General features: G+C 40.7%; 1 protein-coding gene across 2 annotated transcripts; it reads left to right on the forward strand.

Moving 5' to 3' along the window:
* Nucleotides 1-8,451: 8,451 nt before the first annotated feature.
* LOC114658900 (regulator of G-protein signaling 21-like) lies at nt 8,452-38,695 on the forward strand. 2 transcript variants are annotated; one of them, XM_028811010.2, is made up of 5 exons: nt 8,452-8,939; nt 20,010-20,102; nt 30,158-30,219; nt 32,284-32,450; nt 37,373-38,695. In XM_028811010.2, exons 1-5 carry the CDS (start codon nt 8,800-8,802, stop codon nt 37,640-37,642), a joined length of 732 nt encoding a protein of 243 aa, XP_028666843.1. In that variant the 5' UTR covers nt 8,452-8,799; the 3' UTR covers nt 37,643-38,695. The 2 variants fall into 2 exon arrangements, with proteins under 2 accessions (XP_028666843.1, XP_051788771.1); XM_051932811.1 differs by having other exon boundaries at nt 8,466-8,945.
* The last annotated feature ends 33,394 nt before the right edge of the window (nt 38,696-72,089 follow it).

Below are 72,089 nucleotides of genomic sequence, written 5' to 3' on the forward strand. Positions count from 1 at the left end.
TAGGTGGTGAGCCCATGGGAAGGGGGACCCACGTTGCCTCTTCGGGCTGTGCCCGGCCGAGCCCCATGGGTGCAGGCCCGGCCACCAGGCGCTCGCCATCGAGCCCCACCTCCAGGCCTGGCTCCAGAGTGGGGCCCCGGTGACCCGCGTCCGGGCAAGGGAAAACGCCGTCCAAAATTGTTTTTCTTCATAGGAGGTTTGTTTAACCACTCTTTGTCTCATCCCTCACCTAGGACCAGTTTGCCTTGGGTGGCCCTACCAGGGGCATAAAGCCCCGGACAACAGAGCTCCTAGGATCATTGGGACACGCAAACCCCTCCACCACGATAAGGTGACGGTTAAAGGAGGGGCTGATTAATCATGTTTTCTTTTAGATCATGTGGATCATATATATAGCCCTACATACTGTATGTGTCAGAGAGGCACCTTCCAGGCTCATCTAAGGTAGGCAACATCCCACCCGGGAAAGAGGGGGTCCTTTCACTAACGGTATTGTTTCCCCTCTTCACCAAAATACCATGAAGATACCCAATGAGGACAAATAACTCCACCCCTACCAGTCAGAAATGAATTACAACCCAACATACCCGAATTGCAACATCTCAGTTGGGTCCGGACTTTCTAGAGAACAGAGCTCCACATTCCAGACCAGCTCTTATGAGCTGGTAGTTTTGAAACCAAGGAGGCTACTCTGATAGTTTTGTTGAGTTTATTTGTGCTTCGTGCTCTCACGTGCTTATTTTCTTTAAACCTGCCTAATAAAGAATTAAAAAGGGCAACTTAGCTGGCACCCCAATACTTCTCTGTACTCAGTCTGCAGTTCTTCCACCTGTCTACAAAATATATGCACAGTATGTATATATGTATATGGCACGCTGCTATTTTTAAGATATATAAATGATTTGGATAGGAATATAAGTAACAAGCTGGTTAAGTTTGCAGATGATACCAAGATATGATGCTTGGTAGGTAATCTAAAATCATGTTTATTCATTACAGAGGAACTTGAACAGCATACCTGCTTGGCAGATGAAATGTAATGTCAGTAAATGTAAAGTATTACACGTAGGAAGAAAAAATGTTAGGTTTGAATACACAATGGGAGGTCTGAAAATTGAGAGTACACCTTATGAGAAGGATTTAGGAGTCATAGTGAACACTACACTATCAGTTTCCCGACAGTGTTCAGGAGCCAGTAAGAAAGCTAATAGAATGTCAGGTTATATAGCGACTTGAGTCCAAGGAGATTGTATTTTATAACACATTACTAAGGCCTCAGTTGGAGTACTGTGTGCAGTTTTGGTCCCCATGCTACAAAAATGACATAGCAGTGCTTGAAACTGTCCAGAGAAGAGCAGCTAGGCTGATTCCAGGGATACAGGAGATGAGTTTTGAGGAAAGATTAAAAGAGCTGAGCCTTTAAAGTTAACACTAAATAGAGATTAAGTGTTGAAAATTCTAAAGGGAATTAGTCCAGTGGATTGCAAATGTAACATTAAAATGAGTTCATCAAGAACACAGGGACACAATTGTAAACTTGTTCAGGGTATATTTCACACAAACATTAGGAAGTTTTTATTTACACAGAGAACAATAGACACATGGAATGAGTTATCAAGTAGTGTGGTAGACAGTAGGATTTTAGGGACTTTCAAAACTCGATTTGACGTTATTTTAAAAGAATTAAGTGGATAGGATTGGTGAGATTTGTTGGGCTGAATAGCCTGATCTCATCTTGACTGTTCAAATGTTCTAACAGCAAGCATTATTAGAGGTGTCCATGAAAAAATTTTCATTACTCGTACTGCATAATCCACATTTCTAACCTTCTCAAACACTTGTGTTTTTACTAAAATATTGTTAAATAAACCACTTCCAGAAAATGTTTTCGTGAACGAAAATGGAACACACTGAGATGCAATCGAACATTTGAATTACAAACCCGACTCTCTGCCTTATTCATTGGTCAAGAGTCCAGCCCAGTAGCAGCTTATTCATTGGCTAGCACTGCATTTTATGTGATATCAACAAAAATTGCACTCAGAGGGAACAGTACAAACTGAAGATTAAACGTTAAAGAAAAGAAAGTGAAAACATCACCAGGAAGGGAATACACCACGTTCTTGTGCATATCCGAGATGCTTCAACTAGCAGAAGGTCAATTCAGTTTCAAAATAAACCAAAGGTACTCTGACTGTGGATTTGAATATAAATGTAGTAACAAGAGGCACGTCCATGTCAAATGGTAACAATAACATTTATTTCTAGAGCACATTTTCATACAAATGATGAAGCTCAAAGTGCTTTCAAGATGAAGAAAAAAATATATAAAAATAAGATTAGGCAATGTAACAAAGAATAAAGTAATGGCCAGGAGGACAGAAAAAACAATAAAAAAACTCCAGGGGGCTGGAGAAAAAAAAAACAAAATCTGCAGGGGTACCGAGGGCATGAGATCACCCATCCCCCACTGGGCATTCTACCTTACATAAATGATCTCAATCAGTCCTCATGGTTTTCAGGCTAATGCCTAATTATTAGTATTATTATTAATTATTATTATTATTAATAAATATATAACTAGATTTATAAGCCCTTTCTGTAAAAAGCACGGGGTCCTAGAAACTATTGAAATCATCAGAAAAAAAATTGAAATGTAGAGATGTCAGGTAATTGAAAGGAACTACTCTGGGTGTCTCTCTCCTAGGAGGTTTTGTTTTGCCGATGTGCTCGCCTCGCTGTATTAGCGGCTAAGCGAGTGACTCTTTCTTCGGACGTTTCATTTTGGCGATGTGCTCACATTGCTTGCGTATCCTCGGAGGTGGAGCTCTTACCCCGACTCCACCTCTCACTTCCAGGCCGAACAGACACACGCACACACACACACACACACGCATAGATGTTTATATACAAGATTATAATAATTATTCTTATTAATTAATTAGCTAATGGCTAAGGACCATCTGTGATGATTTATTTAACAAAGAGCAACGGCGCACTGCACATTATACACTTGACTTGAGCATTCCTAGTTTTCATCCTCTTTCTCTGTCTCTGTTTAGCATTCGTTTGCTCAGAGGTTGATGCGCTTGCTGCTTCCTAAGCAGCTCTTCTTTTTTCCCCCCTAGCAGCCCACTTCTTCTCTTCTTTCGTCGGCATCTTTTCACATGCGTACACATGCTCCACACAGCTGCCCTGCTGGCCACTGCCGAGAGTTGATTCTACAATAAAATAAAATAAAAATAAAAAGAGGAATAACCTTGGAGGTCAATCATCTCCCCGAAAGTGGATAGTAAATATCACGTAGTATATGTGTACCAAATTTCAGGTCAATAGGTCAAACAGTTTGCGAGCTACAGGTGATTTAACTCTTTGAGGGCTGAATATTTTTTCCAAAAAACTCAGTTTTTTGAAAAGCACACATAGCAATGGTTTCACACATAAGTCAACATCTGTTGTTATGTACTGTGGCTGCTGTTGGCGTATGTTTGGCATCTCTGGCAGCAGTGGCTGCATGGGGGCACGTTGATGGTCAGCAGGAATACACAGTGGGCCAGCTGCCTGGCTGTCTTTGCACAGCAGGCGGGTGGCGATTGCAGTGTGACACAATCTGGTTTGTACCTCTTGACATCATAAGTGGTGTTCCTATCTGGGAAATGCTTCTGTTGGCGCATCAGCTACACATAAGTGTTCAGTGCCACGATCAGCCGAGGACCGATCAGATGATGCTGGTACCTCACTTTCATTTTTGATATCCATCTCCAGATCACTTGCATCAAACTTGGAGTCTGACAGGTCAGAGTCTGATTCGATGAAATTACTAAAACGTCCATGGAGTATTTTGCTTTGCACATTCGCTTTGGTCTCTCACCAGATGTCCGTGCCATTTTAGAGGTTGTTTGCTCATCGCTACTCATGCACGCATAGGGAATCGAGGTTAAATCAACAAACCTATGTAACTTTCCTTCTAGTAAAGAGAGTCAGACTAAAGCGTAATGGTGAGTTTTGTTGCAGTTTACAGCTGATTACCGTCCTCTACTCCTGAATTTTGACAAAAGTCGACATCAGCCCTGAAAGAGTTAAAATCCTGGACAGCCATGGTAGTGTATTATATAAAAAGATATATTTAGTAAAAATACATGTGTTTGGGGCGGCACAGTGGCACAGTGGGTAGCGCTGCTGCCTCGCAGTTGGGAGACCTGGGGACCTGGGTTCGCTTCCCGGGTCCTCCCTGCGTGGAGTTTGCATGTTCTCCCCGTGTCTGCGTGGGTTTTCTCCGGGCGCTCTGGTTTCCTCCCACAGTCCAAAGACATGCAGGTTAGGTGGATTGGCGATTCTAAATTGGCCCTAGTGTGTGCTTGGTGTGTGGGTGTGTTTGTGTGTGTCCTGTGGTGGGTTGGCACCCTGCCCAGGATTGGTTCCTGCCTTGTGCCCTGTGTTGGCTGGGAATTGGCTCCAGCAGACCCCCGTGACCCTGTGTTCGGATTCAGCGGGTTGGAAAATGGATGGATGGATACATGTGTTTGAGACATTGTCAGCATATGACTGCATACGTTGATATCTGGATTATGTGACATAAAATCTTGTCATAGATGTCTTGTCAACATGGATGCCCAGCATATCAGGAACTTTGATATCTTTGTTCTTCACGAAAACATGACATTATTTTTTTTTCTTAACCATCACTACAAAGTACATGGGTTTGGTAACATTACAAAAATATTATTTTTGGGAAGGGTATTCAATAAACATCTTTTGATGATAGCATTGTATGTTTGCATGTTATGAAGACAAAAAAGTAAAGTTTATTCATTTAGACAGAATTTAGACCTCAAGAGGCAACAGGCTGGTTTTGCCATGAAGCACTGGAGTTTATTATATGTAACTCTTTCTTTCTTTCTTTCTTTCTTTCTTTCTTTCTTTCTTTCTTTCTTTCTTTCTTTCTTTCTTTCTTTCTTTCTTTCAAAGTCTTACAGTAAGAGATCACTCCATTCATATACGTATCTGCTTTTTATGCGAAATGCAGCACAATTTAAAAAAAAAAAGCCAAGCGGCTTCACACTTACTTAAAATGAAATGGCTCTGCACTAAAGAATACTGAGGCAGTCAGATTCAGAATGAGTAATGAGTCTTAGTGTTGATTCAAATTGTTAACTGCACAGCTCAGATCAATTGTGCCATTCAACCTCAAACATATTTTTGCTTACCAGGTCTAAAAAGTTGCAGATGATGTGAATGATTACGTTAAAGTGTTTGTGGTTAAAAGTAACCGAGAAACTACTGCACATCTTCAGTATATGCGTTCAGCAACTAATTCATGGGAAAGCAGCGTTGGGTTAGGTCTTCTCACTAAAGTTGTTGTGCCTTCACTTTTCATGTCTGTTTAATGTGCCAGTTTCAGGTGACCAAACATTAAATTGGAAGGTATAGCTCCCCCTGTGGGAAAGTTGAAGGGTGAACAGAAATTTCCGAATTTTTTCTATTCATGCAAACCAGGGGTAGGCAACGTCGGTCCTGGAGAGTCACAGTGGCCGCATGTTTTTGTTCCAATCAAGTCAATTATTGCTAATGAAGCACTTATTGTTCAAGTGACATTTTTCTGCTTTATTTAAGTGGGCTCGCTTGTTACAGTTCCCCACCCTTCACTGCTTATTTCAGTCATTCACTGTTTTTAATGGCTCCTTATTAGCAATAAGATGCAAATGACAAAGGAGCCAGCAGTACTCCTTCTAAGTTGTTCCCGTTTACACCTGTGTGGATTCATCATGCACTATTTGGTTTAATATGGAAAATATGACAGACTGAAAATGATCTGTTTTAGGCTACAAATCTTTTGGATAATTTCCTTAGAAAGGAAAAAAAAATCTACAATAAAAGAACATTACATTGCCGACTAACTTCTTCTTCTTCTTTCGACTGCTCCCGTTAGAGGTTGCCACAGCGGATCATCTTGTTCCATCTCTTTCTGTCCTCTGCATCTTGCTCTGTCACTTCCATCACCTGCATGTCCTCTCTCACCACATCCATAAACCTTCTCTTAGGCCTTCCTCTTTTCTTTTTTCCTGGCAGCTCTATCCTTAACATCCTTCTCCCAATATACCCAGCATGTCTCCTCTGCATATGTCCAAACCAATGCAATCTCACCTCTCTGACTTTGTCTCCCAACCGTCCAACTTGAGCTGACCCTCTAATGTCCTCATTTCTAATCCTGTCCATCCTCATCACACCCAATGCAAATCTTAGTATCTTTAACTCTGCCACCTCCAGGTCTGTCTCCTGCTTTCTGGTCAGTGCCACCATCTCCAACCCACATAACATAGCTGGTCTCACTACCGTCCTGTAGTCCTTCCCTTTCACTCTTGCCGATACCCGTCTGTCACAAATTACTCCTGACACTCTTCTCCACCCATTCCACCCTGCCTACACTCTCTTTTTCACCTCTCTTCCACATTACAGACTAACAAGCCATAAAAGTAAAGTCTAAGATTGGCATGGATTGGTTTCTAATTTAGCAATTGGATTGGAATAAAAACCTACAGCCACTGGGGCCCTCCAGGACCAGTGTTTTATACCCCGATGCTAACCAATATTTATAGTATGCATGGATGCCTTTAACTCTTTGAGGGTTGAATATTTTTCCAAAAAAAAAAAAAATTGCTAACAAAGCAATGGTCTCGCACATAAATCAACATAAAATGTCTGTTGCTGTGTGTTGTGGCTGCTGTTGGCGCCTGTTTGTTGTCTCTGGCCACTGCTCTGGGCAGCTTGACGGCCAGAAGGAATTCCGTGGCAGGCCGGCTGCCTGGCTATCTTCGTGTGATGGTGGCAGTCGCAGTGCAATGCAGTCTAATTTGTACCTCTTGTCATCATAAGTGTGGGTAACCTCCTAGGCGGCTTAACGGGCACATAAGCTATGTGAACATGTTCAGCACTATGATCAGCTGATGCTGGAACCTCAATTTCATTTTTGAGTCCAACAAGTCAGAGTACAATTCAGCGGTAACACACAAAATGTCACCCGTGGAGCATTTTTCTTTGCACGTTTGCTTTGGTCTCTCACTAGATTTTCGTGCCATTTTAGAAGTTTTTGCTCATCGCTACTCATTCACGAAAAGGAAATCAAAGTCACATCAATGAAGCTAACTCTCCATCTAGCAAAGAGAGTCAAACTAAAACGTATCTGTGAGTTTTGTCGCTGTTCACCGCTGATTACCATCCTTACCCCCGAATTTCAACAAAAGTCGACATCCACCCTGAAAGAGTTAAGGATCATAGCCTTCTCTAGCATGTTCCAGATGGAATCAGAGATCATGTTATTTATTGCGTTCATTACTTTCATAAAGGGTGTGAGTTTGGCCTGCATTTTAAAGAAGGTAGTCTGTAGCAGGGATGTCCAACTTCCAATCCTGGAGAGCTCCTGTGGCTCCTTTCTTAATTAGTGACCCTTTTTTATAGCCAAATACCTTCTTTTGGCTTCATTTTAATTGACTTACTATTGAGGACTCTGACATTTCATTGCATATTCTCTGTGTGTTCTGTCCTATGAAGAGTAAATATTTGCAGCATTTCAACGCTTGGATGTTTCAAAACATTTTTCACTGTCACACATCAGCAAAGTCCAGGGGTGTCCAACACTGATCCTGGCTCATGGGTGCTCTCATTCAGCCACTGCAGACAATTGCAACACAGTTAATTTAATTTTTTTTCCTAATAGCTCCATCAAAATGTTTTAAGGATCTGAGCAATCAGCACAAGTGACTGAGCAGATCTACATTACTGAGCCCTTCACCTTTCTTTACTTTCAGATATTGTATGATGGATACACAGGTTAGCGCACCACATGTTTCCTGGTTTTGAATCTCATTATTGTTTAGCTGCCATTTAAAGAAAAAAGAAGCAATTCAGAAGACTGAGTCTTAAAAAAACATGGCAATTGAAATGATGGGAACCGAAGGCGATTAACAACAGAAACTGGACACTGATGAAGAAAGTGGCAGGACGTGAAACCTGCAGACATGGTAGCCCTCCAGGATCAGTGCTGGACACCCCTGATCTTTGCTGATGTGTGAAAGTGCAGGATATTTAGAAACATTCAAGCCTTTGTAATGCTGCAAGTATTTACTCTTTGTAGGACAAAACACACAGAGAATATGCAATTAAATGTCACAAAAACAAGTAAATAATGAAATTACTGTCTCGGTAGTTAGAAATGTTACCTCTCATTACCCTAGACGTTCACATTGCCTTCCACCAGAAGCTGCCACCACCTAACGTCCGGTGTGTGTATAACCTTTTCTGTAGTTGTTCTGCTTTTCCTCCCACAATATAAATTAAAGGAGACAGAGTGGTGGGCGCAGCTTCATTGTTGACGTGGCTTACTGTTAGCATACTTTCCATTCCTAGTCAGACACCCTGTGAATGCAGTCACACGTTTGTTTTCTTTTAACCTGGCAAGAAAAGAACAATTTTGGAACTTTTTAAAAGCTACTGCATTTACCGCTGTAGTTGGATAGGTTCACTTGGCTCTTTCAGCATTCACTGTGGGCTGATTTATACTCGCGTCTGATGAACACTGATAACCGTTTGCCTTTAACTTCCTTTTTAACTTTTACCCTTATTGACTGTCACCATACACCCTGTTAAAGAATTATTTGCTTGATGTATTTTTTTTTTTTGCTCGTAGTTTCATAAATGTCACAGCTTCCTGTGGGAGGGAAAAAAGAAGTCTACCCAATGATGTTATAAAAGCTGTCGTTCCATTCGCTGATTTTAAGACACAGTCACTCTCAGACACGGCCAATGCATATTCTCCAGCAGAGCATGGAAATAGTTGTGTTTCTGTTTCCTCAATTGAACTTTTCTGCCCCCAAAGAGGAGCCATATTTCAAAATGCTGAGTTCTTCAGATTTGCAGGGAATAAAAAAGGCTGAAAAAAGTGGGTAAGTGTGTCTACATATTGTATTTATCTTGCAAATTTTGTGTAACAGATAGATAGATAGATAGATAGATAGATAGATAGATAGATAGATAGATAGATAGATAGATAGATAGATAGATAGATAGATAGATAGATAGTATATACAGTATGTATGCATGAGTTATTTGAAGAAAAACATTGAACAATGGAGTTAAGGCCTCTTGTTATTTATGTTGTACTCTATATATACACAGTAAAAAAGTATAGAGTATACACGCACACACAATATAGGAGCTACAGTAAGTGATCAGAGAGTGCTGATTGACACCTGTACAGAACTGGTCCTGGTTGCGTTATTTTTGTCAGTTATTTTTATGTTGCTCTGGGTTTGCTCCTACATTCAAAACATGTATAGGTTGGGTTAATAAACGCACTAAATACGGACATTATGAGTGAGCACTGAGGCTGACAGGGCTTAGTTCCTTCTTTTTGGCCAATGTGGCTGAGAGACAGTGCATGTACACAAGTATATATGGTAACTATGTATGCACATACAAGTATGTACATGCACACATACAAACACAGACGTATATGTGGTAGCACTCGCAGATCCAGCAAGTGGATTTTGAATCCTATATCTAGTCGTTGTTTGTGATGAGCACGTATGCACATTGTCCACCATGTTTGTGTTTTTCTCCACATACTCCAGTTTAGCACCAGTTAGGCTTACATATCATGTTGATTTACAACCTAAAATTAGCCCCGTATGGGACTGAGCATGGGTCTGTGAGAATGGACTGCCTTCCTATCCAGGCCTGTTGCCTACTTTGCTCCCAAGGCCTCCAGGATACCATGAGCACTCATGGCACAAGATTCAGGGACAGATGTTATCCCCAGGTTGCTCGGCTAATGAACGGCCACTTTTACCAACAACTGTACAGTTGTGTTCTGTATGCATAGTCTGATATTCTATTTAATGTATGGCATTGTGCTGTCTGTGTTGGTATTCATTGTATATTGTTGGTTCTTGCTCCTGTCTTTGGTCTGCGGGAGACACACAAGTAAGAATTTCATTGTACACAGTTGAAGCAGAAACCTTGACAAACTTTAAGAAGAATCTGGATGAGATTTTGGGACATCATAGCTATTAGCTAAGCAAATGGGCTCGATGGGCTTAATGGTCTCCTTGCTTGTCAAATTCAAATGTTCTGTGTTCTGACGATAAATTGGATTTAAATGTGAACTCCACCAACCCAACCTCTGTGATCCTGCGATTGATTTGAGAAAGAAACATTACTTAAAAAATATACAGTGAACAAATGGTTATTTTTTTGTCTTGGCTGATTATGTACATTTTGCGCAGTGTTCGGTTTTGGATCACTGTGTTTATTGTTAGTCTCCATATTCCAAAAAAAGATATAACAGTGCTAGAGAAAGTCCAGAGGAGAGAGACTAGGCTCATTGCAGGACTAAGGGATATGAGGTATGAGGAGAAGGAGTTAAATGTTTTCAATTTAAGCAAACAAAGATTAAGAGGTGACGCGATTGAATTGCTTAACATAATCACAGGAATTATTACAGTGGTTATTTTAAAATAAATTCTGCAGCAAGGACACAGGGACACATGGAAACATATTAAGGGAAGATTTTGCGCACAAACATTAGGAAGTTTTTCTTCATGCAAAGAATCATAGACACATGGATTAAATGACCAAGCAATGTGGAGTGTAGGACTTTAGAGGCCTTCAGATCTTGACTTGTCGTTATTTTGGACAATCTAAGTGAATAGGATGGACAAGCCTGTTGGGCTGAATGGCCTGTTCTCGTCACAATTCTTCTAATGTTCTAGATCAACTGAGTGGGAGTTTGTATAAGAGTGTGCCCTCATCCAGGACTCTCATCCAGGGTTAGATCCTGCATTGTGTTTGCTAATAATATGATAAGTTTGTAAATTGATACACCGTTTACTCTAATATATGAATATGTGATGAGGAAATCTGTTGCGTGTTATATGCATGCATACTGTATACAGGGTATATAAACTTTATTTGAGGGCCAAACTGTGTTTATGCACTGTATGTCCTACTTGGACAAGCTCAGGGAATTAAAACTGCTTGGTCTTGCGCAATGAAGGCTGTGTGGGTACCTAATTGCTGGTCTTCAAAATTCTCGAAGGTATCCATAAAATTAACCCACCGGAATACTTTCAATGAAATATTGAGTCATATACTCAAGAATACCGGTGGAAGTTAAGGGGAAGTGCTTCTAAGACTGGAGCCAGGAAGTATTTTTTCACACAAAGAGTGCTGGGAATTGAAAAACAAACTACCGAGTTAAGTAGTCGAAGCATGAAAACGTAAGTACTTTTAAAAATGATCTTAGAGAGAAATTGAGATAACTTAGCTAATAGCCAAGCAAATGAGTTTGATGTACTGAATGTTCTACTCTCTTTTGTCAAATGTTCATAGAGTAAATACCACATATAGATATTGTACTTCAATGGTCTGCTTTTTAAAATAATACTCTGCCCAGACGTTAGGGACCACAGAAGCTACCCGGAAAAGCCAGCCATAAAACCAGGTAGAGCACTTAAGAGAAGCTTTTATATAAGGCTGCTCTTCTAAAGTTTATCAGCTCATGGAGCAGGGTAAAGTGTGACAGATGGTGTTACCGCTGATGCCAAATGAGTGGTGTGAGGCAGAGTCAATTACATGTCTGCGCCAGCTCAGTGAGGCAGCTGGATGCTTGTGGAGCCACAGAACATTGCAGAGAAGCCAAAGAAGGAGACGTGGGTTTGCTGCAAAAGGAGGCAATGGTCCTTCTGAGGGCCAACTACCACCAATGTTGTCGAAGTGCTGATTCCATTGCTCTCTCTTGCACCCCAAGTTCATTACAATGCTGTGTAGACATTACTCCATAAATGCTTTTATGACACCACAGGTTCATGCTCAATAGACTGTAGCAAGGCATTGTTCATCAGGTTATGCTGCAAAAATTCAGAAAACAAATGAATGTTTGTCTCCAAAATGTACAATGTGTCATGCCAATGTCACAATACCTTCACAACAGTTCTTCAGATTATTTGCAGTGATCATAAAACCCTACTGTTGTTTTTCTTTCTTTGCATAAAAATAAATGGCTGAAAGGTCAAAGGCAAGGTAAAACAAGCGAAAAAAAGAAAGATGTAGCAGAAGATCTTCATCTTTGCCCACAGCATTTCAGCCATACATGTGGTTTGCTTACCGATAGGCTCTTTTTTTGTTTCTCTGACAGCAGCTAAAGAGATTGCAACACAATACTTGTTCCTCCCAAAATTCACAAGTGAAACTGTACACAGCAAGTCTGCAGAGCTCAATAGGGAAGTGCACCATCAGCCATTGGTTTGTTTCAATTGGCGTCATAAGCAGCCTCTGGTGCAGAGTCCTGTGCCACAGAAGGACGCTACTGCTGGTGATTCATTCTCACCGCAGACTGACTTGTGCAAGTGTAGGCTGATTTTGTGTCTCTTTTCATGTCTCTTCATCTGTTTTATGAAAACTCACCTAACTAGTGATAGTTATGTTTAATGTAAACCAAAGACTCCCAATTACAGATGCATAACGCCCAATGGAGTCGACTATCCCAATGCAGCAAAACAAATCAGTTTGCTTGTGTAACTGTTGTGAAGGCTGTTGATAAGCAACAGGTGGCAGAATTCAGAATCTGAACAAATCCAAATCATATTATGTAATATTATCTACTGTTGAATTACAATACAATACAATACAATTTATTTTTGTATAGCCCAAAAATCACACAAGAAATGCCTCAACGGGCTTTAACAGGCCCTGCCTCTTGACAGCCCCCCAGCCTTGACTCTCTAAGAAGACAAGGAAAAACTCCCAAAAAAACCCTTGTAGGGAAAAATGGAAGAAACCTTGGGAAAGGCAGTTCAAAGAGAGACCACTTTCCAGGTAGGTTGGGCATGCAGTGGGTGTCAAAAGAAGCGGGTCAATACAATACACAGAACAGGACAAATCCTCAATACAGTATAAAAATAAAAATTTTACAAGTACGGACCAGAATTTAACAGTAGATGATATCACATAATATGATTTGGATTTGTTTAGAGTCCTGGAGATCTCAGCCATCAAGCTGCCTCCCCCATTTGGCCATTCCATAGCTGAAACAGCGCAGGGCCAGCCAATCCGATGAAAGGACCCCTCTGTCCCACGACTCCTGTGATCCTCCATCAGGGATGACTTTACCTTAGGCAGGAAAAACAACTTGGCAGGTGGGCCGTGGCACCAAGTGCCACATTTGAGTACCGAGAAGAGACACAGCATAGGTGAGGGTTAGTAACAAATATAACTATCATGTTACTTATGTTTTAGTGCTAATGACTAACAACAGAGATGCAGTCTGTACAGTTAATCAGCAGCTCTAGTCAGGGTATGCTAAACTGAAGTAGTAAGTCTTCAGCCGGGATTTTAAAAGCTGAGACCGAAGGGGCATCTCTTACAGTATAGTAGCAGGCAGACCATTCCACAGTTTAGGGGCCCTGTAACTAAAAGCTCAACCTCCCATTGTTATTTTATTAATCCTTGGAATCATAAGCAGACCAGCATCTGCTCTGTACTTGTAATATTTCTGTTGCACTATTATGTTATACTAGCCATCCCCCGTGGCTCCACCCGCGTAGTAGTGAAACAAATAAAAAGTTATCACTAGCTAAGCGGACGCAAAATACACTCCAAAATGCAGCGGTTGGTCTCCATATTCCAAAAAAAGATATAACAGTGCTAGAGAAAATCCAGAGGAAAGAGACTAGACTCATTGCAGGACTAAGGGATATGAGTTATGAGGAGAAGGAGTTAAATGTTTTCAATTTAAGCAAACAAAGATTAAGAAGTGATGTGATTGAATTGGTAATTGTTAAATAAATTCTGCAACAAGGACACAGGGACGCATGGAAACATGTTATGGGCAGATTTTGCACACTTGTTAGGAAGTTTTTCTTCATGCAAAGAATCATAGACAAATAGAATAAATGACCAAGTAGTCTGGTGGAGAGTAGGACTTTACTGTAGAGGCCTTCAGATCTCGACCTGACATTATTTTGGACAATCTAAGTGAAAAAGATGGACAAGCCTGTTGGGCTGAATGGTCTGTTCTCGTCACAATTCTTCTAATGTTCTAGTGCACCAAAGATCCATCGACTGAGGGGGAGTTTGTATAAGAGTGTGCCCTCATCATGGGGTTAGATCCTGCATTGTGTTTGTTAATAATGGGATACGTTTGTGCCCCCTGCAAAATGAAAAACAAATTAATAGATTGTTTACTCTAATGTATAAATATGTGATAAGGAAATCTGTTGTGTGTTATACACATACATACTGTATACAGAGTATATATAACAATAAACAAAAAGTTATCACTAGCTAAGCGGATGCAAGGTACACTCCAAAACGCAGAGGTAGACCAACTCCCCACTCCTGATGTCATGCTTCCCCCTCCCCTCGGCCTGCAGCCTCTGTCTTAGATTAGCGCGAATATATTGCTCCTACAAGCGAACTATGATTCTTAGTGTGATGAGAGAAGTTGCAAACTCAACTGGAATGTTCAAGCAAATTCTAGAAAAAAAACCCGCTCTAAATCCACTAACGTAGTTCTCTTGATCGCTAGCTAAGCGGATGTAAGATACGCCCCGAAGCTGGCGTGTGAGTGAGGATGGGCCAGCTACAGCCCTGAGGGCCAGCTACAGCCCTGAGAACAAAGGTGACACAGATGCTGGCAGGGATAACTTGTGTCCATCCCTCAGGCTTGAGTATCAGGGTGGGCAGCATTTCCAGCATTTGCTAGGGTTGTCTAACCTGTTGTTAGGAAAGAGAGTATGACCAAATCAGGGAATGCCTGAGGTCATAAAGGTGGGCGTACAGTCCAAGGTGAGAAGGCATGGAACCGTGCTGTCCCTCTGTTAAGATAAACATTAAAAGGGCCACCTTGGAGTCATGGTAGTTTAGGGGCAATGGGAGGTTTAGGGCTCTAGGGGCCACTGGAAGGAGCTCTATGACAGTGTCTCTGTTACAAAAGTAGGTCTACCTCTCTGAAATTTAGCCAAGGTTGCAATTGGGAGGGTTCAAATGGTGGGGCAGGAGACAGTAAAGGATTGTTCATGTACATAAAGGCTGTTATCTATAGCAGACACCCCACCAAGAGACAGGGCTTCAAAAGCCTGTGCTTAATCAGGTCCATAAAGATGGTGGACATAGGAGCAGAAGACACAGTACAGTGTAAAAGGGTGAGGTCTACCAGAAAACACCATTTAATAACGCTAAGAAACATTGAGGAAAAACAAAAATAATTTGAACTAAACAGTTCAATGCTAGGCTTCTAGTAGAGGCTTCTGTGGGCGAGTGTGGCTGTCACAGATGGAGGTCCTGTTATTTGAATTCCACCTTCCGCCCGGTTCTGTTCTTCTGTATATCTGAGACCAGACGGAGCAGAACTTCTGAACCATGCCAGATACTGTATCTTCTGTTGGCTCATCCTCTGCTCTGGGGTGGAAGAAGAAAGAGAGGTTAGTGCCCAAATATGTCCCATACTATCCTCTGTAGAACCTCCAACACTTTCTCATAACATGTCAGCATGACACAGAGTTTTGTTTCATTTGGGGGTATGTTTGTCACTTTTTTTTAATCCCTGTTATTTTATTTTATAACAATCTTTTGTCTCTTCAGTGTTCATTCTGATTTTGGAAAAGTGCCCTTTTCATCCAAATTATATATTTAACTAGATATACTGTACATGACTATATACCGTATATACTCACGTTTAAGTTCTCCAATGCATAAGTCAGGGATTGATTTTACCGTATAATTTCTGGTATTTTATAATGTTGGTCGTATAAGTCGAATGTGGAAAACTCACGCTATTGTTCCAAGAGATTATGATATGCTAATGCCCACCTGAGAGAGTAACCACAGAGCACAATGGCTTTTTTTTTCTATGTATTGTGCCTTAGTGACCACATGGTAATACTCAAACTATTCCAAAGCAACGTTTGCACTGATTTGTGTTTTTTGATACCAGAATACCAGAAATTATACGGTAAAATCAAGTCCTGACTTATCCGCAGGAGAACTTATCTGCAAGTATATATGGTAATTTGAAAATATTTGCTATCTCTTGCCCTAAATGTATATTCACTGCCTTTCCTATGTATTTGCGTGTGCCAGAGCCTCTTTTAATCAGCCCACCTTCTCTCGTGTGCATTCCCATAAAGCCTGCGTCTCAGACACTGTCATTATTATCAAGACACCTTTCTCATTCTTGTCCGGTTTTATACCTGATGTCTTTGAGGGCAACTCTCTCAGCGTGCCTCATATTCCTTTACTCCTCCTCATGTCTTACACTTACATTTCTTCTTTCATTCCATCACCGAAGTGAAACTGACCAATCACACCAAAGCCAAGCTGACCAATAATATTGCTCAGAGGGACTGGGCTGTTTTATTATATAGTCAATTTTTGTTGTATTTTGTATTTAGAATTTTATATTTGTATTTGTATTGTAGTTGTATTGTATTTTGTAACACTGTATTATTTTATATTGTGTTACTATGTCTTGTGTTTTGTATATTGTATGGTGCATTTTGCATTTTATTATTCCATTGAAGAACTGTTCACACACTAATGTTCATAGTTTCTATCTATTGTACACAGAATGGAGCTTCATAGATTTTACCCAGATGTGTCAGTTGCACTCTGTATTTTTTTGTATGTTACCAGTTACTGTGGCCAGGGTAGGTCCATGTGTTATTTTAATAAAATGAAATGAATTAAAAATTACTTACATGCAATGATATACCAAGTCCGAGCAGTCTTGTGATCCCGTCCATCCTGTCCAATGGAAGCTTAGGTTGTGTAAATTTTACTGGTGCTATTAACGACTTCACAAGTACAATACGAAAGCTTAGAGGTGGATTTTATAGTAATAGTGCAGAAAGACAGAATCTGATATTTACTATATTAGTGAAACACACAAACACATGTTCCTAAATTAAAATGCAAACCAAATTAAACATAAGAAACTATTAATACTTATGTTTTCTAAATAGTTACATCTTTCAGTTCCTCTCAAACTGATAATGTATTTCATTACTTCTGGTAGACCATCTAGAGCAAGCTGAACTTTTCTGTTTTGCAACACATTCTTTTGTATTCAACATGAGCAAATAAAGGTTGACATTGACAACATGATTTTGATCCTCAGTTTGTCTCCTTCTTGTTCTTGCATTCTGTATACTTGGCTTTGTCTCACACGCCTCTGAGGCACTGTGTTTGTCTGTTACTCAAGTGCTCTTTATTCTGGCTTGTCAATGTGGTTCAGTGTCATGTCTTCTTATGAGATGGGGTTGTGTGACCCAACAAAAGTCTAAATATGAACAATGGTAAAGACGTCTGTGGGACTGCATTTCTGTCTTTCTTGTTCTTGCATTCTATATCGTGCACTTGACACTCAGCAGATTTTGCTGCTCTTCTTCTTCTTCTTCTTCCTAGTATGGTGTTCTTCAATATGTAATCGGCCTCTGCAATTTGTTTGACGCTCAGCAGATGTCACTGCTCTTCTTTTTCTTTCTGCCACGTCACTTGGTTTTGCAATCTCTTTGCCATAATAAACCCACAGCCACAGAGCACTTTGCTGAGGTTGTCACTACCTCACATTTTTTTCATTTCCAGAACCTATCAGTTTATAAGCTTGCGATTTAAGGATGACTGAGATCTGACATCCTTATTAGTTCAGAGGCCACAAAACATCTCATATGGTTCCATGGGAGGAGAGGATGGAGGATGCCCGAGAGAAGAAGAAGGCAAAATACCAGGAGCTGGTTAGGACTGTCTGTGGCAAGGGTGGAGAACAAGGTGCTTGCCTGTAGAGGTGGGGGTGTTCAGGGCCCATGGAACCCTTGGCATCATCAGGGCAACTTGGAGGCTGCAGAGAGAGCCACCTGGTGTCTCTGGCTAAAGAGAGGAGAACCGTGGGGCATTAGTAAGCCACTTGGACACAGGCTGAGGCCTGATCAACCCCTGGTGGGTCACCTGGAAGAGGATGTATGATATTTTGACAGACTGAAACACCCAATGACTCCAGGTTCTATCACTGATGATGTGTCCAAGTACATGCATCAAATGATATATCACGTAACTGAATACCAGGATGAAGGTTCTAGCCTCAGTATTTCAGTGGTGGGCCATCAGGGCCTGCAAAGCCTTCTCTGCTGGCCAAAAAAAATATCTGAATCACAAACTGATGTTAATTATATTTTGTCCATGAATACTTATTAAATAATTCCAAATAGTCTGTCCGCTTCCTTTCATAGCTTTTCCGATGGCTGTGCTGCTTCCAGACATGTATTTTCGTATTAAAGCATTTAACTAATCACATTTCAGCCATCATTTGTTGCCAGGCAGGGTCAAAGTCAAAGAAGTCTGCTAGGAGGCCTTCACAATCCGTTCTACAGGCCCTCTAACACAAAATAGATGTCGATTAAACCGTTGCTTCAACCAATCAGATATTGAGTTGGTTTCACTAGGGCCCTCTAGCAGGCATACGGCAACGTCACCGTATTCAGACCCGTTGATTGGATAGGATGGAGTAATATAAAAATCTGAATGAGGGCATCATGGGGCAGCTGTACACATTGGTATGTTTGGCGGTGAGCATTCCCGTGTCCACTGCTTCTGTTGAGCAGACATTTTCAGCCCTAAAGCGAATTAAAACTTATGCCAGAAATACGACAGGGCAGGTTCGACTTTCAGCATTAGCTTCGATGGCGATAGAAAGGGACTTTGTGATGGAACTGAAGCACACGGATAATCTGTACAACAGAGTAATTGAACTGTTTTTGAGGAAAGAGAGAAGGATGGATTTTGTTTACAAATAATCCGAATTTTTGGTGAGTAAAATGTTGCGATTTTCCTAAATAATATTGCAAGTTTATGAGTTATTATTGATGTTTTTTATGTGTGTCGCGGGCTGTAGCTGCAGTAGAAAGGAACTTGTTCACCCCTGGTTTGTCTATTCAATAAAGGCATTTATTGTGGCTATAGGAGTTATCCATCTGCGATGCAACGGCTCTTTATACTGTATTTCTGCATATTAAGATGGTTTTTATAACCATAAATTAGTTTTTGAGGGGCGGGTTGATTCAGACGGAGCACTACTGAAGGCCTAGGTGTGAAATGCACGGTCCACCACTGCAGTATTTTGTGAGTATTCACATGACAGACAGACAGATCTTAGCATTTTATTATATATGATTAGTTGTACATAATGTTAAAAGTGATATTTTGGTGTATTCTTTTCTCGGTGTTACAAAATATGTCCTGATGATCTCTTGCATTTAAAAATGTAAAAAACTGAAAGTGTTTTCTTAACAGTTTTGTTTGGTGGTTGTGAAGCTGACATTTCTGATATATATGATGGTTCCTCTGCCAGTAATGGACTGGTGCTCTGTTCTAGACTGATTCCTGCCTTGAGAAAAATGCTGCTGTGATAGGCTTTGTCCCCTGAAATGGATTTAATAGCATGCTGTATTATCATAATAATCATACTTGATCACTGAATGGCATAAATCAGTTTATATACATTTTTAACTAAGCACTTTTTCATATATTCATAAATTGTTAAAAACAAAGCAATCATATTATGCAAACAAATGATAGAGTAGTACATAGCATAGTTTCTTAAACTGTGGGTTGCCGCCTTTTGGGTTATGCAGGGTTGTGACTCACCATTGTATTCAATGGGAAAGGGTCACGTAACGTTTACAAAAGTGTCTCATGATGGGTCACCGTGGGCAGTTTAAGCAATTGCTCTGCTATGACTGTCAGAGGTGATTCTCCAAGGGTCAAACACTATGACAATCAGTGGCGACCCTCCCTGATCATCACAGACTAGGCCTTGAAGACATTAGGAAGAGTAAGTTTGGGTCACAAGAAAAACAGTTTAAGAAACACTGATATGTAGAGTGGTCCTACAAATAAAACCATTGACTAACTCTGTCACCTATTAATTGTGCTTTTCTTTTCATTGTCTTTGAATCACTTAGGGTTAAGGAGAAGGAGAAGAAGAACAGGTTTAGTTTACTTATGACAAAGTCAGGATCTCATGAAAATGTCAACCCACAATCTGACCCTATAAGGTGAGTAACCAAGGGGAAATACCTTATCTAATTTTAAAAAGTTTATCTTTGGAAAGATGTTGTTCCTACGTAAAAAGTACAAATAATTTATATAGGAAGAGATACCATCTTGATCTTATCAGAATGTCAAGCTTATACCTGTGTAATGCAGATTCTAGCCAAGGGCCTCCAATATGAGACTCCATTGCAGAAATCAGGAGTTTGAGAGTGTGCCAAAATATATGAAACAGAAACAAATGAGAGGTGATCAAACACGGTATAATTTAAGCTCCATCCATCCATCCATCCATCCATCCATCCATCCATCCATCCATCCATCCATCCTTTTCCCTCTTATCTGTGTCTGGGTTGCAGAGGCAGCAGTCTAAGCAAAGATACCCAGGTATCCATTTTCCCCACCAACCTCCTCCGACTCCTCCAAGGAGAATACGAAGGCATTCTCTACCCAGCCAAGAGATATAATCTCTCCAGCATGTCCTGGGTCTGCTCGGAGGTCTCCTCCTGGTTGGACATGCCTGAAACACCTTCCCATGGGGGCTTCCTAATCAGATTCTCGAACCATCTCAAGTGGCTCTTTTTTGATATGGAGGAGCAGTGGCTCTGCTTGGAGCTTCTCCCGAGAAAATGTCTAGGTGCAGCCAAGGGGTGAAAGGTGTCCATTTTGGTGACCTCAGGAACACGTCTCTGTTTTTTGCAGATGATGTGGCCTGTAGTGAAAAACCTTTATGGAACATTTTAGTCGGTTAAGCTTTTTGGTTATATTGCCTTTTGTCTAACTACTCCAAGTAGGATGTCCTCAATCTTGTATGCAGTCCATCCAGGTTACCCTTGGTTTGGAGTGAAGCATCATGTATTTCTGTATGTAAACTAATATAGGTTGATCTAATGTCCCATATACAGACCCATATACTGTATATTAGATTAACATGTTATCGGCATTATGTTTTAATCTCTTTATAAGCTTCAACTGGTCCAGGATTCAGCTGCCCACATCATTACTAGGACCCCCTCTATTCCCATATCACTCCCGTCTTGCAGCAACTTCACTGGCTTCCGGTTAAGTTCAGCGTTGACTTCAAAATTCTCCTGTTAATATTTAAGGCTATCCACAACCTTGCCCCCCTATATCTGTTCGACCTCCTCCATGTTTCCATTCCCTCCCATACCCTTAGATCCATTCACTTGACTGTCCCCTTCGTCGTCTTACCACCATGAGGAGCAGAGCAACTCCCAGCTCTGGAACTCATTACCATCTGAGCTTAGAAATATTGATTCATTCTCACTTTTCAAATCTAGACTTAAAACTCATCTGTTTAAGACTGCTTTTTCTCTTTTATTACAATTGCTCTGTCTGATTTAAATTTTTTGTATTTTTGCTTTTATCTATTGTTTGGTGTCCTTCAGTGTTTAAAAAGGCGCCTACAAATGTATTATTATTATTATTATTAAATATCCACATGTATATTCATACACTGTATAGCCTTTGTCTAACAAAGGATTGACATCATAGCCCTGATTGCTGACAAAGTAAGGTGTATCTTTGTTAAATACATTTCTTATACTCATATATTGCTGAAGTCTGAAGAACCTTTTATGTATGAGTGCTGAAGTAGAACTGGGATGTAGATTTTTCCTTACCTGTGACCACTGAGGTGCTTTGTAGCTGAGTGTACTACGACTTGGATGAAGATCAGCACCTCTAAGTCCAAGGTTATGGTTCTCAGCTAGCAAAGGGTGGAGTGCCCTCTCCACGTTGGGGATGACGTGCTGTCTCAAGTCAAGGAGTTTAAGTATCTCAGGGTCTTATTCACAAGTGAGGGAACAGCCATGAGGATGTTGTGGAGAAGAAAGAGCTGCGCTAAAAGGCACATCCCCTATGGTCATGAGTGCGGGTCATGGCCGAAAAAAGAGATTGTGGATGCAAGCGTTAAAAATGAGTTTCCTTGTCAGCCTAAGAGATGGGGTAAATATATAAAAATAAATTCTGCAGCTCCACTTGACGTGTTCCCCGCTTAACTATGAACTGGCACATCCACTTCCCATTTAAGAAACAAACCAATTGAATAATGACCATCCCCACCGTCATGTACATACTCTGCCTTTTGAACCCTCACCATGAATCGGCAAGGAGGGGCTCTTTATTCCCTTACATCAGATTAAATTCTGGTAACCCTCAGGACCACGTCTATATCAACAGTAAAAACCTCAATCTGACAGAACACAGTGGCTGTAGGGAGGCCTCTGGATTTGCTGCCCTGCTAAGTGCCTTTTTTATTATTTAAGGGGCCAAGGCACTCCTCATGGGGATCCTCTGAGGCCACTATGTAGTTTGATGAAGTTCTGCTGTTGACCAGTACATTTTAGGACAAGCTTCTCTACAAGCAGCACGTACTGACCACACATATGTTCATTTTAAATCCACACTGAAATTTTGTATAGGTTCTTCTTTAACCAGTGACTTACAATAAATCTTCAGAATGGAGATTTATAGAGATGCTAGCATAATTAAAAATATTCTTGTTATTGGGAACCAAGCATGACATCTCTTAACTTATATCATTAGTATCCATCCATCCATTTTCTTAACCTGATCATCCTGAAGGCAGCTAGAGCGTATTGCAGCAATCATCGAGCACAAGGCAGGGTGCATGTCCATCACAGCGTGCACACACTCATCAGGGCCAATGCATGTGTTGGACTGTGGGAGGAAACCAATGTGGACACAGGGAGAACAGGAAAACTCCATACTAGGAGCATCTGGGATACAAACCTTTATTGTGAAGCAGCAGCACCACCACTGCACCATCTTCATAAAGGTCATAATTAAGGTGTATATATTGTAATCTGAAAAATGAAGCAGGGTACCAGATGGTAACCTCGTTTTATTAAAGACAATGGCAAAGACAGGGTAAAGAAAAATTCACATGGGTGTGCAAAACAGTTGGCATCAAGTCAGTCAAAAGAAAAAAGTGAGGGGTCAACCCTTCCACCTTACATGATGGTCCTCTAGTGAACGTCCACTTGAGGTGTTTTCAAGGTTTTTGTATCGCTGAACTAGAAGGGGCGGGGCTTTGTGGTGGAAGCAGAAGTTGGGTCGTTGTCAGGCTGGCAAGCATCTGAACTGCAGGTGGAATTGGAGATGGTATTAGTGAGAGCGCCCCCTCTCTGCTCAGGGTGATACTGCTTCCATTTTTGGAACTTTGAAAATGTTTTTCTTTGTGACAATATGTATCACTTTTGTCTGTTTCAACATATTATATTTGTGCATGGTGTTTTTATTGAATTACATTTTGTGTATTTTTAATCACATTTTATTTTAAAGGGTGTATGAAGCTGTACATTAAACAGGAAGTTGCAATCTAAACAAATACATTGACTTGAACCACCTTCTATGGAGCCCCCTTTAAGATAGTAAATGGTGTGCACAAGATTTCCCACAAAAAAAATTACACCATGTCCCCTGAGAAGCTCTGTAACCTTCCATTGTCAAGTGCCATCCTGGTCATTTTGTTTTTAGGCATCCCTTTGCCAGGCATGCAATTGGTTCTAAACTCTGAGCAATCTCTGAAATAATATGTACAGTATATTCCTTTTATTTTATTTGAAAAACTGTGATATAATAACAAGGCAAATTTTTAAAGATTTTTCTCATTTGGGCCAAATATTATGTCATTTCCTTTTATATTAACACTTTTCAGTCAAATAAACACATTTCAGTATTCAGTAAAAATAAAGGATGACTAATAGTTGGTGTAGGGCGGCACGGTGGCGCAGTGGGTAGCGCTGCTGCCTCGCAGTTGGGAGATCTGGGGACCTGGGTTCGATTCCCGGGTCCTCCCTGCGTGGAGTTTGCATGTTCTCCCCGTGTCTGCGTGGGTTTCCTCCGGGGGCTCCGGTTTCCTCCCACGGTCCAAAGACATGCAGGTTAGGTGGATTGGCGATTCTAAATTGGCCCTGGTGTGTGCTTGGTGTGTGGGTGTGTTTGTGTGTGTCCTGCGGTGGGTTGGCACCCTGCCCAGGATTGTTTCCTGCCTTGTGCCCTGTGTTGGCTGGGATTGGCTCCAGCAGACCCCTGTTACCCTGTGTTCGGATTCAGCGGGTTGGAAAATGGATGGATGGATGGATAATAGTTGGTGTAATGATTAAGACTGCCTTACAGCTCCACGGCTGCAATTAACATTCCTCCGATCCTCAGACTTTCTATTGTATCCCATTATAGATAAAAGAATGAATGTGAAAACAGCCAGAATGTGCGTGAGAGAAGTGCGGCCCAAAGCCACCAGCATGGGCTCTGACCCCTCATGATCTTCTAATGGAAACATATGTAGTGCTGCTCATGCTGCAAATAGACAGATGGGGTTAATTTCACCAACAGTAAATGGTGGTGACATCCCAGTGTCCAACAATAAAATGTCAACCTGTTATATCATTGACTTTACAAAACAATTTAGTAGTCAATGAAATATTAACTTGCCAGTTTATGAAAAGGTGTTTCACCTATCCAATAACAAAGAGAGGAAATTCATTTGTAAGAGTAAGAATAAAAGTCAATTCCAACCCTGGAGAAAAAGTTTAGATTTTTTATTGTTCTTATTTTTTTAAGCTTTCTATAAAACGTGTTATATTGTAAACCCGTGTTTAATCTGAAAGTGCATAATACCCCATAGGACCCTGTCTTCTTCACCCTTGCTTTGGCTTTGTTCCACAAAATGATTACAGTTTAATCATCGAACGGCTAAATAAATTCTCACAAATTTGTGCCAGCTGTATTTTTTACTGCCTGGTTTTGTTTAATTCCAATAAGACGGTCATACATTTCTCTCTTATCACAAAAATGCCTGATCAAAAAAACAATTTGAGTTTTGTCTTGTTAGAATGTGAGTACAGACATGCAAATGTTCAATTTTCAAGAGATAAGTGACACATGTCAATTTTTGACCAGTTAACTCTTGTGATGGGTTAGGGTTTGCCAGGCTGGCACAAGAGTGGGCAACACCAAGTAGGCCCCTAAGACAGAGAGAAACCTTCCCCTTGTCCTGACAGTGTGCCAGCAGCGCATACCCAATTGTGGCGGATGGCCAGGACTATTACCAGGCCATGATGTCAGCTGGGTTGAAGGACCGAGGAAGAGACTGTGTTTGGGACGTTTGCAGGGTCTGCTGGGACTTGTAGTTTGGAGCAGCCCTGTTGGGTTCTGTAGGTGTCGCCAGGGGGTGCTGTAGGTGAATCTAGATCGAACCTCTACAGTTACACCCGGAAGTGCAGCCAGAAGAAGGTCAAGAAATACTTGGAGCATTTCCGGGTGTGCTATAAAAGGAGCTGCCTCACCACCAATCAGGGAGCTACAGTTGAGTGGTGGAGGACAAAGCTGCAAGGAGGAGTGGAGGCAGAAGAGAAAAAGAGGAGAAAGAAAAGAGAGAAAGGAAAGGGACTGAGTAAGTGGTGATTGGTGCACTGTGTGCTAAAGAAAAAGAAAATAAAAGTGTGCTTTTGGGACTTGTGTGTTGCTGAGCCTGTCTGTACCTGGGATAGGGGGCTGTTCGACCCCCGATCTTCCACACAATGTATTTACCCAGTTAGCCCCGGATTGAATGGAGAAAGTGAAAGAGACAAGTCTAGAGCAGGGCCAAGGACCCTTCATCTAAAGTAAGAAAGATGGCTTAAAGGGTTAGAAAATGTGGCTGGTACAAGGTATCACGAGCTGCCCATTTAATAGCAGGGCTTAGGAGGATGGCATGATGGCCGCTCATTAAGCTCTAGCATGTTAGGTGACGGCACACAGTGCCTCTTCAGAGGAACTGGGACCTTGTGGCTCCTTCAAACCTCCCTGAGAGAGCTAGCAATGTAAGATTTATGGAAGACTTCTGGGTGCAGTGGTCTGAAGTAGCCACCCGTGGGCACTGTGGCACAGCTACCATGCGACTTCTAGTCATTGGTATGTCATACTTGCTGACTACTTCTGCAGTTTTCATTGCCGGGCCATGTCAATTTAAAAAACTTTAAAATCGCTGGGTATGCATCATAACCTTCCAGCACAGTTGCCCCTTTATTCTGCCTGATGGAGCCAGTGCTGAACCAAAGATTAATGGGTACAGTGAGTTTAGCAGCGATCTTTGCCCTTTTTTTTCATTTTTTACATTCTGTCATTGTACATAAAACATGAGACTTCAGACCCAAATTTTTTATACCTTGTTGCTGCATTCTGGAGGACCATTCACTGGTAATCAGCTCTCAGGTACGCAGAGCCTGCTCCTATGACAGTGAGTGAGTCCTGGACTAGTAGGAGTGAGTCTCTGGGTATGTCACATTACACAACCAGCTTCACAGGAGCAAGTCACCAACTGCCTTGATAAAATGATATCAATGAAGGCTATGACATAAAATCACTGGAAAAGTGTGCTTAATGTGACATGGCCTTGAGGTGAAAGTACAAAGCACCTGGCCAGGACCCTTATGACCCTTTAAAGGCTGCCTGAGAGACCTAACAATGTAAGCAACCAGAGAACACTGTGGTGTGGTGCTACTGAGATGTTCTAGACAGTGTCATCCCAAAACTAACTACTGACCGAGGCTTTACCTAACCGTTGAAGTAAAGCCACATCAGACTAGCAGCCCTTTAAATATAGAAGTGACAAATAGAACACTTCAATAACCCAATTGTTCACAGAAAGCTGATCTCTACAATGCCATGTAAACTGTTACTGTATTACGATTAGAGAAACTGAGTTACTGGCTTTTGTGGAACCGGATTAACAGAAGGAGATTTCTCCATGATTATGTGACCACATAAACCCTTAACCAGGTTACTGTTAAGGATTTAGTAGTCTGCATGTCCGTTGTACTCTGTCAGCCTGCGCATGTAGGAGGGTGGGTCAAAAATTATCCACACTCTGGTTACATTAAAACTTCTGTCGACAGCACTGTCTTATCAGCGCTTTCCGTACGAGGTTCCTGTATCCCCCGTCACTGCTGTGCAGGTGAGAACGTGTTACATCAGACCATTTGTAACTGCGGTGCGAGAAACAATGGTTGCCCCACTTGTGATTTCCATCCATCAATTTTCCAACCCGCTGAATCCGAACACAGGGTTACGGGGTCTGCTGGAGCCAATCCCAGCCAACACAGGGCACAAGGCAGGAACCAATCCCGGGCAGGTTGCCAACCCACCGCAGGACACACACAAACACACCCACACACCAAGCACACACTAGGGCCAATTTAGAATCGCCAATCCACCTAACCTGCATGTCTTTGGACTGTGGGAGGAAACCGGAGCGCCCGGAGGAAACCCACGCAGACACGGGAAGAACATGCAAACTCCACGCAGGGAGGACCCGGGAAGAGAACCCAGGTCCCCAGGTCTCCCAACTGCGAGGCAGCAGTGCTACCCACTGCGCCACCGTGCTGCCCTCACTTGTGATTTACACAAAAGAAAAGCAACGTGCAGTGATTCGTTTTTTGTGGTCTGAGGGTGCCGATATTTATCGAAGACTTTGTGCACAGTATGGAGAAAGTGTTTTGCTGTGAAGAAATGTGTAGGAATGGACAGAGAAGTTCAAGGAAGGTTGCATAAGTGTCAGCCATGAAGAAGGAGCTGGACACCCGTCCACATCCATGATTGATGACAACATTGCCTATGAAATAATCCACAACAGACTTCAGTTTGTGAAGGATGAAGATTCACATCTGATGAAGAGGTGAAGTCAGCAGTGCATTTGTGGCTCGCAGCTCAGCCTAAAACATTTTTTAATGAAGGAATACGAAAGATTGTTGACAGATGGACAAAGTGTATTGAAAAGCAGGGATATTATGTCGAAAAATTATGTATTCGTCTTTTCTGAAAGTTGATTAAAATAAATTGTACAGTGCTAGTGCTAATAATTTTTGACTCACCCTCGTATTTGCTTCGGACTCCCTTTCAGGAGCCACAGGTAGAAGCATCCATTTTATATATTTCCAGAGGCAAATGTTTAGGTGATTGTGTTATTCCTTCTCCTAGGTTTAATAATCTGTCTCAATATTCCAGAAATTGCTACACTTGTGTTGATGAGCTGAATGTACAGTGTACTCAGTAACACAATCTCAAGAACAGTAAGGTAACACGTTAAAAGTAACACACAGTATGTAGTCTGATTACTTTTAAAGTAACGAGTAACCTAATGCAGTATTTATCTTACTGAAGTAAAAATGTCTGCGTTATTATTATTACATAAGCATTAAGTGTACAGGAAGAAGCACAAGTACTGTACAGGGTCCAATGCAGGGCAAAATCACACAGCCAAGCAGAAAAGAGTCTGCAGTGTGCAATCCGGTGACAGAATATTATAAATAAAGGATCGGTATGACTAAACATATTGTCACACATGTGCATCTGTCAATCCACCTTGGGATTCTTCTGAGTTATGTATTTCCACCCGGGGTCGAGAGGCAGTGCTGCCGCAAACCTTCATCCTCTGTTTCTCTCTCCACAGCACTGAGACAATGCCCAGTGAGGGCATCTGGCTCCTCCCCTTCCAGCTTCCCTGCTACATATCCCACAGTAATGAGGACACACCGCAGAATGAAGCTTCTTCCCATCGTGACTTTACAAGGCTTAAAAGCCTCAGAGAACACTGCCTTTGTTTGTTTTTTAGCACCATCAAGAGTGTGTTTGGTTAGATTCACATATATTAAACTAGCCATCCCCCGTAGTAGTGAAACAGGACAGTGAGGAGAGCTCCCCACTCCTGACGTCACGCTTCCCCCTCCCCTCGGCCCACAGCCTCTGTCTCGGATTAGTGCGAACATATCGCTCCTGCAAGTGAACTATGATTTGTAGCTAGATGAGAGAAGTCATAAAATCAACCGGAATGTTCAAGCAAATTATAGAAAAAAAACTCAATCTAAATCTGTTAAATTGTTCTCTCGTTCTCTAGATAAGTGGATGTAAGATTCGCTCCGAGACTGGCCATGAGTGAGAAGGTCCCCATCCCCCTCTCCTTGGCCTGCTGCGTGTCTCTTGGATTTGTACGAATAAATCACCACCGCAAGCGAACTACGATAAATAGCACTAAACGAGAAGTCGCAAAATCAACCGGAATGTTCAAGCAAATCATAGAAAAAAACCCGATCTAAATCCGTTAAGTAGTTCTCTCATTCGCTAGCTAAGTGGAGATAAGATACGCCCCAAGGCTGGCATGTGAGTGAGGAGGGCACTGCCCCCCTCCCCTTGGCCTGCTACGTGTCTCTCGGATTTGTACGAATACATCGATACCATAAGCAAACTATGATTCTTAGCGCGATGAGAGAGGTCGCAAAATCAACCGGAATGTTCAAGCAAATTATAGAAAAAAAACTCAATCTAAATCCGTTAAATTGTTCTCTCGTTCGCTAGCTAAGTGGATGTAAGATACGCCCCGAGACATTTTTTGCATTTGTGTTCACCCAGTGTTTATCACTTCTTTGTGAATGTTTGATAATAAACACATATGTTCAAAGCTTTGGTCCTTCTTGAAGCCATTTTTGGTAAGAGACAGTTGGAATGAGGACAAGTAAAATTCTATGTAATGAGAGGGCGCCCCACCTGCCACTTACTAACTACACACACGCACACTCATACACGCATACACACACACACAATTTTAACAGTGCAGACCCTGTCTTCTGCATTCTGGTTCCTCTAATGATTAGCACCAGCTTCCTACCGGCCATTGGACGAGTGCCAGGAGGGAGCTGAGTTGTGGAGCTGGAAGTCATTAATCAGTTTTATTGCAGTGTGAGAACTGGGGTAATTTGTGTTTAATATCTGGTTACTTGAATTATTATTTAATGGCACTGCATTTTTTTTTATTGGACTGCTATTCTTCTGTCGCTGCCCCTGCCAGCCCTTATTATCTGGACTGAACTGATAGCAGCTAATAAGGTCTTTACTGGAAACTCCATTGTTGAAGGAGTCTGCTTACACTGTTGTGCAATGGACCATGGTGGCAGAGGGAAGAACTCGGCTTGCCACTTATTTGGGGAAAACTTAGTTTGTGAAGCAACTAATCTTTTGTATTGATGTGTCATTTCTGTAGTGTGGCCCCGGAAGAAGCTGTGAAGTGGTGTGAATCCTTTGATACCCTTCTTGCTCATAAAGGTTAGTGGGATATTTTTTAAAGACAATAATGTGGCTGACAGGCAGGATGATGCAGTGTGACCCTAATAATAATAATAATAATAATATATTTTATTTATATAATGTCTTTCCCATGGTGGTTGGGGTCTGTGTGTGTTTGCCCTGTGATGGATGGGTGCCCTATCCAGTGCTTGTTCCTGTCTTGTGCCCTGTGCTACCTGGAATAGGTTCCAGCAGACCCCTGTGACCCTGTTCAGGAGAAAGCAGGTTAGATAAAGACTGACTGTCTTTTAAGACTTGGACCCTTTAATTATTCCCTTTTTTTTCTTCATTAGTAGTCAAAGAAAAATGAGATATAAAGTTATCCAAACACAAGACCACTTAACCCGTGTCCATCTTATAATATTTGAAAGTAAGGAAAGGTGAAGGTCTCAGTAATGCTTATCTGCTCAGATCCACAAAACATTTTGGTGGTAGTCTTAGAAAAAAGAAAATCAACAGTGTGGGAAATGTCCGAGGTGTCAGAATGACAGCACCAACAAGACATGGAATTAAATAATGGGGTTTAAATAACAAGAATCGGCTATTTAAAAAACTGGTTAGGGTTTGAGATACCAACTTAGCTGGTTATCTATTGGCTTACTTCGCATATCATTTTTGTTTGGTGGTCATTTAGAGAAAAAAAAGCAATTCAGAGGGATGAATCTTAAAAAAAAAATTAAATGATGGGAAACGAAGTCGGGCGGTATGGTGGCGCAGGGGGTAGTGCAGCCGTCTCGCTGTTAAGAGATCCGGGTTCGCTTCCCGGGTCCTCCCTGCGTGGAGTTTGCATGTTCTCTCCGTGTCTGCGTGGGTTTCCTCCGGGCGCTCCGATTTCCTCCCACAGTCCAAAGACATGCAGGTTAGGTGCATTGGCAATCCTAAATTGTCCCTAGTGTGTGCTTGGTGTGTGGGTGTGTGTTTGTGTGTTCTGTGGTGGGCTGGTGCCCTGCCCAGGGTTTGTTTCCTGCCTTGCGCCCTGAGTTGGCTGGGATTGGCTCCAGCAGACGCCAATGACCCTGTAGTTAGGATATAGCAGGTTGGATAATGGACGGATGGAAACGAAGTCAATTAATTCTTTGAGGGCTGAATATTTTTTCAGTTTTCTGAAAAGCACACAAAGCAATGATTTCACACATAAATCAACGTAAAACATCTGGTGCTATGTACAGTGGCTGCTGTTGGCACATGTTTGGAATCTTTGGAGGCACCTCGATGGCCAGCAGGAATGCACGGTGGGCCGGCTGCCTGGCTGTCTTCACGCAGCAGGTTGGCGGCGGTGGCAGTCACAGTGTGATGCAATATGGTTCGTACCTCTCGTCATCATAAGTGGTGGTCCTCCCAAGCGAACTCTGCTGTAGGCGTATCAGCTACAGGAACGTTTTCAGCACCACGATCAGCTGGGGACCAGTTGCTGGTCCTTCACTTTCGTTTTTGACCGCCATCTCTAGATCACTTGCATCAAATTCCAAGTCCGACAAGTCAGAGTCCGGTTCAGCAATAATACGTAAAACACCCATGGAGTATTTTAATTTTCACATTTGCATTAATCTCTCGTCAGATGTCATTTTAGAGGTTGTTTGCTTTTTTGCTACTCATGCACACACAGGGAATCGAGATTAAATCAGCAAAGGCTACTTAACTTTCCTTCTAGTAAAGAGAGTTGAACTAAAACATAAGGACGAGTTCTGTCACAGTTTACAGCCAATTACCGTCCTCTACCCCAGAATTTCGTTAAATGTTGACATCAGCTCTGAAAGAGTTAATAGAAGAATTTGATAAAGTGGCAGGAAGGAAAACCTACAGCTAATAGAGCAGCTCTCGGGGACTGGAGTTGGACACCCTGTCAAACAGGAATGGAATGCTTTTGGTGTAGCTGTTATGGAGGAGCAGGCAACAGCATGTATACAGCACCTTTCACTGATTTTTGGCAGTTTAGCCTCCAGTAACTATGAGGCTCATTAGGTTATTAATTCTAAATGTTTAGGCAATGCTACTCTTCGTTGAGTCAACAAACATCAGGCTCCTTCTATTTTTGCTTTGCAGATGGACTTCAAGTCTTCAGCATGTTCCTAAAGTCACAATTCAGTGAAGAAAATATTGAATTCTGGCAGATTTGTGAAGATTTTAAGAAGACGAAGCCCTCTGCTAAACTGAGCTCTAAGGCTAAGAAGATCTATTCTGTTTATGTTGAAACTGGGTCACCCAAGGAGGTATGATCATATGTACACTTAAAATAACTTAAATACTCTTTGGGGCTGCTTGAGAGAAAAAGTTCAATACTGTAACTCTATGATAAAGGGGAGAGCCACCATAAAAACAGTATCATTACCAGTTGAGGATTACAGACTTGACTTCCAATCGCAGCTTCCAGAGACTTTGCAGGCAATGAGCAAGAATGAGTTCTGGACACTATGCTAGTCCTTTGCAGGTCACAACTCATTAAAACCATCCACCCATCCATCCGTGTATCTACTGAATCCCAATGATCCAGCTTCAGGGTCATGGGGAGCTGAGCCTTTTCCCTTGTGTTCAGTAAAATCTCCGAAAGGTTTGTGAATTTTGCAGAGATGCATTGAAGCCAGTGGAAACAGGGACAGTGAATTAGTTTGAGGGCATTAAAAGTTTTTTTTTTTTTACGTGTCCCTGAAGACTAGAGAAGCGTCTGGTAACTTGATTATTCTGGCCTAAAATGTAACCTGAGCTGTGAAGCAGGAGTGCCTACAAGAATGAAATTTATAGAATGAAATATTAGAACAGTAAAATTTCTTGTAGACAGTGGCAGCAGAAACAGAAATCATGAATTCTCTGAGGCTTAGCCCCCCATCGATACACCTGAGATAGCAGTAATACAGTTTAACATCAAAACATTAAAATATATTGCAGACAACAGGAGCAGGAAGCATGAATTCAGAGCGGCTTGGCCCCCATAGACACATTTGAGATAACAGTGATAATGATTTAATGTCAAAACAGTAAAATATATTGCAGATAGCAGGCGCAGGAAGCACACATTCAATGTGGCATGGCTTCCACAAGCCCAGTCCACATAAGAGTTACAGAAAAGCAACGGCAAAACAATAGAGAGCGTTAGATGTCAAGTCCCTGGAATCAGCGGGAGGCGGTCGGAAATCTCCACTGGATCCAGCACTCATTCATTTTTATGAATGTCAGTCTGTTCACCCCTCTCTCCATCTTCCAGTTAGCTGGAAGCCAGACAACACAGAACCTCCAGTGCATACTGAGCTCGCTCATGGCTTAAATCCAGCCTTGTAACCCAGAACTCCATGGTGTCATCAGGGCACGTCAACACATGTGCATCGGTGTACTCCAATTTGTCACTCACCATCTGGTCCAGCATCTGGGGGCGACTGCTGCTTCTGACATTCTGTGCCCAACTGGGTCATTGAGGATTGAAAAGTCTCTTCACACCTCCATTAGATTGTCACCACCATAGCTGCTTCTGCTTCTGACAGCTCTCTGGTGGACAATTGGAGAGGTGGGAGGGTGCTGGTAGGTCTCAAACAGCTTGCTGGGAAGGACAGAGTGAAGGAGGTGAATCCAACATGGGCTGCTATAGCTCTGAGATGTCAGGATGGTCTCACAAAGCATCATGGAGCGATAGGGAAAATAACAATTGCACAAGGAAGCCGCATTACAAATTTTCAGGGAAAAGTTCATCAAACAAGGTCAAAACCAGGAAATTCGTAGATCAACACTGTTCAGCAGTACTGGACACAAGCAAATAGGACGCTAGCCCATTATAGGGCATACATAAATGTATAAGAGCACCTGCTCACTCACAGTGAACCAACGTAGAACTGCCGTGTACATGTTAGGGAATGGAGAAGGTGTTCTCACTAAACTCCTGTAGGCTATCAGTATAAACTGCAAGTTTTGAGACAGTAAGCAAAAAAGTGTTGTCTCATTCAAAACTCGATCTCTGAGATACAGCATGCAGAAAGCCTAAGACAACAGCAGGAAGAAGGTGTCATGATTCAGCTCAGTTGATAAGCAGCCTGAACTTCACAATCTTCAGTTGTGTTAAGCAGCGTTCAGATGATAATCATGAAAGTGTTATGCAAGATCAACGCCGCTTGTCAAGGGTTTTGTAGGATACTAGCAAAGAAAACACACAATTGTCTCTCAGAACTTGAAAATAAACATTACATCGCATAAGCAGAGCAAGGTGACAAGAGATTGATATCTGAACAAGACATAAGGGACTATCTCCATGGCAACATTCACATGATCCCAGAGAAGCAAAAAACTTTTAACAGCAAAGCTGCTAGTCTGAATTCAAACACTATTTGCATAAACAGCAAACACATGTCTATGTTGAACCGATGCATGCCACCATTTTATGAACCCATTCAATTTCAGTTTCAAAACTCCTGACAATACTGGAAGATGGACCAGAACCAATCTTGGACAGGATACTAGTCCACCACAGGTCATAGACACATCTTGTCCATCTGTTCATTCACTGAGTCCACTTTCAAGCCTTCCTCAGCAGGACTGGGTATGACCCTGGGTGGGATGTTGGTCAGTTACACTGGGACCATTTAGCTTCACCACTTAAACTCATGTGCACATCTTTGAGGTTAGGGCTTGCTTAACTAGGGTACTTGATATAAACCCATTCTGTTGCGTAAAATACTAGATGTTAATCAGGGGTCCAGTTAGTGCTCTTACTCTGCTATTACAGAATTGAAATATATAAAATGCTAATAGTTGTGTTCATCTGTCACGTGATTACCCTCGAACCACCTTGATCTTTTCTTAATTGAAAGCTTATGATGTGATACATGATATGGTAGAGCCATCCTCTGCAAAGTTCTTGAAGTTCAGCATCTTTCTTATGGAAAACTGTTTGTGGGTGTTACATGGTAGAAAGGAAAGAACAGCAGTGGCATCTCTTGACATTCAAGTGCATTGCTAAGTCCACTCATAGCATAAGGGATTAAGAACAGCAGCGCATTCTGCTGACTCTCAAGCACATTGCTGAGGCCACTCATAGCAAGGGAAATAAGAACATCAACGCCATCTGCTGAGCGTCAAGATCACTACAATGGTAAAATACAGTGCTACACACCATTAGCAACATATGCAGGCTTTGTCAAGCCAAACATGGGAGGTGCTGTAGCAAAGAGAATAAGCCTGAATAGAGAGCCATTGAGCAGCTGGCTAATACCACGGCTCATCAACATGTAACAAAACAAAATGATGACTACACAATGAAATTGGGAAGCATGACAACAAAAAGAGCTGCGGCTTACCAAACTGAAGCAGAAAAAACAAGTGAGAGCTAAACGTTCACCACTATTCAACCGCAGCTTTTCAACTGGAACTGAGAATGCTAAACAGTATTTATCTATACACCAGTAATGGCGCACTGCATGATAACATGCAGTGAATATACTTGACTTGAGCATTCATAGTTTTTAAGCTCTTTCTCTGTCCATTTAGCATTCGTTTGCTCAGAGGTTGATGCGCTTGCTGCTTTCTGAGCAGCTCCTCTTTTCTCCACCCTAGCGACCCGCTTCTTTTCTTCTTTCTTCGGTATCATTTTGCGTTAAAACTGATTAATTCAGTGTTTGTGTTGCAATTACTTAATATGTTTTCCTTAATTTTTCACTTAAGCTGTCACTTAAGTCTTCAATCTGCCTTAAGAATGATTTAAGATATGAAGAGGTAGGGGAAGTGATGGAGAAGGTGGTAGGGATGAGAATGGCGCCCGTACACACGCGCTGCATGGCTACCCTGCTGGCCGCTGCTGAGAGTTGATTCTACAATAAAATAAAAATAAAAAGAGGAATAACCTTGGAGGTCAATCATCACCCTGAAAGCGAATAGTAGACGTCATGTAGTATATGTGTACCAAATTTCAGGTCAATAGGTCAAACGCTTTTCGAGCTACAGATGATTTAAAATCCTGGACAGACAAACGGACAGCCATGGTAGCATATTACGGTATATATAAAGATTGGCAGAATACATTACATTTTCTTGTCGACGGGTAGTCCCACGTCTTGGGGAATCATCCACAATATACAAAGAACAAAACACCGACATTGGTAATAAAGCAGATAACAAATAAAAGTAACATTGACATAGATCAATGTCACAAAAATGTAAAAAAAGACAAGAGATGTGATTTTGAAGCCCAGCCAGGGGAGAAACCCTTAGCTGAAACATGACAACCAGAAGGGAGGAGTGAAAAACGGGACGAGATGGATGTCTGCTGTCTGAGTTGATGGATTTAGCCCTCCTCAGACAATGGGCTGAGTTAATAGTATGAAGCTATGAAAGGTCAGCCCCAATGATTTTAAAAGCAGTATGCACAGTCCTTTGGAGGAGCTTGAGACCCTGACAGTTAGGTTCCTAAAGCACATCGTGATGCGTGTGGTCAGGATACTTTTGATAGCACTGCAGTAGAAGTCCACGAGGATTTCGGATCCAACCCTAAAGCTCTTTAGCCTCCTCGGGATAAAAAGAATCTCTGCTGAGCCTTTTTGAGGATACAGTTGGTGTTGACAGACCATGAAAGGTGGTGGTTGTTGCGTTTTCTGACTTCTTACATTGTTTTAGGACTCTAGAATTTAATGAATGATTGCTCTGTCCTTTATTGTGAATCAAGCCTCAGTGCAGCAGATTGGGCCATCGTTTTCATGAGAGGAGGTAAATAAAAATAGACCTGAATTTAGCTAAAGAAGTGAAAATATATATATTCTGTCACAATAAATCAGACTGTGCCTTTTCCTTTTTTATATTCAAAAATATTTCACATCTTGAACTTAGAGAATTGTATTTACAAACATATTGTATTAAACCTTTTGAAAGACAATTTGATTTATTTGCAGAATATTTATGGATGATTATCAAATAGTTTTCTCTATGGTGTTCCTCTTGGCAATTAATATGTAGCTGTACTGTTTTCTCCGTAGGCTTTGGCTCAGGGATTTCTTTTTTAATAGTTTTCTCAAGTAGCCCTAACAGGTTAATGGGGTCATCACTGCCACACAAAGATAATAAAGGGTCACGGGGCTAATGTATACAGTTTCACTTAGGGAGAAAGCAGGAAGACATACAATGGTTATATCTGTTTCTCTCTCTCTCTCTTTTTTCTACATAGATAAACATTGATTATTCCACAAGGGAAGCCATTAAAAAGAATCTGCTGAACCCAACACCATCTTGTTTTGACTTGGCACAAACTAAAATCTACATCTTAATGAAAAAAGACTGCTACCCCCGATTCCTTAAATCTGACTTTTATTTAAACTTGATTAAAACAACAAAACCACCAACGCCGCCTCACGGCAGCATGTACCGAAGACGATCGCGGTCCTGTATCTTCAACGATCGGAGCGAAGCAGAGGCAGAACTCGGCATCTGGCTATGAAGGTACCTAAAGGGCATGAGAGATTTCAGGCAATCATGAGGGAAATAATTGAATGAAGAAGAGGCTGTAACAAGCTCACAAGAAAAGGACTTTAGGATTCCCGTAGTGTGGGTTTTAATCATCATTGGTAACTCATGATGCCAACTGAATCTCTTAAATGAAGCTGAACTGGCATTCTTCTTTTCAAGTGTCTTGTAAAAGTGGCATTTCTTAAAATTACAAAGACCACTCTGTGCCGTGGCTAACATAGCTGACTAACACCAGAATTTAAATGTTAATGTTGCCTGAACAGAATGCCAAGTGTTCAGTCTCCGGTGGGCCATTAACGCAATGGCAGCAGTCTTTGTTTTGGTAAATCTGTGACTTTTCAGTGGTGACATCCGTGACAGTGATGAGTTAAACCAGGTTAGGGCTGGTAAATACTTCTACAATTTTCTTTTAATAATTTAACAAGCAAAGACGGATTATTGCTGACTGAACACTAGGCATTTTGGGGTTTTTTTGTGAACTAAAGGCCATGTTCAAAGCATTCATTTGTATTTATTTGTATGTGTGTGATTTAATGAACGTTTATTTGCAGTAGTCACTGTGAATTTTATTCATGCAAGTGTTTGCATGCAGTGCAGCCAAAAACGTCAGATGTAAGAAAGAACGCTACTTGCTGTTTGATCCCATACATCCATTTTGTAAACCCACTCTGATTGCAGCACCAGCCCTGAGTGGTATGCCAGGCTAACTGGCCACACTCATCCATTCATAAAGCCACTCTCCAGTATCGGCACAATTCTGCCATGTGTATCACGTATGTGGCACCCCAAGCTATGCTGTTTCTTTGACTACATCTGTGCACCTGTTGTATCCACCATTTCCAAGTTTCTACACATCTGCACATTTGGGGCCTCACTGCATTTGTAATAAAAGTAATATTTTGGCAACACTTTAGTTGAGGTATTGCAAAAACGCACCTATTTACTCTTATGTAACAAGACCTTAACACACACTCCTTGGGTCTCCATAACACTTTTAAAGCATCAGTAAAGTGTTTCTTCATCTCTGTGATGTGACCTTCTAACAAAACTTCACGTTGGAGTACTCTGAGGTGCCGTCACTGTGACACATTCCTCTTGATATTACAGATTTATTATAAGACCTGTGAATGCTTCATGCTAACAAGTCATTTAACCAGCATGTCAATACGCCACACAGCACAGACATGAATAACCCATCTGATAACTGATGTTTTATAAGAGTTATGAAAACCTAAAGAAGCCTTTGTTAAAGCTTTAATAATAATAAAACATTATATTTATATAGAACCTTTCCCATGCTCAAGGCACTTAGCAAATTTAACGCCAAATTTAATGAAAAATGTTGTTAAGAGGGAAGAGTGGCAGCAGCATGCGTCTCCTCCACTGTGTCACAGAAGAGTAAATAAGTAATTGACGTGTTTTTACAATACCTAAATGAAATTGTTATCAATACTTTTTATTGTTTTCTAACAATTGTAAATTGCACTGTTTATTTATTTATTTCTTGCTTTTATTAACATTGTTTTTTTTTCTGTCTCTTTATTATGTTATTATGATTGCTTTCAATTTAATTTATTAATACTGTTACATGTATTGCTATTTTTATACTTTAAATTATTATTTATGTTCACATTAATTACAAAAAAAACATGTTTTTGGAACCAGGAATGCTTAAAAATGATGACTTCTGTTAAAATATTTAAGCAATGTGTTTTCTGGAGAAATTATGCTATTACACCTTTTGCTGGAATGCATCTTAGAGCTGAATTGCCATTAAAGTCTCACATCATTTGTTCTGCTCATCTTAATTACTGTGTTGGGTTTTCATGTCCAGATCTTTCTTGTACATTTTTACCTGAATGACCTCAGTGTTTAGTTAAATGCAGCCGAACGTCTTCATGACTCCCAGCTGGTGGCTTTTGACTTCATATATTATAAAGACTCAAGAGGGACTAATACGGCTCACCTGTGACCCCAGAAACTAGAAGCTGTAGGCATCAGAGTTAACTGCATCTTTAGTTGGTTACCCGACAGGAGAGATCAAATAAGAGGAGAATGAGGTCATCAGGGAAGACCCTCAGGGGTTTGTCCTTGGACTGTTACTTTTTCTGATTTATATTAATGACACTGATTCTGGTATAGTCAGTAAACTTGTGAAATTTTCAGATGATACTAAAACTGGAGCAATGGCAGACAGCGAGGAGGCAGCAAAAAGAATTCAAAATGACCTGGACAAGCTTCAGAACTGGGCAAACACCTGGAAAATGGAGTTTAATGTAGAAAAGTGCGAAGAGCTACACATTGACAATAGGATCATTAATTATAAATACAAGATGGAAGATGCTGTCATACAGGAAGCAACCTCTGAAAAGGTTTTAGGGGTCTATGTTGGGTCGACCACCCAGGCTGGCACTGCCAGCTAAACCCAACACAGACTAGCGTGGGACACAAGTTCAAGGCACACCCCTTCCCCGTTTCCCACAGTCCAAAGCACAGCACATACACAATACTTTCTTTCCTTTTCTGTTTCTCTTCTCCTTTCCACTACTCCGGTCAAGTTTCATCCTCCTCCTCCCGACTCTGGCTTCTGGAGTAATGACTTCTGGCTCCAGTTATAACACCCTTGGAAGTGCTCCAGGTGCTCATTGACCTACTTCTGGTAGCACGTCCAGGTATGGCGGAAAACCCACCCAAGAGGGCTCAGGAGCTGTTGCAGCACCCCCTGGCGGCATCCTCAGATCCCAACAGGGCTGTAACCAACTCCAACTCCCATGACGCCCTGTGGGAGTCTGAGGCACCGCTGCAAACCAAGGGGGCTGCAATCTAGCGTTCTGGGGAAGGTAACACTCTGAATAGGATGGCTCCCCCGGTCCTTCCAGCGTGTAGACGTCCTGGCTGGGCAAGGGTCCTAGTCATCCACCACAGTTGACACAACATTTTCATTGACTAATTGGCTTGCAGAGAAGAAACTGTTGAATTTAAGTCAAGAGACGTTATGCCCAAACTATAGATAGATAGATAGATAGATATAACTCACTAGTGAGAATACATCTGGAGTCGGTGTGCTCTTCTGGTTACCACAGTACAAGAAAGACACAGCAGCACATGAAGTTGTGCAGAGTAAGACATGTCCTACTGTGACCGGCTCAGAGAATTAAAGCTGTTTAATGTCAAGCAGAGGAGACAGTGTGTGGACCTAATCCATATCTTCAAAGTCCTCAAAGGCCTTGATAAAGCTGATCCAGCAACATTCTTTCAGTTTAAGGGTGAATCACGTAATCAATGGCACCAATGGAAATTAATGGGGACTGCATTTAGGACTGAAGCCAGGAAGGTCTTCTTTACACAAAGAGTTGAGGGACTCTGGAACAAACTACCGAAACATGGAGTTGAAGCAAAAACCTTTATAACCTGTAAGAAGAAGCTGCATGTGATAAAGGAGCAGATTAGCTATTAGTTAAACAAGTGGACTTGATGGACTAAATGGTCTCCTCTTGTTTGATGAATCTCTTATGTATTCTTTAGAGCACTGGACCCTCTGTGGTTTGCCCATCAGGATCACATCAGAGTGGATAATGCTGTCACCTACTTACTGAACACAGCCTACTCCCATCTGAAGAAATGGCAACAAGGCCAGAATCATATTTATGGGCTTTACTTACAGCCCAAAGCACTTTGGGAGAAGCTCGGGTCAATGGAATATCTAACTATTAGACCACAATTTGTACGGCTTTAGAATTGTAGGTCAGAGAAGCACAAGGAACCGGATTGACGCCCTACATGTTTGCTCTGAATACCTCAGATTTAAGATACAACACTAAATCATGTCATGTGAAGAAGTGTTCTGATGACTCTGCCATAGTTGGATGTATCAGCAGTGGACAGGAGAACAAATGCAGGCCCCTAGTGAAGGACTTTGTTGAATGGTGTAAACTGAGCCATCTGCTGGTCAACCGCAGTAAGACAAAGGAATATGCTTGTAGCCCACTCTACCCCTGGTTCTCATTGATGGCTAAGATGTGGTGGTGATGGTGAGGACATATAAGTACCTCTGAGTACATCTGAACGACAGGCTTGAGTGGAGTACCAACAAGGAGGCTGTGTTCAAGAAGAGTCAGGGCCTCTATCTTTGGAAGAGGTGGAGGTCATTTGGTGTATGCAGGCCATAGTGGCCAGTGACATCTTCTATGCAGTAGTGTGCTGGGACAATGGCAGTAGTGCCGTGATGCCAACAGAATACAGAAACTGAATTAAAAGGCTGGTTCACATAATTTGTGTCAGGCCCAAACTCACTGGAAGAAGTGGTAGAACAGGGGTTACTTCAAAAGCAGCTTACTATCCTCGGCAGTGACTCTCCTCCCCTGTCTGAAGTCTTGGCTAAACAGAGGAGCAATAGACTAAGACAACTGCATTGCTCCAAAGACTTCTGTGTGAGGACGTTGCTACCCTCAGTCATCAGGGTCTATAATAAGTCACCATATAGCCATGGTGGTCTTGTTCCCTGTTTGTTGAATGGTACAGAACCGGTCTAGCAAACATTTTAACAGACATTGATGGCATGCGCAATACACTATGACAATGACTAACAAACTGTGTAATGTTAATACAATGAAATTGCCACTAATGTGTGCATTTCTAATCACTTTACACAAGTACTGTAAATATATATAATTTGTTAATATCCTTATAGATACAAATCATACTTTTTATATGCATTCAGTACTTGTGCCTTTTTGTCTGCTGCTGTAACCTAGCATTTTCCCTTGGGATTAATTTCTATCTATCTATCTATCTATCTATCTATCTATCTATCTATCTATCTATCTATCTATCTATCTATCTATCTATCTATCTATCTATCTATCTATCTATCTATCTATCTATCTATCTATCTATCTATCTATCTATCTATCTATCTATCTATCTATCTATCTATGTCAGCCATGGCTATCCAGATGTTTGTGGGTAGTGATATATTGCCATGATTTTCTTAAATTTACCTTATTTTTCAATTCATTGCAAAACACATTGTGTTTCCTACACTCATCAAGAAATCGACTGTGTAGAGCTGCTAAATCCCTTCTAAGTAATGATATCTCACAGCAGTGGGATGCTAGGTCATTATTTAGGACAATACAGAACACCTCCATGACTTTCATTTGGACACTGCCTTCTGCTACTTTGTCGATGTCTGACCCTGTCCTCTTTTCTCTCTGACCATAGTGAATTGTTTGTGTTCAATTTATGTTTAATCCACTAAAACATATCTCTTTGTTATTTTTAAGTGGAAAACCAGGCAAATAAGATAAAAATGAATTTACTAACTGCCATGTCATCTCTACGTGTATGGAAGCCTTTTGAATGCTACTTCCCCTAATCAATCATTCATTTTATGATTTGGTAGTTTTATTCAGTAACTATGTTTGCATTCTGAAACTGCTTTTGAACATTTCTGTATAAATCATGCTGGTTGCTTTCAGTGATGTATTTTTTATTATATTTGTTGTTATAGTTTTCATTTTATTGTACTGATCAGTTTGATCTTATATTGTAGGCACATTTACTGTGTAATGTACCTTGTGCCAATGAATGCTCTTAATGATATCACAATATACACAACAGGTTGACTGATGGACTGAGGGGTCAAGTACAGTATTCAGACCCCATTCACTTTATAAACATTTTGTTTTCTCGAAACCTTGTGCTAAAATAATTTAAATTCATTTTCTTCACATCAAACAACACTCCGTACTCCACAATAACAGAATGCAAACAGGATTTTAAGAATATTTGCGATTTTATTAAAAATAAAAAAACTGAACTGTCACATTGACATGAGCGTTCAGACCCTTTACTTTGACACTTCAAATCTGGCTCAAGTGCATCCCATTCCATTCATCACCGTTAAGATCCTTTGTTTGGATATTCTAACTGTGGTCAGTTCAGTTGATTACAACAACATTTATTTATATAGCATATTTTCATACAAGTGGTGTAGCTCAAAATGCTTTACAGGATGAAGAAAGAGAAAAAAAGACAAAATATAAGAATAAAATTAGGCAATACTAATTATCCATCCATCCATTTTCCATCCATCCATCCATTTTCCAACCCGCTGAATCCAAACACAGGGTCACGAGGGTCTGCTGGAACCACTCCCAGCCAACACAGGGCGCAAGGCAGAAACCAATCCCGGGCAGGGTGCCAACCTACCACAGGGCACACACACACACCCACACATCAAGTACACACTAGGGCCAATTTAGAATCGCCAATCCACCTAACCTGCATGTCTTTGGACTGTGAGAAGAAACCGGAGCGCCCGGAGGAAATCCACACAGACACATGGAGAACATGCAAACTTCATGCAGGGAGGACCTGGGAAGCAAACCCGGGTCTCCTTACTGGTGAGGCAGCAGCGCTACCACTGCGCCACCATGCCGCCCCGCAATATTAATTAACATAGAATAAAAGTAAAGTCTGATGGCCAGGAGGACAGAAAAGAAAAAAAAAACTCTAACTAAGTCTGCAGGGGTTCCCAGGCAACGAGACCACCCATTCTATCCAACATAAATGACCTCAATCAGTCGTCATGGTTTACAGGCTTCACGTTGAAGAATTAGATGATGATGGTCAAGTGGACTTCACTTCATCAATGTAGGGACTGCACGGTGCTTTGATTGGGTGGTGGTGGCGCAGATTACCATCACAGAAAACCAGAAAAAGAACAGAAGAGAAAGTAGGGGTTAGTACGGATTGTGGAGCCACCATGAATAATAATTTTAATTCAATGTGTATACAGAATACCAGGGTTACACTAAAATGAAGTTATGAGAAAGCCATGTTAAAATAATGGGTTTTTAGCAGTTTTTTTTTAAATGCTCTAACATATTAGCCTGGCGAATTTCTATCGGTAAGCTATTCCAGATTTTAGGTGCATAACAGCAGAAGGCCGCCTCACCACTTCTTTTAAGTTTAGCTCTTGGAATTATAAGCAGACACTCATTTGAAGATCTAAGGTTACGATTTGGAGTGTAAGGTGAGAGATATTCTGAAATTTAGAATGGAGCGAGATTATTTAATACTTTGTAAACCATAGAGCAGTATTTTAAAGTCAATTATAAATGGCACAGGTAACCAATTTAGTGACCTCAAAACTGGAGAGGTTAGACTAACTAGGAAAAGCACAGACCTGTCTATAGAAGGGTGAGCAAAAACCAAGCCATGAGGTCGAAGGAATTGCTTGCATATCTTAGAGACAGGACTGTGTCGAGGTTCAGATCTCAGGATTGTGTTGAGGTTCAGATCTGGGGAAGGCTACAAACAGATTTCTTAAGCAATGAAGATTCCCAAAAGCACAGTAGTCTCCATTATTTTTAAACAGAAGAAGTTTGGAACAACCACAATTCTTCCTAGAGCTGACTGCCTGGCCAAACTGAGCAATTGGGGCAGAATGGCTCTGGTCACGCAAGAGAATTTAATCATCATTTAGATCACCAGCTTCCACCCTTTCAATAAGACAGTGAATCCCCTGCCTTATCAACTCCCTGTTCGGCGTCTTTCCACATGCAACACACTCCTTTGATTACATTTCATTTTGGCACAATTACAGCATGGTCTCAAATCGAAAAACAACACACAAGAGCTGCTACTAAGCAAAATGCAATACATCTGCTTTTCTTTTATTTATGACATGCAACCTAGAGTGATGAATTAAAATGCAATACGGAAACTCTTATGTATTGCATTTTAAACCGACAATAAAATTGCGTGCCACAGTGAAAAGCAATCGAAAGTTCAATTGGTATGTTTTTAATGATGACAAAATAAAACCGTGCTAAAATTACATGGCCCACTTGTATAATGAGTATTGCATTTCAAAATAGTTAACACAGTGGATTGCATTTAATTTTGGCACAAACTTAATTGCTACAGTTCTCGTAAGAAAATAATAATGAGTGGGGAAATAAATATTAGTGGGGAAAAAAGCAGGGCTGAGTAACAGATCCTGGGTCGTAAACTTGACGTAAAGCCACTCACATTTCCACAGTAGCTCAAACCCTGGCGTACGCAAGTTCTCTGCTCGGTTTTGCAGATTGGCAGCACCCAGCGTCAAAGCAGTGCTACTGTTCCTGTGTGGTTACCCTTTATTTTTTAGATCCACATCCCTGACGCAGCTTTATAAATACACTGAAATTAACCGCATATTGTTTATTAGTTTAATGCATCTGATTGTAATTAACCTGCAGCAATATAATGGTCCACAGAATGGTCAAACTATTCCAAATACCATAACTGCTTTAGCGTTGTTACTCTCACGGCACCTTCTTCTACTTCTTTCAGCTGCTCCCGTTAGGGGTTGCCACATCGGATCATCTTTTTTCATATTACTTTCACTGCAGCACTCAGAGTATTTATATCACTCTATCTGAGTGGGGAATCACAGCTGTACAGCAGCTGATTGGAAAGAGAATTATCGGTATACAGCATCAAGCACACGCTGCCTCAGCCATGCGCTATTTGAACTGCTAACAGTTTCATCCCAAGAACTCTAAACACACTCAATTAGTCCATCAAGTGCTCCTTGTAGAACTGTTTGTACTTATAAGTACAATTACCTCACTGTAAACTTGTGATACAGTTATAATATTGCACAACCTGAGCCACTTTATAAAGCGCATATTTACATATGATGACAATATCATTTTTAAAATGAAATGCAGCAAAATATATTTATTATACTATACAGATAAAACTTTAACTACACAGTGCCGCAGCGCTAACAAGCCGCTGGCGCTACATTCATGGGTTGTTCCTGCCTCATGCTGTATTCTTGCTGGTGCTGACGCGACATTGGAAGGATAGATGGATAGAATAATTAAACATGTACTACGAGATATTTCAATGTTCCTTAAAAGTTTTGAAGAATCAGCGTTCTAAGCTTACAGATGGTTTAACGTCTATTACAGAGCCAATTTTGTGTGGCGGTTGGGTATTTAGAGAAAGAAAAGTAAGGACAGGAATTGGGGGTTGGTACATTTGAAAGAGACAGTACTGCTACAATAAAGTATTTCATTGAAGGTTGCACATGGCGCAGCAAGCATCTTGCATGAGACATGAACAATCACTGCGCCACTGTGTTCCCATGTTTAATAACATGCTTTAACTCCTATCATCATGAAAATGAAATCTTTTATACATCTCAGTATTTTAATTATTCATAGAGCTGTAATATCATGAATGTAATTGATTCTGTGTCCTGTCGGAGGAAGAGAAAGCCCGGAAGCACGTAGTGATTCACACACATAGAAGATCAAATACAAAAATACAAAACATTTAATGTGCTACTTTAGTTACGATGGGATTTGAGAAACTAGTAAATTAAACGATTTTAAGATGAAGTTTATGATGTTCTACTTTAATGACAAAATAAACTACATGATTAAAGTGGAAATTTAGAGATTAAAGTTGACATTTCGTGCTTTTTTCCCACTGTGTGCCTTTTTTTTTTCTCTGTACCCTAATAAGCTTTCATATGACACTCAGACGGTGGGCTACGACTCGCCTTTTCACGGCGACTTTGATATCTGACAACTTCTTTTTTATTTCGGGCACTGTGCAACTTTGTGAACTTGAGCTTTCGAGTTTCTCAGACACTATGCCACTCAATCATCTTTCTTTTGTTGTTTATAGATAGATAGATAGATTTATACCACTGTTTAAACCAATAAATAGTAAGTTTTTCCTTGCTTCCACTTGGTATTTGCTGAAATTCTTCTATTTTCCCTCTTGCTTTTCCCATTGTCTTTTCACAGAAGGCTGAGCTTAAAGGCTATTTATATTGACTTGCATATTCAAAGAGGCGTAATTCTGGGAGGAGTTGGGGCGGACAGAAGGCACGTGCACATGCGTTACTTTTCACACTGACTGGGATTTATATAGTGGAAGAACGTGGAAGTTGGCGTACGCATAGATTTATGCATCTGGAGTTTTTGTGCATAAGCACATTTTCGCTTTTGTGCTTAAGTCATGTTACAGTGTGAGTTCTATGCACAGCGTTATGCATGAGGCCCCTGGATTAGGTCTTCCATGTTCAAGCCTAAGTTGTTGAGAACTTGTATGGAGGCCATCTAAAATAATTTTCATGTCATCTATAGTATATTTGTCATTATCATTATTATTATCGTTATTTATACTTAATGCTGGTGATAACATCAAGTTGCTGTATTGATTTTGTGTCATTTTACTTGCTCATTTCACAGGTGCTGCCATAGTGTTGTATTATGACCCCTATTTTTGGTCACATCACACAGTCACCATAAAAGATGGTGGCATACACTATTCTTCAATTGAAATTATGATCAAAGAAATCAAAAACTGCAAAATTAAGGAAGATAAGGAAGGGACAAAAGACGAGGTCTTAGGACTGTTGCTTCTGCTTTCTTCTGTTGGTGAATTTCATTAAATTTTGTGGCTTTTCTGGGGAGTTTTTCAGGCATCTTGGCAGCTGTTCAGGGGTTTCTGAAGCCAAGGAATTTGATTTTGACATTTATTTTGTTCTATATCATTTCCCAAGGAAGCTGTAATTTTTTATCTGAGACGCCATCTTGAATTCAATGCATGACACCATTTTGAGATTTTTTACGTCGGCCATGGATGAGGTTACCGCACAGAATTCCCCAAGAATGTAAAATGTGTGATGTCATTGGTACAACCTAAAAAATGGTCATATTTATGGACTGTTTAGACATCCATGTTTGTTTGGATTTTCTCACCCTTCTGTGTGCAAATGCTTGTTATTATTTTTTCTAACAGCTTTTGGACTTTCTTTTTTGTCCTATCAAGTCTTGATTAACGTTTCTGGCTTGGTGGAAGTTCAGTTTGTCTTTCTAACAACAACTGCTTGTGTTTTTAATCTCTCCTTCTTCTTCCTCTGCATCTTGCGTCCCACTTCTCTATGGGGTCATTGTGCTTGATCAACTTTCTCCAAACAGCTCAGTCCTGTACCTCCTTGCCAGTGAAGTCCTTTTCCTGCAGATCTTCTTTTACTTTATCCATCCACTTCCACTTTGGCCTCCCTTACTTTCTCTTCCCTTCCATTCCCATCACTCTTTTGCCCCCATATTCATGGTCTCTACTCATCACAAGTCCATACCACTTCAAGCTACTATCCTGCACATTCTTAGATCTCTCACTTTTCTTGTACCTCTGTCTCATTTCTTATTCTTTCCTTTTCTGTAACTCCACACATCCATCTCAACATTCTCATTTCTGCCACGTCTAACTTCTTCTCCTTCCTGTGTCTCAGCTCCAAACATCACTGCTGGTCTTACACCATCTTTAAAACCTGAACTTTAACCTTCATTGTGATTCTTCGATCACATAATACTCCTAATACCTTCTTCCAATTGTTCCAGTTGTTACACACACACTGAACCCTGTGGGTTATCTCTACATCTAATTCTCCATCTTGGGCTCCCACTGATCCTAGTGATTTAAACTTATTCACTTTCTGACCTTGCTCCTGACCCTGAATTAAACTTTTCCCTGCTGTGGCAGAACACCTTCTGAACTAAGAGTTTTGGTTTTGTTCAATTCCATTAGCTTATTGGAGATTGTTATGGACGAGATTATTGTGAGCACTGACAAATAGTAGAAGATGATAAAAAGAAAGTAGACATGATCAGGCAAAGAAACAGTCAGAAAAGACTAAATGGGGAATACCAAGAACAAAAGGACAGAACGATACATGAGATTCAAAAATAAAGCAGACCCAAAACAAAATTGTTCCACTAGGGCTTACATGGAAAACAAGCTAAGTGGCACCAAAGACTGCTTTGAAGTTTCTTTTGGATGTGAATTAAAAATGCTGCCTAATTTATAGAGCACTGTTTATTACGTCAGTGGTATGACAATCAAGTTCATGTCGTCTTCAAAACAGTGTTGTGTAGAAAAAAAAGAAATGCAAGACATTAAATACACTCAACTCTTTAAAATCCAAAGCAAAATGTTAAAATAATGTCAAAAAAAGAATCCTCATGTTTAAAACCCCCATAATATGCAGAAAAACACATGCAAGTTGTATAATACTACAAACATTCCCTTATGTTCAGGAGCTGCTAAGTGTGTTGCATATTCTGGATGCATTCTGTCTGCCACTTCTTAGTCCGAGCGTCAGTGTGTTAGTATAACGTAACATTTCTTCACCGCTTTAATTAGTTATTTACACAATACCTTGAGAATGAGAATAACCCATTAGCAGAAACCTCCAATTCTGGTGCTGTAATAGTTAACAAGATTTATATGTGTTGTGACCAGTAGGGGGCATTGCAGCACCCCACATTCTAGAAACAACTCCAGAGACACAAGTCCTGGGTTCAAGTCATATGTTTATTATAATAAATCACACAACCAAAGGCTATAAGTGCCTCTTCGAGCAGAACCAAAGATTTTGATTTGTTAAACTACTTCCATATGATTTCCATCCATCCATTTCCCAACCTGCTGAATCCGAACACAGGGTCACGGGGGTATGCTGGAGCCAATCCCAGCCAACACAGGGCACAAGGCAGGAACCAATCCCGGGCAGGGTGCCAACCCACCGCAGTTCCATATGATTTAAAGAACATCATTAGAAAACACAGGCAAATAAAAAAAAAAACATAATAAATGTATTTAACTTGAACTGACATATTTCCAAAAATGCAATTTTGTTTACTTGAAACCTATGTAATTATTTCCTGCAAAAACGGTCAAAAAAACGTCACTTCATGTCTTCCTGAACAACAATCATCAGACCCAAACCCCTTTACAGAATTAAAGCTAGAAGCAGGAGAGACTAATGGAGCACCAACTTACTCTACACATAGGCTTGGCTAATCAACTCATACAGTACATATACATTAATACAAGTATTTATATATTATTATACAAACGGCTCTTACAAAGGCTTCTTTTCAGTATGATGGCCTTCAGATGAGCACAATCACAATTCTTTCTTTCTTTCTTTCTTTCTTTCTTTCTTTCTTTCTTTCTTTCTTTCTTTCTTTCTTTCTTTCTTTCTTTCTTTCTTTCTTTCTTTCTTTTCACCACCTCCCGGGCAAGCTTTGTCCTTTTCCACCTGACACCAACTCTCCTGGGTGAGGTAGAGCAACTCCTTTTATCCAAGACTCTGGAATTAGGGCATATTCCATTGGAAGTACTTCTGGGTCAAGCAGAATTCTTTGAAAGTAGGGGGCATAAATCTCCAACGCACCCCTTGGTGGCACCCTTGGAGCCTAACAGGGTTGCTCCATGGCACTACAATTCCCAGCATTCCCTGAGGGTGTCCATTTGGATGCTGAGGCCCAGGGATGCTGCTATCTAGGGTATGGAGTCCTCCCCGATTGTTCCATGATGCAATCCTCTCGGCCGGGTAAGGGTTGGTTTACCCACTCCTGCTGGGACGCTGGCACACTCCACAAAGTGTTGGTTCCTCCTGCCAATTTCACGGCATAGACAGGGAGTCTCTCACCTTTTCTTTCTCCAGTCCTTCCAACCAGGCAATGGACTGGGACTCATCCTGGCAATGATGCCAGCCTAGGTGTGCCATCCTAGACAGTGTATTTTAGTGTATTTAATGTTTTTTTTACAATGCAGATTCTGTTTTTGAGGGTTCTAAATAATTTCATATCATTTAAACAAAGTTTAATTTCATTCTCGTCCCATTTGTCCTTTGTTTATAGGATGCATCATGTGACTGCCATTGTCACATCTTCGATGTCACAGAATGAAATGTTTCAGGCTTACTTTATTCCTTGGTGGATTCATGTCTCAAACGTTCACTTCTTTGACAAATAGGCCTTAGTGTCAGGTTTTGTTTCTGGTTATTTTTGAACTAATTTTTGTCCTTCGACTCTGATTCTTGTTTTGCCCTTTCCTGTTGGTGCTCCCAGCTTTAACCTTGACTTTCTTGACCACAGTTTTTAGCTCACATTATCTTTCGCATTTCATTTTCATCTCAAAATGGTCCTCGGACACCTCCTGTCTCAATGATCATTTGCAAATTTAATAGATATTATCTGGGGATGATTCGATATCTTTAAATTAGAGTAAGAAAGCCTTTTAGCAAACATTCCTAAGAGACTCTGCCTACCCCTGGTGCAGCATTCACTTCATTTTGTACTCCACTTTTGTGGAACCATAAAGCCTACATAACCATATGTGCATATACTATTTTCCAAATATATCTAATTACCAGGATTTTCTTCCCCTAATGTCATACTGCATTTACAATATAATTGCATAGCAATAGCCTTCTAGTTTATTTCTGGCTCATCTTTTCTTTATAGATAAAGATAAGGCTCTGAAATGTCATGGTGCTACTTTTAAAAGAAAAACACCATATATACAAATGCCTTTGAACCACAAAGTGAGGGCCATCTTGTGACATAAGTGATTTATACAACTTGTCACCTTGATGGGAGGCATGGTCACAGAATCAGCCCATGGGATAAGTGATTTATTTGGGTGCTTTAGGCACATCATCATGGCAGGGGGTGCACAGACACGAAGCTGACCCAGACCATAGGAGATTTATGTGGGCGCCGAAGGAAATCACATCGGAGGGGGTGCATGTACAAAGTATCAGCCCGTGGCAAATGGCGATCTATAATAACGTGTTCCTTTTAACGGTGAATTGTCGAGGACATCCCTAACAAAGAAAGCAGTAAATTATTTGCACGTGCAGTGAGGGGGTCACCTGGGGTGATAGGCCTGCCCTAAGTATAGTTATCAGTTGAGTGATGGACGTTCACTAGGGCATCAGTCTAAATGCCAACCTGCATAATTATTAACGGGAGAGTCTTTTGTCTTCTCATTTTTTAGCCATGGCATTTAAAATCACTATATGCCCAACTTAAATGAAATTTTTTCGCTGTGATTATTACCTTAGTGCTTTAAACATTTAGCAATTCAAAAAAATAAATAAATTGACAACTCTTTAGCAAAAATGATTTACAGGTGTACATATATCTGTCACTTATTATTACTGTATAAAACAAAAGCCACGGCTGACATAGATAGATAGATAGATAGATAGATAGATAGATAGATAGATAGATAGATAGATAGATAGATAGATAGATAGATAGATAGATAGATAGATAGATAGATAGATAGATAGATAGATAGATAGATAGATAGATAGATAGATAGATGTAAAGGACACTATATATTATGAAGATCACCTTAGCTTTGAATTCAGATAGATAGATAGATAGATAGATAGATAGATAGATAGATAGATAGATAGATAGATAGATAGATAGATAGATAGATAGATAGATAGATAGATAGATAGATAGATAGATAGATAGATAGATAGATAGATAGATGTAAAGGACACTATATATTATGAAGATCACCTTAGCTTTGAATTCAGATAGATAGATAGATAGATAGATAGATAGATAGATAGATAGATAGATAGATAGATAGATAGATAGATAGATAGATAGATAGATAGATAGATAGATAGATAGATAGATAGATAGATAGATAGATAGATAGATAGATAGATAGATGTAAAGGACACTATATATTATGAAGATCACCTTAGCTTTGAATTCAGATAGATAGATAGATAGATAGATAGATAGATAGATAGATAGATAGATAGATAGATAGATAGATAGATAGATAGATAGATAGATAGATAGATAGATAGATAGATAGATAGATAGATAGATAGATAGATAGATAGATAGATAGTTTATTAATCCCAAGGGGAAATTCACAACAGTTCGATGTCCCTGCAGCAAGTAGAGATTTTGACGTTTACATGTCCAGAGTTGCACCACCTTGTATTCACATAGACAGCGAGTCCTCCGCCTTTCCGCTTCCCGCAGGTATTTGTGTCTCTGTCCGCTCTAACTGTGCTAAACCCGGGTAGCTCCACGTTAGCATCTGGGATGTTAGTTGTTAGCCACATTTCACAAAAACACAACAAACTGCATTCTCTGTAGGTCCTGATATTTTTCTCCAGCGCAGCCAGTTTGTCGATCTTATTTGGTAGTGAGTTCACATTTCCCAGGATCACCTATGCACCATGGGTAGCTCCTATTTTAAAGCGCCATTGGTGCTTTGCAGCTCTTTATAAAACCAACATTTTTTTAAGATTGTGTTACACCTCGCCCACCATCCGATGCACTTAGTCCAGGTAGACTCCATTTTTAAACGTTACCAAATTTGTATTCTCTTTTGTTTATACTGTAAAACTATGTCAGCCTTTTAACCTTTTGTCGTTACATATACTTTTAAAAAAAGGTTAAACAAAATAAAAGATTTCAAAGGCTGCCACCAGCAAAATGAACATTCGCCTGCCCCGGCCTGAAAAGCAGGATCATGACAGAACGGCTTCATGAATATACAACGCAGCTTAGTACCAGAATACTATTTCACATTAATCTCATTTCTGTGTTACTGTATAGGCTACCTGCATAAATACATCAGGATGGATGGAATCCATGCTCATATCCGCAGGGTTATATTTTACTGCCAGGCAACAAAAATTGATTGTATTATATGCAAGTTGTCAGCAACATGGAGAAACATTACAAAGCACCCATAGCAAATAAGTAGATTAGATATATTTGCACAGCAGGGAGCAACAATGAGAAACTATAATTCCGAGCCTCCTTAATGATAAAGAGGACTGTCTAAACCTTGCACAATATCTACATCTTGCATATTCCTTCTCTAATGTAATACACTTGGTCCTCTGATTTATCCAAGTGCTGCACACTTAATTAACAGTTTATTATTTATTGTAATGCATATTGTATATTAATTCTTTCAATTGGTATATTAATGCATTAATTATGAAGCTATTATGATTAAAAAGCATATTCACGTAGAAACAAAATTCCTAGATAAGGGATTATAATGAGAGAAAAAGGAATGGATAGAGTGAGGACAAAAGTAATATACTTCTTGTACTTCATTTGAAACGGTAGGCATTAACTTTAAAAATGGGAGGCAGCGGCCTCTGACTGGGGCTCTGCTGCTGCTGCTGGCCTAGCATTAATCCTGGCACATCCCTGTCTGAGGAAAAGCTCTGCTTCCACCCTGCGGATAAAACAGAGCCGGGAAAAGAAACGGATTTAATGTTTAGTTCTACACAAACAACCTTCAGCGTTAGTGATTAGACGTGGTGCCTGCTGAAGTACCAAAATGGTACAATGGATACTTCAGTTATAACAGATCATACTCAGTAAATCTTGGGATAGAAGGTATAATTGGGATAAAAAAAAGATTTTTCATTTTATTAAAAAAGCCTTGCAATATTTAATATGCTGTTTTTATTTTAAGATTATTTAGATACATTGATTTGAATCATATAGGTTGTATGCTTTCTTCTATTTTAAATTCTAGTGTTTGATATGTCTGGTTTTTCTGCAAATAAACATATGTAATGATGATGATGATGATGATAATTATTATTAGTCCATTTGAGTTCAAGTCATAATACAACATAATAACCAGGTCCATTTCTTGGGCCTAGGGTTAGAATGAGGCAGACGTCTAATTAATGGACAGTGCCTTCCTTAGGATATGACTTGTTCCAAGTAGTGTGATCTTCTCTAATTCTTGTATTTTGATGTTACCACAGATATGTTGGGTATATTTCGGCATTCCTTTCTTTAAAAGTCTTATGACTACTGCTATTGTTGTGGCTTTCATTTCCCACATGCATTCATTCTCAGTTTCAGGGCCTTTGCATTTTCTTTCATTTATAGTTTCTTTCAGTCAGGATGGACATATTGATGAGTAGGCAGCTCTTTTCCTTTTTGTCCTTAATGACAATGTCTGGTGTGTTGGCCTTTATCTCATGATCTCTCTGTATTGGCAAGTCCCATAGGATTGTGATGTTATCTTTTTTTGTTACTGTTTGGGGCTCCTCCTAATACCATTTTTGCAGATTCTTGCAGATATTCCAGTGCAGGTATGTGGCAACCATTTTGTTTCTATGAAGGTATTCAGTTCTGGCCAGTTCAGGGCATCCTGCCACAATATAGTCAGTGGTTTCCAGCAACTGACCACTTATTCTGCATGCTAAGTCTGTGCGATCTTTGAGGATTTTGCTCCGGTAGTAGTTGGTCTTGATGGCCTGTTCTTGGCCATCAATAAAGCGCTCTATTTCAGATTTTAGCCCACCTGTTTTCAGCCATTGGTTGGTCATATGTTTGTCTACATCTTTCTCATCTTCTCTTTTTGGGTACTGACTGTGCATTTGTTTCTCTTCCCATTTTAGTTTCATTTGCTCTTGGGCATGATGCTTTGCTTTCTGTTTGACTTTTCAGGTGTGGATGGTTGGAGCTTCATTTCCAGATTGTGGTGTTTCAGAGTGGTTGAGTTCTCTTCTGAGAACAGCCAGCTACCGAGTATTTATTCTTTTTCATTCTCTGCAGCAATCATGAGGAGGGGGTTATTTTTTGGTGTTAAGGTAAGTATCGAGCATGTGAAAGGCATTACATAAATAAAATGTATTATCCATCCACCCATCCATTTTCCAACACGCTGAATCCAAACACAGGGTCACGGGGGTCTGCTGGAGCCAATCCCAGACAGCGCAGGGTGCAAGGCAGGAACCAATCCTGGGCAGGGCGCCAGCCCACCGCAGGACACACACCCACACACCAAGCAAACACTAGGGCCAATTTAGAATCACCAATCCATCTAACATGCATGCCTTTGGACTGTGGGAGGAAACCAGTGCACCCGGAGGAAACCCACGCAGACACGGGGAGAACATGCAAACTCCACACATGGAGGACCCAGGAAGCGAACCCGGGTCTCCTTACAGCTAGGCAGCAGCACTACCACTGTGCCACCCAAATGTATTATTATCATTATTATTATTATTATTATTATCTAGGGCTGTTGTCGTTATTTTGTAGGTTGGTTTCCAATTAGGTTAGTCGGTATGCTACCCTCATTTCTGGGGAGGTGCAATATGTCTACATCTGATTTTGGGTGGCACATCCTTTCTAAGGTGAATATTTTTCTTGTTTTTCTGTCTAGTTTTCTGATCTCTTCTAGCTTCCATTTGACAATGTTGAAGCTGTAAGTTACGACTGGTATGGCCAGCGTGTTGGTGGCTCCTAGTCTGTTGGTTGCATTAAGTTCTGATTTTATTACCATTCATATTCTTTGTCTGTGGTGGGTTGGCATCCTGCCCGGGATTGGTTCCTGCCTTGTGCCCTGTGTTGGCTGGGATTTGCTCTAGCAGACCCCCGTGACCCTGTGTTCAGATTCAGCGGGTTGGAAAATGGATGGATGGATGGATATTTTTTGTTAGAACTCCTTTCTAATCTTTTCTTTCATTCAGTACGTGGTATCTCATTATTATTATTATTATTATTATTAATATTATTTTTTTTCAGCAGATGCCTTTATCGAAGACAAAGCAAGTGATAATTTAAGAATGATCGTGCAAGCATCAAAAGCATCAGAGAACAAGACAAACAAGTTAGACAAAGTCAGCATGGAGTATCATTCATCTTTGCTCAACGACTAACTTAACTGATATGAAAGTTGGGGCATTTCACAGTTTTTGTTTTCTTCGTCCAAGAGTCAATTAATATTATTTTTTTTTTTGTTAAATTGTTTTGTTAACAATGATTCCTATTCAAAAGTAATAGCAATAGTAGAATGCAATCATATGTGTTAGTAGACTCCATTAAGTACAGTATGTGCTCTTCAAATCACTTTATAATGGAGCTGAAAACGGAGCACAAAGAGGCTTGGGGTGGTGGCAGAGTTGCTATCATACACAGCAGACTACAATTCAAGAAATTCACTGAACCTTATTATCAAACCGTCTTCCACATCCAGATAAGGGACACACTTTTTGGTTTCTTTGTAATTTTACATTTTTAAGAAGCTGAATTGCCCACCTGAAGTTCTGCATTAAAGGAAGCGTATTCACCTTTTTTTTTCTTTTGTAAAGAATGTCACACCAACTCGCCCAACAACGCCACTAGAGCTGTTTCTTTTATTTTTTTATGCACAGGCACGGGAAATAGCAGTGAAACGTCTTTGCCACTTAAACCACACCACCTTCACTGTGGGCACTGAGTGTGTTTCACTTGTATGCTTTGGAGGAACAGAAGGTGGGTGAGTAAATGTTAAATATCCTGCAGAAGGTTTCTTGTTCAGAGCTAATGGCTTACTTGGTTTTATTACATGAGAGTTTTAAAGGATGAACATAAACATTTGTTCTTCATAAATAGTTAAGTTGCAGGAGTTACATTAGCCTTAGAGTTACATTGTCATTCAAATTAATGGCTTTTTTGACCTAAATATGAGCACTCTTACCTATGAACACATTATTTAATGGGATGGGGACATCCAATCTTTAGGCCTTGGTGTAATTCTGATTATTAACAAATATTTTCTTTCTTACCAGTTGTAAATTCCAATTTTTGCCGACCTTCTGTCTCACAAAGTCGTAGTGGACCATCAGCTGCCAGACAATGGTCAGAAGCGATTAAGAGGGCTAGCAGAACGTTAGGCTATATAGCGCTCCAATGTGTGGAGTACAAATCAGAAGAGGTTCTGTTCAAGCTTTATGATGCATTGGTGAGGCCGCACCTGGAGTACAGGTTTGGTCTCCAGGCTACAAACAAGTGAGACAATGTCAGCATGGCGTGATATTCAGGTGCGTTCATTGACTAACTTCATTGATATGAAAGTTGGAGCATTTCGCATTGTTATTTACAGCATCCAAGAGTCAGATTTTACATTTTTTTATTAGTTTTGTAACAATCATATTCAAAAGGAATAACAATTATTTGAATGTGATTCCATGTGTTAGTAGATTCCATCAAATATGTGTTTTTCAACAGCACTTTACAATGGAGTTACAAGTGGAACCCAAAGAGGCTTGTGGTGGCTCGCTAGACTTTATGTACAGCACATTGCATTTCAAGTGATGTGAAAATGGCATCAACTGATGTGTCTTAATGGTGGAGGGTCAGTGACTAATCAATTTTCTTAAGCATAATATTTCTTTCATAATATATGAAAGTGTACCAAATAGAGCAGTATTGAATAATTACAGATTGTAAAAGATCTATTAATACAAATAACCAATGCTAACATCAAATTAGTATCAATACTAACCTGTGAAAGGAGGAAAGGAACTGAAATAAGTTCTCCATGTAGCTATTAATATAAGTTAAAACTCAGTAATTTATTAAAATTATATAAATAAGTAAGAACTTGGAAAGGAGCTAAATTTATTTATATTTATTTTATTTAATTGTATATTGGGAATATGAATGGTACAGAATGTGCAAAAAGTTTGAGGCTTTCTGCGATTGTTCATGCATTTCTGGGGCTGAAAGATCAGGAGCTGGGAGCCAGAGATCAAGGGCTTAAACCACTGAGCATCCCACCTCCCAACGCCACTGTCTGCTTCTGAATCTGTCCTATCAGTTAGGTCCAGCTAAGGCAGCGGCACCTTTCCTGTGTTATTAATCAGTTCAAACACTGTTTAGCTGCAGGTTGATCATGTTGCTTCTTTTCAATAATAATCTGCAGATAACAGCATTTTGTGGAGATATTATTTCTGCTTCTTTTGTTGTTTGTACTTCCCTGTGTATTCAATACAGTGCGTTGGTCTATTGATCATCCATCCTCTTCCTCTTATCCGAGATTGGGTTGCAGGGGCAGCAGCTTAAGCAGAGATCACCGAGGTGGTCGAAAAACTCTTTGGTGGCAAGGCCACTGGGGTGGATGAGATACGCCCGGAGTTCCTCAAGGCTCTGGATGTTGTAGGACTGTCTTGGCTGACACGCCTCTGCAACATCACTTGGACATCGGGGACAGTGCCTCTGGATTGGCAAACCGGGGTGGGGGTCCCCCTCTTTAAGAAAGGGGACCAGAGAGTGTGTTCCAACTACAGAAGGATCGCACTCCTCAGCCTCCCTGGAAAAGTCTATTCGGGGGTCCTGGAGAGGAGGGTCCATCAGATAGTCAAACCTTAGATTCAGGAGGAACATTGTGGTTTTCGCCCTAGTCGCGGAACAGTGGACCAGCTCTACACCCTTGGCAGGGTCCTGGAGGGTGCATGGGAGTTTGCCCAACCAGTCTACATGTGTTTTGTGGACTTGGAAAAGACATTCAACCGCGTCCCTCTGAGAATCCTGTGGGAGGTGCTCCGGGAGTATGGGGTACTGGACCCCCTGATAAGCTTGGTCCGCATTGCCAGCAGTAAGTCGAACCTGTTTCCAGTGAGAATTGAACTCACCCTTTGCCCTTTGTCACAGATTCTGTTCATAACTTTTATGGACAGAATTTCTAGGTGCAGCCAGGGCGTTGAGGGAGTCTGGTTTGATGGGCTCAGGATTGGGTCACTGCTTTTTACAGATGATGTTGTCCTGTTTGCTTCATCAGGCTGTGATCTTCAGCTCTCACTGGATCGATTCGCAGCCGAGTGTGAAGCGGCTGGGATGGGAATCAACACCTCCAAATCCGAGACCATGGTCCTCAGCCGGAAAAGGGTGGAGTGCCCTCTCAGGGTTGGGAGCGAGATCCTGCCCCAAGTAGAAGAGTTCAAGTATCTCTATTGGTCATTATTATTTTTGATTTTTACTTTTGTTTCTGGTTTTGATTCTTTACTTAAAGGTTTTGGTGTTCTATGAAATCAGATGACCTTAATATTCAGTTTCCTTCTTATTATCATTTTGAAACGTTTGAATTTTGCAACACTTTAACTTTTTTGATATTTGGTTTGCTTTTTGGACTCACTCATTGTTTTATTTAATGCATTATTTGGGACAAATATAGTCTAATCTAATCTAAATAATTTTGATTTGTTTATTTGAACCAAGGGTATTAATGGCTCCCCTCTTTCTGTTTGAGATTGCAGGTGTTATGTTAGGAATTTCATGCCATGTTGATTGTGGTCAAACATTTTGCTCAGATTCTAACTGCTAAGGCAGTCAGTTTCAGTAAATTAGTTCTGCATTATATTCTGTTTCAGCAAAAAAATGAGAAGTGAACATAGAAAGGTAAAGATTTTAAGATAGTGGTAAGGCCAGCAATGATGTTTGGAGCCATGGAAGCCTGGCCAGTAAAGGGAGTGCAGGAGAAGAAGTCGGACGTGGCAGAAATGAGAATGTTGGGATGGATGTGTGGAGTTACAAAAAAGGACAAAATAAGAAATGAGACAATCAGAGGTACAACAAAATTGGGAGAGACATCTAAGAAAGGACAGGAAAGTAGGTTGAAGTAGTATGGACATGTGATGAGGAGATGCAATGAATATGTGGGGAAAAGAGTGATGGGAATGGAAGTACAGGGGAAGAGAAATGGAAGGAGGCCAAAGCAGAAGTGGATGGATGAAGTAAATGAAGATGTGAAAGAAAAGTGTCTGACTGGGGAGAAGGTGGACGACCAAAATGTATGGAGAAGGATGGTAAGGCACATTGACTCTACATGAAAGTGGGAAAAGATGATGAAGAAAAGAAAAAGAAACACATCTTATTCTTTTTTTTCCCCCTAATATCAATGTTGTGTGCTGCCACTACACTAATTCCCAACTCTTTACGTTATGTTACTTCTGGAATAATTATTGCAATGACTGGTGTGTTAGGCATCCATCAATGGCTATTCCATGTCAGAAAAATAATCAATGTTTTTATTAGGAACAGTTAACTTTTTCTAATTAGATCTAGTGTCAGGTCATTTGGTTTTGCTTTTCCTTTATCCTTCACTTACATGACCATCTACTCGTCACCTAGCTGTGGCCAGCTCACAATAATCCTTGAGCTGTTTCTTCGGTCCTTGACAGTAGACTTTTGGCCTTTATTGAATGTTTAGGTCAGATATTCAGGACATTTTAAGCCTTGACCGTATTATATCTCAGGGGGCACCCATAGCAGCCAGCAAGGCTGAACAATGGCATTGCAGTTATGAGATTGTCCTGCTGGTGTGCGCATAGGTGAGGGAGGGTGCCACCTCGTACATTGGAGTAAACAGCCCTGATTGCTGGTCTCTCTCACTGTCCTTCTGCTTCCCTGTCCCTCCTGAGGAAGGGGAGAACAGCCAGCTTGGTCAGGATGTCCATGCACTTATGGTCTCCAAACAATATATGAGCCTTCCAGCCAGGCGGGGGTCCATCCATTTCCATCCAGTCCATCCCTGTCATCCATTACAATAACAATATATGTACAATATGTATATTGTAGCAACCTCCACATCATGTTTGAAAAGGAAGAAACACAGAATGACGAAGTAGGAATCAGAGAACAGTTTACTGGAATAACAGAAAAAAACAGGATTGTAGCAGCAAAAAAAAAAAGAATGTCTTTGAACTTGAACTACAGTGATCCCTCGCTATATCGCACTTCGTCTTTCGCGGCTTCACTCCATCGCGGATTTTAAATGTAAGCATATGTGAATATATATCGCGGATTTTTCACTGCTTCGCGGATGTCTGCGTTCTACAGTACGTGTGCTTCCTCAGTTGATTTGCCTATTTGAATTCAAACAAGGAACGCATTTGAATTCAAACAAGGGACGCTATTGGCGGATGGCTGAGAAGCTACCCAATCAGAGCCTTCGGTTAAGTTCCTGTGTGCTGCTGATTGGCTCAGCGACGGAGTGCTGCATTAACCAGGAAGTCTAATCTCACTCATTCAGCATTAACGTACATTACTGCTACTGCTGCAGTAGCCGTGTCCAAGCGCCAACAGAAGATGCAAATGATTGCAGAAAAGGTAAAAGTTTTGGATATGTTGAAGGAAGGAAACAGCTACACCGCTGCAGGACACCATTACAGCATCAATGAGTCCACGATTCTTTTTATTTAAAAAGGAGGAAAAGCATATAAGATCTACGGCCGCAGTGTCCTTTAACCAGGGTGCAAAATGAGTTGCAAGTGGACGTGATAAGGCAGTAGTCCGGATGGAATCTGCTTTAGGGATTTGGATTGAAGAGTGATGGAAGAAGTACAACGGCGGTGCTACACAGTCGCCTGAAGAGGCTCCTTTAGAAGAGCTGTAACGCTATCCTTTGTAGTGCAGTAAAATTAAACTCATCGTTATCGGACAAGTCGTTGTGTCATTGGTGAGTAACCATAATTAATTATTTACGTACAGTACTTATTACATGTACATAGTTTAGTGTCACTGTACACACATTTTACTGTATACAATTTTTCTTGCATTGTACGTATTTATTGCTGGTGGCCTGTCTGTCGTAATGGCTGTAACATATGTGATATTGGAGACGCTCGATATCTTTAAAATAATATTTAGGTTTTACTGTATGTAAACTGTGTTTACATACATAATTTCAACGAATCTTACCTAATATCTAAGAGAATACAAAGGGTTTATGCTGTATAATTGTGCGCAAAATGTTTATAATAGTATGGGAGAGTTTATAAGGGCTTAAAATATATAAAAATAACCATATAAACATATGGTTTCTACTTCGCGGATTTTCTTATTTCGCGGGTGGCTCTGGAACGCAACCCCCGCGATGGAGAAGGATTACTGTATTTACAATTGCCTATAAATCTTTCATTGCTCTTGCCCTGAGAGACGCCGCTAAATCAGTACCAAAAAAAAACAAAAAAACAGAAAAAATGCTGTCTTTGTAAAGCAATAACACCTTCCTTCTCAAACCCTCTCCTTTTGACACCACCCAAAACTCTTCTTTCATCCCCTCTGTTCCGGGTCCTGCCCACTTTCAGTGTCAATCATACCCCATGTTGATCCCAACAGTCACTCCTAAGGGCATTTCAACCTGGTTGGGACGTTACAATATGTTACCAGATACACTATTTATTTATATTTATAAAATGCATGCAGTAAAGGCTATATAAAACAGAGTGGGCCTGTGAGACAAGAGTGTGGACATAGGCCTATCCGGACCCTATAGTGGCACCTGGTGGAAAATCTGTAGTCTAATGTCAGGCCGAATATTGGTATGAGGAAGGCAGAGGGATCTTTCATCAGCAACTTCATGAAGAGCAGGAATCTGAGTCAAAAGTTCTTGCAAAAGTAAAAAAAAAACAAAAAAAATAACAATGCTTGCAGGATGATTTCCATAATCAAAAGGTTTGATAAAGAAGCACACAAAGTGTGTTTTAGAAAAATCCAAAACTTGGATACTGAGCAATTAAAACAGGGGAACAAGAGTCGTGAGGAGGAACTGCCGGCTATCTTACTATATTTTCAATTAATTCTCCTAAATTGTATGTAACAAATACTCTAAGACATTAGTTAGCATGTAAAGGTTAAGTCAAATATTGACAAAAATGTGGGAAAAAAAACATTTTCAAGTAGCTAACAATGATATACAAATGTCTGTCCTACCCTTTCTGCATTATACAATGAAGGCAAATGTCACTGTGTGTCTCCACATTTAAAAAGAGGAAGTAGACACATTTGAGATGATGGTGACATTTCCCTGTGGTTTCTTTGGTTTCAGAGTCGAACAAGAAAAAAAATCTCACAGCTAAACTTAATTCTTGTGCATATGAACGTGGGGGTGGATGCGGCATACATTGTGTTATTATTGACATGAGGGCAAAATGTGCAAATAAATTAACTCTTGAATAAGCAGCTTTGTGGAGATTTGTTTTAGTTCCTTAAACACACACACACATAAATAAGTACAACATTCTGAATCATAATTAGGCTTCAGTGGCATAGTTCTACATTCAATATCACTGCTGCTTCTAAATTCTAAGGTATGTGGAAGAATAATTTTAGGGTAACATAGCATTCATCTTAAAGAAATAGCATAAAGGATTAATAAATGTCAGAAACCTGTTCAGGTAATCCAGGAAACCAGATAAAGGTCAAGTGAACAACAAAAAATGTACACCAAAATATAAGAACTGATTTAGGAAAAATACTGAGATGGTCAAGTAAATAAAGAATGTACCAGAAGAAAGGTTGATGTAATATACAAAATGTACTGAAGGATGACTAAGAGATGACTTAGAAATCAGCAGATGTCCAATAAATGAGAATGGACAGTTGTTATATGCACAGAAATTTCAAGAGCGGTGGTGGAACTCAAAATATAAGAAGAACCAGAATATAACAGACTTTTATTTTATATGGCGCACTGCATGATAAAGTGCAGTGAATACACTTGACTTGAGCATTCCTAGTTTTCCTCCTCTTTCTCTGTACGTTTAGCATTCGTTTGCTCAGAGGTTGATGCGCTTGCTGCTGCCTGAGCAGCTCTTCTTTTCTCCACCCTAGTGGCCCACTTCTTCTCTTCTTTCAATGGCATCTTCTCATGTTAAAAGTGATTAAGTCAGTGTTTGTGTTGCAATTACTTAGTACGTTTTCTTTAATTTTTCACTTAAGCTGGCATTTAAGTCTTCAATCTGCCTCAAAAATGATTTAAGATATGAAGAGGTAGGGGAAGTGACGGGGAAGGTGGTAGGGATGAGAACGGCGCCCATACGCATGCGCCGCATGGCCACCAAACAAAGCAAACAAAGATTATTTGCCCTACACCCCGGAAGTACGTCTGAGTCACATGGACAAGAGGAATGACGTGCTTCCGGGGTGAAGAAAAAGGATTTTTATCTCACCCGGAAGTGTTCCTAGTCACGTGGACAGAGAGTGTGAAACACTTCCGGGTCAAGGACTATAAATGACTGTGGGAAATCCTCAGACGCGGAGCTGAGCTGGGTGGAAGGGTGGCAATGCGTCTGGGAGTGGAGGATTGTTTAATTATTGATTTATTATTGTTTATGAGTAGTATTGTGGAGAGGAGGGTGCTTTGTGCACTGTGCATTAATAACAAGTCAAATATTTGGACTTTTACCTGGTGACTGGAGTCAAGTCTGAGGGTTCAAGGGAGCGAGAGCGCCCCCTATAGACCACAATATATATACTGTATATATATATATTGTCACACATGTGTGAATAGGAGGCAGCTAAAAGGCTTGAGTAATGCTAATACTACACCAGACCAGGGGGTGGCAGAGTGTACTGATTGTCTTTCTCCGTTCCTTGCAGGTCAGTCCTGGGAAATCCCACCTACTTCCAGCACCAGAGATGACATCAGTTCCAGTTCCGGCCCCAATGATGTCACTTCCTCTATGGGCCTTTAAAGCCACCATCTTACCTCCAGTCTGACAGTTCTGATTTGAACTCGATCTTGTGAACACCTTTGTTTAAATATTTAAAGTTTTGCAGCCGGGTTATAATATACGAGTGGCTGCCCCAAACCTTTATGATGCCTAGAGTGGTCACTATATATATGTGTATATATATATATATAAAATCCAACGTCTGTCTGTCTGTCTGTATGTATGGTTGTTCGCTTTTCATGAGAGAACTACTTAATGGATTTAGCTTGGGTTTTTGCTTATAATTTGCTTGAACATTCCGGTTGATTTTGTGACTTCTCTCATCACGCTAAGTATCACAGTTTGTTTACAGTACCGATTAATTTGCGCGAATCCAGGAGAGACACTGCGCACACGTGCCAGCCTCAGTTTGAGTCCCTTTACGTCTCAGCACGTGTTGAAGCGTACCTTGCCTCTGCTTAGCTAGCGATACCTGTTTGTTCAGCAGACATTATCATCTACAGATTGTTAAGGAGTAACATTTGATGTTTTTGAGAGAGAGAACAAAGCTACGTGTGTTTTAGAGGGTAGCTGCTGATTGCCAGAGAGATCACGGCCACATGCTTTTCTGCCCACGCGGGGGACGCTCTCCTGTCTCCTTCCGCTTGGCCAGAATTACATTTTTTATTGATTTTTAAAGTTTGTCTAGTTTCACTACTACGTAGGTGGAGCTGTGGAGGACAGCTAGTAGTTAAATAATAATGTAAAAACAAAAGATTATACAATTAATACCGTACAGAATGACATTCCTTTGCTTCTTGCTACATCCTTCAGCTGAACTGGGGTTCTTTCTATTTGAAGTGATCTTATTATGGGGTGAAAATGAGTGTAAATTACTGAACACGTAAAAAAACAGACTATACATGGCACTGCCGTTACTAGCAGACAACAAACACTGAGCCACTGCAGATATGTGTGGGGGCCACTATTTGCTAGTTGTAAATACACAATGTGGTCGGTAAGTGGATTATTTTATAATGGTCGTATCTATGTGTTCTACATGACCAACAAAGTAAGTTCCAAACTGCCAGAAGACAATGGTGGTCTGTTCTAAGGTGGTCAGACATGCAGATAGGAATTTCATTTAGGCATTGTATACTCTGAAATGAAATGGTGACACTACATTATTTATCAAAGCGAAACCTTATATTTTTGAAAACGCTAACATCATGGTACCCCTGCATATCATTACTAAATATGCTAGAGAAAAGCCATTATGAAACAGAACGAAAATATTTTTTAGTGCATGCCAAGTTGCTGTTCAGAATATTCTAGGACAAGAATGACTAAGGGCTGTGTTAATTTTTACTGTTTCTTGATGATTGACATTTATCAAATTCCATTTTATGATCAAGTGCTTACAGTTTTAAGCTTTAATGCCAATACAGTGTAGAAATTGTACTATAAATCAAATCTGAATCATCTTCATAACATTATTGAATTCTGCCACTGGTGCACTATCCTGTAATTATTGTATATGGAGACCTTGCAAAAATGTCTGTAAATCCCAATCCCCCTTTGGATGCTTTCTGCAGTCGTTGGATCCAATTATTCAACAAGCCGTCCAGTTTATTAGTGTGAGATTAAACAAATATTCATGAAAATACACTAAATTAAGAAATATAAAGAGGTTGTGCTCATGGTTCCAACCCAGCAATTATGGAATAACAGCCCATTTAGCCCCAAATAAGTCATCAATTCCTCCTTATATAACATTTGGAAAATATGTTGAATTATGAAGGCTCCACTATTTGATGATTTACTCCATTATTATTCTTTTCTGTGTGCAGAAATACTTAACGTTTATACAAAATTTACTCTTACCAAACTTCTATCTGTTCTCTTATGTTCTAACAGAAGAACTTATTTTCAAGCACCAGCTGGCTTCCGTCCTACTAATTCCTTTTATAATTTTAAGCACTTCTGTCGTGTTGCCTGCTAACCTCCATTAGCATAAACTGAAAAGATTCCACTCCTTCAGTCTTTCCTCGAGGCTGAACAAGTCTAGTTTTTCTTCTCTGAATGCTGTAAAGCTCTATTATATAAGATGCACTGCTTATTTGACACACAGTGATGGACAGTGACAAATAAAAGACTCCAACTAGCTTATTAATTTATTAAAAGTTCTTTTGTATTTTAAAATTAGCTGATTGAAATGTGTCTAAAAAATCAAAAAATCTTAAATCAAGGGATCTCCATTCCACCGAGAGTTAAGCACTGTTAGCTTCAGAGTTACTCTTTAATTTCAATTTGGGAACGTTTAAAGCACAGTTGCATAGATCCCTGGATCTTTAGTGCTTCTAATTTTACATTTCCGCTGTTCTAGTCCACATCTTTATACAGTACAATCCCACTTAACTGGCCTCGCATTAAATTAAAATTAAAAAAAATTGTTTTAATCCTGAGTTCTTCTTTATATTATATGTATGCACTTCCTTCTTTCCTGGAAGGTGAGAGGGCTCCTACTTTCAGAGTGATTTCCGTTTTTGCATATTCCTTTATGAATTTTCCACGATGCCTTCTTCTTTCTACCTGGCGGCTCCGCTGCTTCTCCCATCGGGCTTCGCAACAGGGGAGTCACCCTACCTGCAGGTGCAGCTGCCTCCCACACTGGTCTGGTAGCCCTCTGATCCCTGGCTACGTTGGGATCCATCCTGGACCGAGACTTGTGTTCTTTCCCCAGCGGCCAGGGCACTCACGCTGGGGCTAAACCAGCCCAAAGCCTCCACGACTGCCGCTGCCTTTTGACAGCCAGTTGTCTTCAATACCGGTCACTCCAGCTCCATGATCGCTCAGCTACAGCGACCGCTTTCTTCAGCCCCACTGAGTGTCGTCCAAACACTCATCTGCAGGGGTTCACCTCCCAGCTGCCTGTCTTTGCTCCATCGAATCTCTCTCTCTCTCTCTCTGTCCTGCACCGGCTTTCCTCTATCTGCTTCCTTCTCCATTAACCTCCCGTTCTTTCCTGTTCTCCCCCTAGCCGCCTCACACTTCTATTTTTCATGGGGACGTGGATCAGATGTGGCAATTAGCAGTTCGGATGCGGACGACTCCTCACCTGTGCACTTAAGCTAGGATCGCCTGCATCACGAATTCCAATCAGCCACACATAGTCGCTAAGCCATGAGTGCGCCGATTATTTATTTAAAAAGTGGACTTTTTGACTTGAGCTGTGGACCCGCTACACCACACTGTCCAGTCGTTGTACAAAAAAAAAACCCATGTGCGAAATCGTGGATGAAACCTTGTGGACATGGTTTCTTCAGGAACGTCAAAGACGTATAGTACATATCTTTTATGAAAATAGGTATGCGTCGGATTTACTGGCCAAAACGGCAACTGGCCATGGGTCCAGTCCCGAGGTGGCCGGTTAAGAGGGATTCTACTGTAATTGCTTTTGTCTTAAATCTTTCTAATGCATAGAAATTATACAATTAAAGTGTAAATAAACAAAACAGACTTGCTGCTCAACAACATGTTTTCTTTCAGACTTACAAAACTTGACCTCAGCAGTCATGGATCTTCTTGTACTTTTCAGGATCCTTATTCTCTTACATTAGATGGGTGAACATCATTTGCCCGTAACTCTATCATCCTGATTCTGGAACAAGAAAATCCAACTAAATTCCTAAAATATTTATGCCAGAATTGTACAGATGATGTGTATGAAAGATGGCTTGTAATTCATATTGTCTGCTGGATTTTGGTGAAACTCAAACTTCTGCAAATGATTATTTTTACTGTTATTATTATTTTCAATCATGTCTTTTGTCATGGAATCACACCATCCCGATTCACACCTTTTGCATAGTGGTAACTTCCAGTGGCCTGCCCATGACTTCATGATGTCTGAATTCCAAAGGCCCCCAGAAACGGTTTCTTTACAGTGTGAGCTATTAGAACTTTTACTCTTAACCACTTACAGATTGTCTGTAAGCAAGGTGAGGTCAGCTGAGCTCTTTCTCTCATTCAGCAACCACCTTCAGAGCATCACCACTACTACACTCTGCCAGTCCACAGGGCAAATCCTGCCGACTACGCCAAGTGTTTTAATGTGGAATCACGCCACAATCCATCCCAAGTCACACATTTTCACTGTGGTAGCTACCAGTGGCCAGTCAGGAACCTGTGACATCAAAGGTCCACAGAAGCCATTTCTTTGCAGCTTGGGCTAATAGAATTTCTAGTCTTAGCCGCACATAGACTGCCTATAAGCTCCTTGAGTGGAGTGCTTCCTGATGACGTCAGATGAGCTCACTCCCTCACTCTCTCTTTCTCTCCCTCAGCCCCAATCCTCAGTGCAGCACCACCTCTCCATCAGGATAAGTGTTTTCTCTTATTAAAAGATTTTTAATACATCTATGCAACAGTAAATGATGCTAATACACAATAAGCTGAATAAGTATTCATCCACTGGTTTTTAAACTTGCTCCAGTGATATTTGGTCCAGAATCCATTCCAACAACACCATTTATAATGTAGGAAATAATCCTGCACTGAGAACCATAATGGGACAATACAGTTGTACCTTAAGGAAGAATTACAATGAGGCTGATTAAAAATGAATAAATGAATAGAAAAACAGCAGAAATAAATATAGTCAATTCTCATTATCTGTAGGGGTTACTGTCAGGAAGACCCCTGCAGATAAGAATACACGTGGATACTGAAGCATTGACCCTATGGGAAAAATGGGGATAAGTTATGGCAACAATGCTGGTTCAGGAGAAGGATGAAGATGGATGAATGCTGTTGCTGCTCTAGGCTCAGTAATGTTCTTTGCACTGTTTCACCTGCGGAAACATTGTTACGACTTTTATTTTCTCTATAGTCAAGTTTTCTAGGCTTTCAACCACAGGCCGTAAGTGATTGCAGTGTGACAGATCTGAGGACCACACTAAACTACTCAGCTGGTACTAAGGAAAGACAGTATGTCTAAATGGCTGGCACTCAATCAGTGCAAGCTTATGACCCACATTTCCTTGTTCGTGGGGAACAATTGCAAACCCCAGACCCTGTCATAATTGTGAGTCAATGGTTTACCGACGTCTCTCAACACTGGGTAGAATCACATCGATTCATTCAGTGCAGTGCATGTGCAGCCCAGGACATCTAAGGACACCACATACTTGGCATTGCCTAATCTCACATGTTGCTCATGTGTGATAGGCCTCTACTAATATCTGTCTCAGCCTCATCCTGCAGCCCACAGCGAGAACCTTATCTACGAATCAGTACGATTAGAATGTAGGTGTTGTGAAATGGGTTAGCGATAGCAAACATTTACTGTATCAAAATTAGTTTAGCGAAACAGTAAAAGCTTTTGTCTGCTCTAATGATGCACTCAGCCAGAACAACAAGAACATTTGAACCCCAAAGTAGAAACTTCTTTACCCTTGCTCAGTTTTGCTTTTAACCATGTGGAATTGTGCTACTGAGAAGGCAGGTGTGATCACGTGTGAACAAGTAAGTGTATCCCATAAAACACACGCATAGCACAGAGCTAAAATCAGCATTGCTCAGGGGAATTTCCCTGTATCTCTGTGGGTTATCTTACTTCAGGTACTCTGGTTTGCCTCCCACATCCTGGAAACAAATATGTTAGGTTAACTGGTAAGTCAAATGGCCCTAGGTCAAATCTGCCTAGCACTAGGCTGATGGCACTTTACCGTGGGTTCCTGCTCACATGGCTGAAATGGACAAAGTGAGAACAAATAGTAAGTGGGTAGAGAGCTTTCTTCCTGGTCTGTCCTTATTGAAAATGTGTTTCTTTCCATTTATTTATTAACTAGCTGTGTAAGCCTGTGCTATAAAAAGCCTGGGCTCCTAGAAACTATTGAAATCATCAGAAAAAAATGTGAAATGCAGAGTCGGCGGTTTCATTTTGCAGACGTGCTCACCCCCATTGTCTATCAGTGGCTAAGTGAGTTTCTCTCTCCTCGGAGGTTTCGTTTTGCCGATGTGCTCACCTCGCTTGTGTATTAGCGGTTAAGTGAGTTTGTCTTTTCTCAGCAGCTTCACTTTGGCGACGGAGCTGCTTTCTTTCAGCTTCATACTGTAGTCTCGTACTTCTTTCTTCCTCCGACTCATTAACTTGGGGCCGCCTTGCCAGCTCTTTGAGCTTTATGCTGAAGTCTCTCACTTCCAGGCCGGACAGACAGACACATTCACTTCCACACGTAGACGTTTATATATAAGCTATAAATGTTATTTTATTTTAGTAGAATAATAAAATACACCGTGTCACGTACGTGCGAGTAGGAGG

The sequence above is a fragment of the Erpetoichthys calabaricus genome, chromosome 10, assembly GCF_900747795.2.
Source record: "Erpetoichthys calabaricus chromosome 10, fErpCal1.3, whole genome shotgun sequence".
In the NCBI taxonomy this organism is placed as follows: domain Eukaryota; kingdom Metazoa; phylum Chordata; class Cladistia; order Polypteriformes; family Polypteridae; genus Erpetoichthys; species Erpetoichthys calabaricus.

Excerpts from the sequence above, each read along its gene's own strand:
- LOC114658900 (XM_028811010.2), top strand. The coding sequence starts at position 8,800 with ATGCATATTCTCCAGCAGAGCATGGAAATAGTTGTGTTTCTGTTTCCT. Across the intron at positions 20,103-30,157 it reads CCACAATCTGACCCTATAAG|TGTGGCCCCGGAAGAAGCTG; the intron begins GTGAGTAACCAA and ends TCATTTCTGTAG. Across the intron at positions 32,451-37,372 it reads AAACTGGGTCACCCAAGGAG|ATAAACATTGATTATTCCAC; the intron begins GTATGATCATAT and ends TTTTCTACATAG.